This window comes from Orcinus orca, chromosome 16 (genome assembly GCF_937001465.1).
Source record: "Orcinus orca chromosome 16, mOrcOrc1.1, whole genome shotgun sequence".
Classification (NCBI taxonomy): Eukaryota; Metazoa; Chordata; class Mammalia; order Artiodactyla; family Delphinidae; genus Orcinus; species Orcinus orca.
Window position 1 is genome coordinate 39,753,649 of NC_064574.1, and position 72,089 is coordinate 39,825,737.

Sequence of the window (72,089 nt, forward strand, 5' to 3'; positions counted from 1 at the left end):
ATACTGCAGGATTCCAGAAATGACAGACTGATTGGTATCTCAGCTACAATTAGTAGGATATGATGTCAGAGGGATGGCTGAGCTGTGAGCGGTGGTATGAAGGCACACAAGCCCCAGGACCCATAACGTGCATCCCAGCAGAAGCCTGACTGTAGCCATTATCCTATCCTTAGAAATAAATCAAATGCCCAAGCATAACTGAATTTAAGATTAAACTCAGAAGCTGATGCCCTGCATGGACATTGGATCTCCCACAGCAAATAAGAAATCACATTCTATTTCTTCCCAAAATTGCCATTTTCGATCTCTATTGGCATATCTGAGAAATACTGACCCATTACTAATTGGCCCCTTAGCTCTGGGTCCTAGAACAGAAGAAATTAGGTTTAAGAAGTATTTCTATTGCGGGTTATCTGGAAACGTTAAAAATGCCTCCTTTAGTAACTTCTACTGAGAATCCTCCAAGTAAGACAGAGAATCTGTATACATTTAGGTATCATACTTTTTTTTTTAAGATTTTTTTTGATGTGGACCTTTTTTAAAGGCTTTACTGAATTTGCTACAATATTGCTTCTGTTTTAGGTTTTGGGTTTGTGTTTTTTTTTTTTTTTTGGCTGCCAGGCATGTGGGCTCTTAACTCCTCAACCAGGGATCGAACCTGCACCCCCTGCACTAGAAGGCAAAGTCTTAACCATGGGACCACCAGGGAAGTCCCAGGGATCATACTTTTAAAATAAGCTTTCTGTTCAATTAAAATACCTTCCATTCTTTTGTTCTTCAACTAGTTTATAATCCAATAATAAACATTTACTGAATGCTTACTGGCTAGAAAGTATGATACTAAATACCATAGGTGATTTAAAATAACTTGTGCATAGTAGAACTTGCTACTCGAAGCATGAGTCCCAGACCAGCAGCATCAGCATCTTCTGGGAACTTATTAGAAATGCAGATCCCAGGTCCCAACCCAGGCTGACTGAGTCCCCTTGGTAACATCTTCAGGGGACCTGTATAAACATTAGTGGTTGAGAAACACTGCAAATAGAAGACATGGTCTTGTCTTCTCAAGTCAGTTGGAAAAGCACTACATATGTATATGAAAAGTTAAATAATATTAAAAATTAGGGATGGACCAAAACATGGTCTTCGCCTTTGAGGATGTTAAAACTTAGAGGTAAATGAATGTGATAAGTTGAATAATTATCATAGGCCAAGTTCCATAGAAGTAGAGCCTGAGAAAGAAAGTTGGTACACATGACTTTTTGGGGGAGGGTGCTCAGGTGAAGGGGAGTGAGAGAGGCAGGGTGGGCCAGGGTAAGGAGCTAAGGAAGGATGTGGGCCTAGCTGGAATCAGCCTTTTGTACTCTGTGAGAGAGTATCTGGCTGTGGGCTGCCCCTGGGTTGGGAGTAGAGGACATAAACTCTTGGCCAAATTGCTGAGACCAATTCTGTAGAAAGGAGGGTAACTGTGAGATATTAGCAGTCAACACTCACAGCAGCTGGGGCAGCAGGTGCCCTGGCCATTAATGGGATTCTGGACAGGGCACCAACAGCATCTACTGGAATGATATAAGATTAAAAAAAGAAAAAAAAAAAAACAGTACAAGGAATTAAAGGAATGGTCCCCCAGTGAAGTACATCACTTCCAGTATCTTTTAGGTGTTGAGAAGAAGAAATAGTCAGTGTGTAATCAGTGATCTGGAAAGATGCCACAGAGAAAATAGAGTTTAAACTGGACATTGGAGTACCCAGTCATCTTTCCCTTTCCAATAACTGCATTTGATTTTTCCTGAGGAACTCTCGCCTCCTCCACCATTACCACATGTGGTTTATGATGGTGACTACACCTCTGACTTCAGGAAGGGCCATAAGACTCAGGTCTACCCAGACAGGGCATCATATCCCCGTGGCCACAGGGACTGGTTCCGGCATGAGAACTTGGTCAAAATCACGATATGAGAGGCCCAATATTCAGCTGTTAGGGAGGAGAGCTCTCCTTCTTCTCCTGGTTTGTAGAGCCCAAGAAAAAGTCAACTGAGAAGACAGAAAGACTGAAAGAGAGAAATTGAAGTTTGATTAAATGAAGCATGAAGTCTGACTCACCCCTAAGAATTCTCAGAATATGTGAGCTAAAAAAATAATAAATTCCTTTATTTTTGTTGTTTAAGCCAATTTGAACATAGTTTTCTATCTATTGCAATTAAAATTAGGATTTAGATATGAATGCAGCTTTTCTTGCTTTTAATATTTCTTGTGGTCTTAACAAGATGAATTTCCCAGTTCCCTTTCTTTTCCTTACAAATATTTCCCTTTTATTTATACCACTGTAGAAACGCTATTTTTGATGTAATTATGGTCTATGTTCATATCATTGCTAAAACCAAATTCAGAATGCTTTCTTACTAGTTACTTCAAAGCTGCATGCTCTTTTTGAACCCACAAACTTTATAATAGATGAAACTAAGATGAAAACTAATATATATTAGGGAAAGGTAATGTTTCTTAATAGAATCTTGAGCAAAATGTGTCAATTTATTTCTTGACTTTGTAAATTAAAACAACGTTTTAGAGAAAATATTTTTACCAGTAACCTTTCTCAAGTTCTATTTTCAAATACTGATAGACGTATTCTTACAAACAAACTGAAAATACATTAACTTTAAAAAGACAACTACTGAACAAAGCAGTTTCGTATTTTAAGACAGCATAAAAACTAGTTTATTACCAGTGTCAAAAAAATATGAAGCAATCATAAATAACTTAAGGAAAAAACACACTGAAAATAAAGAAGTCTGAATTTTCAAAGAATCCCTAAGAAATAACTTAGGGTATGTATTTCTAAAGCTTGAGTGGATTTCTGAGATTACTTATGGCAAAGTTCCAGAATTGGTGAAAAAGCGATGTCATTGGTCAAGTGAATTTGCTTAGTTCTTTTCTATTTTATTTTTTAACTTTATTTCAGATTATACTACTCATAATAACTATCAGCAGTTGAGTGCTCACCAAATACACACTTGACATATCATGTCTTTCTTAACCCTTATAACCATACCTGAGCCTTCATTGAGGAGATGAGGGATCTGGTGCAAAGTGTTTTTTGTTTGTTTTTGTTTTGTTTTGTTTTAACTTTCCCAAGAACACAGGATAAGTCTTAACCAACTCAAGCTTGAACTTGACACTGCTCCAAGTTCCTGAGAAACAACTCAGGCAAACATTTTATTGTTTAGGCTGCATGCAGCTTGGAGAACATGCAAGTTTTGGTAGCAGCAATTAAAGTGAGCTTGATCAGTGAAGGCAGGTTACAGGTGCGATGGATCTAACTGATGATTACCCTTGGTTTCATTACCACATGAATATACATTATTCATAAACAGAACAGCAAAATGACATTTGAGGTTATTGGGCAATACTGGATTCAATGGTCTTGATTTGCCCCTGAATGTGTACTCTGGCAATAAAATAAAGGCCCCTACTGTGTGTATAAATGACAGGGTCCAAGAGAAGCATTATCCTGAAACCTCAGGCTCTACACGTCTTCTTGGAGTCTGTAATGGAAATCACTTATTTTTGCCAGCCTGCTATCTCTTGTCTGGGCAGCAGGGCCCTTACCTTCCACCTGGCAGAGCCCCTCCCTTTTCTTTGGGTTCTCTTGGTTGGCACTGTCTCTACCTAGGCCAGGCTAACTCAGCATCAGCCTCACCAACTGGCTAGAGAATAGGGCCATGAGCCAAAGCAGGCCAATGAAAGCCCTAACCAGAGCTTTTAATGGAGGTTCCAGGAAAGAGGGTCTTTCTTTTCCCTATGCTGGTGAAGAATAAGCCTCAAGCTGCTAGAGACCATCTTTGCCATCATTTGAGGTGATTCTGCCAGAGAATAAATTCAACAGAGAAAAGAAACAGGACTGAGAGAAGAAAAGACTGTCATAGTAATCACTGTTTCTGAAGTTAAGCCATTTTAGACTTTACATAAGCCAACACATATCCCTTTCTGTCTAAGCTTAGACTGACAAATGGTAGGCATTCCACTGGCATCTAATAACAGAAGGAGAATGCACTAAAAATACAAGGCAGCATATAATATCTGCATCAGCACATAGGGCAATTTGGAAAGAGTTTTCTAAAACTACTGTAAGTTGTACTTAAAAAAAAGAAGAAAAGTTCTACACGGAGGGTACGACATTAACAAATACATAGAGGCAGGAAGGTGTACCCAGAGCTCTGGGATACAGATGACTTCTCACCTGCCATGGTGACTTCATCTTGGAGAAGTTGGAAAAGATGATGGTGAAAGTCATGCCAAGTTATTTGCATGGATTATTTCTCTGGGCTCTGTAACAATCCCATGAGTTCGTTACTATTATTGGCTCTGTTTTATAGATGAAGAAACAAAGGCTGAGAAAAGAAAACATCTGTTCTACATAATTCAGTAACATAATAAGGTTAGGTTTGGAATCCAGTGATCTGTACATGGATTCTGAACTGGTAACCACCACAGTTACTGCCACCCTATAAGATTAAGCAAAGCCCCACCTCCCCCGGACTTGAACCAAGAGCCATTGCTCTGAAGTCACTGGTGTTACGTTATCTTCATGTTCTGTTGGACAATAGATCAGGGGCTGAGGTTGCAGATCAGTTGGAAGTCTGATAGTCTGTAGACAAACAATATTTTCTAGATTTCTAATTGTGAATTATGGTAGCAGATGATGTAAGCCAGAAAAGTCCAATTGCTGGATAATATGGTAATTCTACTTCTAATTTTTTGAAGAACTGTCCTACTGTTGTCCATAGCAGCTACACAATTTTACATTTTCACCAACAGCACACAGGGGGTTAAATTTCTCCGTATCCTCACCAATGCTTGTTATTTTAGTTGTTTTTTTTTGTGTGTGTGTTTTTTTTTTAAACAGTAGCCATCCTAATTGGTGTGAGTTGGTTCTGATTTGCATTTCCCTAAAGATCAGTGATGCTGAACAGTTTTTCATGTTCTTATTGGTTATTTGTGTACCTTCTTCAGAGAAATGTCTATTCAAGTACTTTGGCTTTTTAAAAATCAGATTTGTTTTGTTGCTGTTGTTAATCAACTTTATTCTTTAAGAAAAGTTTTAGCTTTCCAGAGAAACAAGCATAAGTGGAAAATACAGAGACTTCCCACATACCCTCACCTCCCCTCCACCTAATTTAAAATCTTGCATTAATATGGTATATTTGTCACAATTGATCAGCCAATATTAATGCATTATTAACTAGATTTCATAGTTTACCTGGGGTTCATTTTTTGTGTTGTGCATTCTATGAGTTTTAATAAATGTATAATGACATGTTTCAACACTTACAGTATCATATAGGATAGTTTCACTACCCTAAACTTTCTCTGTGCTCAGCCTATTCATCCATCCCTCCCCCACACCCTTGGCAATCACTGATTTTTTTTTTTTTTTTACTTTCTCCCAAGTTTTGCCTTTTTTACAGAATGTTGTATGGTTGAGATCTTACAGTTTGTAGCCTTTTCAGATTGGCTTCTTTCACTTAGCAACTTGTATTTAAGGTTCCTCCATCTCTATTCACAGTTCGATTGCTTATTTCTTTTTTTAAATGAATAATATTCCATTGTATGTATATACCACAGTGTGTTTTTGGTTGTATCTGTCTTGGAAATTATGCATAAAGCTGCTATAAACATCCATGTGCAGGTTTTTATGTGGACATAAGTTTTCAATTCATTTGAGTAATTACCAAGGTGTTCAATGGCTGGATCAAATGGTAAGAGTATGTTTAATTTTATAAGAAACTGCTAGACGATCTTCCGAAGTGGCTGAACTATTGTGCATTCCCACAAACAATGAATGAGAGTACCTGTTGCTCCATATCCTCATCAGCACTTGATGTTGTCCATGTTTTGGATTTTAGACGCTATGACAGGTGTGTAGTGGTATCTCATTGTTGTTTTAATTTGCAATTTTTTAATGACATATGGTATTGAAGATACTTTCATATGTTTATTTTCTATTTCCTTATCTTCGATGAGGTGTCCAAATATTTTGCCTATTTTAAATTGGGTTGTTTGCTTTCTTATTGATGAGTTTTAAGAGTTCTTTGTATATTTTAGATACAAGTCCTTTATCAGATATGTGTTTTGCAAAAATTTTCTCTCCATCTGTGACGTCATTCATTCTCTGAACAGTGTCTTTCACAGAGCAAAAGTTTTTAATTTTAATAAAGTCCAACTTGTCAGGTTTTTCTCTAATAGATTGTATTTTTGTTATTGTGTCTAAAAGGCATCACCAAACCTAAGGCCACCTAGATTTTCTCCTATGCTAGTTTCTAGGAATTTTATAATTTTTCATTTTACATTTAGGTCTATGATCCCTTTTGGGTTAATTTTTGTGTAAAGTGTGAGGCTTGTGTCTACATTCTTTTTCTTTTCTTTTCTTTCTTTCTTTCTTTTTTTTTTTAATTTTGGCTTGTGGATGTCCAGTTGCTCCAGCACCATTTGTTGAAAAGCCCATCATTTCCCCTTTGAATTGCTCTTGCTCCTTTTTCAAAGATCAGTTCACTATATTTGTGTGGGTCTATTTATGGTCTCTCTTTTCTGTCTCATTGGTATGTTTGTCTATTTTTCACCAATAGCTCACCATCTTCTTTACTATAGCTTTATGGTAAGTCTTAAAGTAGGGAAAATCTGTCACCTATTTATTTTTTTAAACTCTAAATTTTGCATTTTTAAAAACATGTGTCTGTGAATCTTTACAAATGCACATTGTTGCCTTCAGAGTCTGCATAAGGCAACTGAGGTTACCACTCCCTTCTGTCTATCAGTACAACTCAATCTATCACCAGAGTGTCAGGACCTGGGATCTCTAAACCACTAGCTAGCTATTGACATCAACATCAATGCAGCAAGCACCTTCACCTCATTAAATGTTAACAAATCTTATAGAGCTTTCCACAGCCTTGGGGCATCTCGGTGGCATAGAATGTGGTACCTGGAGGACACTCAGATGATGTGGCCAGAGTAGAGGTAGATTGGGGGAGGCAGTAGCAGGCTGACCACCTGTCTTACTGCCTGTTGAGCCATGTTCAGAGCTGAGTTCTGGGATGGGGCATCTCAGCTAGGCGCTGCTATCAGGCTCTGACAGGCTGCCCATCATCCAGTATCCTTCATTTGGCTCACTGACCCCAGCCTTCTCAATACTTATCAATTCCTCTATTCCCTTCTTAGGATGCCACAGTCCTCCTATTAGATCTCTGAAGTTGCATCCCTGAACACTTTCTTCCTTTGACCCACAAAGACAGATTACACACACACACACACACACACACGTACATTTCCCCCTCCTGCCACATGTGATGTAAAGAAATAGATTTTGTGTCCCAAAGTGAGTCATCATCTCCATCTAGAACACACTCAATAAAAAGAGAAATTTAACCTCTGACAGAGCATTTTCCCAGTTGTGCACATTTTCATTTGCTAATAACCTGGATATAATCCACACTACATATGGTGTACATATGTACATTTTCTCTGTCTCTTGAGTATACATTCCTGGCTGTAAGCAGCACTGGTCTTATATTGGTCTTTTCATTCAAATCCCTCCTCACCAAAACTTACCCAAAAGGAATAGCCAGGTGGTGAAATATGTACAGACGAATTATGTGAATTGTATGAATTTATATTATATGAATTATATGGTGACCATGCCCCAAAACAGCACGGTCTGATGATATGTTCTATCAAACAAGAAACTCAAGACTTTGCCCCATCAGGCAATTACACACAAAGAAGAAGAGGTATTCTGTTCTCTTTGGAGGAGAGAATAGTAGTCAGTAGTTCTATCCCTCACCCAGGGTAACACTCCCAATTCGAATGTCATTCTGGATAAAACGCTGTATGTAAGATTCAACAGAATCAACAGATTCAGTCGTAAGAGAGAAAACGGGAGGAATTCTTTTCCATGATTACTAATACCACAGAAATCCATGGTCTCTGTAAGGAAAGCTTCACAGCATAAGGATATATTTCCTCAAAAAGAAGATGGACATGGTTTCCAGAGCATTATTCGGTTCATAACTCTAAATTACATACTCTAACTAAAGAAACATTTTCTCTCTTGTCATCACAATGAATAGAAACATTTTCATGCTTATTTTTTCTTAGAAAAATAGTCATGTGGGTGATGCACTATGTTTATTCATAACTGCTTGGTGTCAGTAGACATTCAAAAGGTATCCATCCCCAACTTGAAGCACTGACAATTTTCTACATTTTTAGCTGCCGCTAGAATGTAAGATAGATAGCAAGATAAGGGGCATATCTTCAGCTCACACTTTTTCAAGTAGCAATTAACTAGCTGGTGGATCCTGCCCTTTTCTTACTTCTCTTTTCACTTATCCACAATTTGGCCATTTCATTTCTCATCGTGTCAGAAGAGAGATACCAAGAGGTAATAAAATTCAGAGTCATCAGTTTGGCCACTTTTTAATATACCTGGTCAAAGGCTATATAGGAATGGATTTTGAAGTTACTGACAAAAATTGGAGACTCAGGAATATTTGTATTTTATTTGGGTCCATGTTCTCCTTCTGCTTGGCTGATTCTTAACGTAATTGTTAGGATGTACCTTGCATACATAAATATTCAATAACTATGAATTGAATGAATTAATATATAATGCTTGGGTTTGCCAAGCTAATGAAATGTGGCAATTGAAACATTTGAAATGTGGGGCTGAGGAACTGAAGTTTTACTTAAATAAAGGTTTAATTCATTTACATATGTGTTTAAATGGCCCATGTGGCTAGGGGCTGCTGTGTTGGACAGTGCAGCCCACACGGAGTTTTACAAATGAGACCACACAGCTTTTCTAACACCTTCTCCCCAGAAGTCTGCCACTCTCGCAGCATTCCAGTGGCAGATTCTAACTCAATATTTCCAAATATGAGTAATGCATAGGTATCGTTTAAAAGAAAAAATTCTTGGACCCTAGTACTGCCTCTGAATTTGATTTGCCTTTGGTACTATGTGATCCATGATGGCTCAATTTTCCCACCACTGTTCCATTATTAAACACCCACAAAACCTTTATTTGTCCCAGGTAATTACATTGTAGAGTCTTTGTGTGACTCCATGAACAAAAAAGCAGGTCCTAAACTTGCAGGACAAGGCTTATAAGGGATCATCTAAGGGACCCGAACAGGCTTTAAAATATTGTTCTTTTATTCCATTCATCCAATGAAAATCCTAAAAACAAATTTTCTCCTAGAGAATTCATAAACTCCAGTTTGATAGATACTGTTCTAACATCACTTTTAAAAATGTCCTACTTCCTGGCACTACACTCTACAAAAATCTTCAATTTCAGGAAATGAGTAGCCTCAACCAGGGTTCCAACTGTGCTGACAGCCAGCCCTGGGATCAACACATTCTAGTGTCTAGTGTGCAGGGAACATGATCTCAACAAATCAGAGCCCACTATGTAGCTGGAGCTCCTTTCCCTTCTAGAGTGGTCTGCAGGGAAAAGAAAAAGAAAAGAAAATACTTAAACATCATACTCACCAACTTGCAGTCTGAAGTTTCATGAGAAAGTCACTTTGGTCATTTCACATCATTCGCTTGGCTGGCTCATGAGCCTGGATCTCTCTGAAACATGTAGTCTTAAAAGGGCTTCCCCAGAGGTTCTGATGTCAGTGTCAGAGTGGTTTCCACATTTCTGCCCCAGTAAGGACCATCATGCCCCCTGTGATCAATGTTCACTTCCTGTACAATGAGTTGCACTTTGGTGGTCTGGATTTGGCATACATAATTCAGCTTAAGAAGAGTGATTGGATGATGCAGCTGTATGTTGCTCCTTATGACCCATAGCTGGGAAACCCTCTACAACATAATGCCTTGTAAATAACTTGACACCCTCCTGCCTGTCTGAAATTTACAATTGTTAATTGGAACATTTAATTTTACATTGTAGGTAGTTCTAGTCTCTCCCAACGATTTCACAAACTCCCCAATGTTACCATCCCATTGTTTTCTTTTATCTGTCCACACCCATGACCACATCAGTCATTTAGATTCACTGGCATAAAACAACACCCTCTCTAGCCTCCTCAAGAAATACAATCAAACCTGCTTATGTTTCAGGAGGTTCTTGTGGGGCTTCGTGGTGTCACGGAAGGATTGGAATTCTGTAGCAGTGGGCTCAGCTCTCCACCCCCTCCTTTCTGCCCATTCTCTGCGAACTTCCAAAGACCTATACTCTTTCCCTGTGGCCTTCCCCCCAAGCACCATTCCGTGGGGACTCTTGTCCAAAACTCCTACTTCACATTTGTTTTTGTTTTAGGAGAAAAAATGTAGTCCAGCCAAGAGCCAGTTTGCATGACTGTAACTCCTTTCATTGAATCAGATATTTTTTAAAGGAAATATTTCTGTAAGAACCTTCTTTCTTTTGTCCGTATTTGAAGTAGGATGCTTATTTTGAGTCACTAGCATAGCCAAGTGTCACAGAGCACATCACCTTCACATTTAAGCTTAGCTACATTAAAGCCAGCACAATTTCCCTGAAGAGAAATGTGCCTCCAAAGAGCACCCTGATTATGGTATTATCCCACTCAAAAGGAAATAATATTGGCAATTTGTTTGCTAGGGGATGGAGTTCAATGATTGAACTCAAATTTTCAGAGGGCATAATAAAACAGTGGAAAACATTCTGAAATGATCAGAATCACTGACGATGTGATTTCAAAAAATACAACAGGTCTTTTCCGTGAGAACTTGTCTGGTGATACAATTGTTTTAGAATCTTGAAAATCATCTGACGTTATTAAAAACATGTAGAACCAGACTACTTATAGCCTCCTACATTCTTAACTGTCTTCTAAATTTGCAGTATCATCTAAAATTAAGACATTTTCCGGATCAGAGGTATGATTTCAATATTCAAATAGGCTTGTTACTTAAACGTTACAGAGGAGCTAATTGGTAGTCACCCAACCTCAGAAACTTATATTCTATCGTGTGGGAAGGAAATAAAGCCCAGGGTAGCCCGGACTTGTTTTCATGGTGGTTGCAGGGTTCCACAAGAAAGGCAGAAGCATGAAATGTCTCTTGAGATCCAGACTCAGAACTGACACAGTGTCAATTCTGCTGCATTTGTCCAAGCAAGTCTCAGGTCAGACCAAATTCAAAGGATGGAGAAATAGGTTCCACCTCTCTGAGGAAGAACTTCAAAGACACATGGCAAAGGGGCACGGACACAGGGACAGGAACAATTGTGGTCATTTTTGCAAGCAATCTACCACAAAGACATTTTCTTACTTCGAAGTAATTAAATCCCACAAGAGTAGGTGGAAAATTCACCCAGGAAATTCCTGAGGGAAAACAACAGGGTCGTCATCCATAATTGTTATCAATTAATAAAAAGTTACTCACTGTTGTTTCTCTTGGAAGAGATTTTCCACTTACTTACTCAGTCCTGTCCCTGTTCCAGTCACACCTGATCTCTTCCACCTTCTCTGGTTTTCTTGAAAAAAAAGACAAGAAAAACTTAATGGGCGATTGTTGGTGATTGCTGTATAAAACTTTACTCTGATAGTTGATAGTTGATGTACGTGGCAAATGTTTGTGATATTTGACCTGGATGGGGAAGTTTTACAACTCTAAGGATTTAATAAAAGACCTATATGCTCCCTTATGGGACACCATTCATAAAGTTCGGCACACACTTGTCTAAGAAAAAAAATTTATAAAATGTTTTTATAAACAGCACTGCACTTAAGATGTAAGCTTGGATAAGGACTTGAGGGTCTTACATGTCCAGACAGGGAGGCTAAATGCTACTTATGAGACATCCTGGCCATGGACTTGGGCTGCGTCAATAGTGAAACTCCCTTGTGGACTTTCACCAGTGGGGGGCTGAAATGCAGGCTTGTGAGCATGTGTGGGCAGATCCTCCTAGACGGGTGTTGTCCAATAGCAGAATAATGTGAGTCACCTGCAGAATTTTAAGTTTTCTAGTATGGGCATACCTTGTTTTATTGTGCTTTGCTTTATTGCACTTCACATATATTACATTTTTAAAAATTGAAGGTTTGTGGCAACTCTGTGTGGAGCAAATCTCTCGGCATCCATTTCCCAACAGCATCTTCTCACTTCATGTCTCTGTGTCACATTTTGGTAATTCTCGAAATATTTCAGATCTTTCATTATTATTATAGTTGGTATGAGAATCTGTGACCAGGGTTGGTGTTACTACTACAACCTGCTGAAGGCTCAGATGATGGTTAGCATTTTTTAGCAATACTTATTTTTAATTAAGGTGTACACATTGTTTTCTAGACATAGTGCTGTTGCATACTTAATAGACTACAATACAGTGTACATGTAACTTTTATATGCACTAGGAAACCAAAAAATTCATGTGACTCACTTTATTGTGATATTTGCTTATATTGAGGTGGTTTGGAAATGAGCCCACAATATCTCCAAGATATGCTTGTAGTCACATTTTAAAGGTAAAAAGGAATAGGTGAAATTAACTTTAAGGATATATTTCTTAACTCTGTGTATCCCAAATATTAGATTGTCAATAAAGTGTGACACTCGTTTGGACTTTGAGGGCATAAAGTATGCCGTGGTCCTGTCTGCATGCTCTGTGTCTAGGCCATCCCAACTATTTTAATCATATACTCTTAATCCTTCAATTACATGAACAACTTACATTGTCCCTGAGTTCCACTTAATAGATTATCAGATGACACAAATTCCTTAGACATGGAGTAAGTCTGATGTTTAGACTAGTGTTAGAGAGACAACCTAGAAAGCACTGTAAGAACAGTCCTTGGCTGCCTCAGGGTCCTTCATAGGAACATATATTTATTTTCCAGTAAATGGATTTCATGTAGTTTACACTTACAGCTCCCATTTGACTCTGAGCCCTATGACAGCTATTTTTTTCTGCTATAAAAGCACTTAGACTCTTAACTCCCCTTGGTGGGGATCCCTTCAAATATTCATAAAGTTTTCTGTAAATGCCTGAGTTTACTTTCTATATCTGTAAATATATCAGTAAAAGAAGAATCATATATCAAGCCAAGACAGGTTCAAACTTTAGCCTGAGATTCTCTTTGAAGTCAACAATCTCTAAAATACAAGTCACAGTTTTAAAAATGATTTTCTGGACAAAGAAATTCAGGGTCTGAAAGGAGGGGAAATGAGAGCCAAAGGAAGAATTCTCAGTGGCTGGTAGACACCAAAACTGGACCTACCAACCTGACCAACATTAATGGCATATTTAATGGGCATGAATCCACATGGTTGAGAATATCAACAAGGGACCTCTTGGTTTTTATCTCTCTAATCTTTTAGTCAATAAACCAAAAATTATTTAACATTTTCTACTGTGCAGTGCTGGGTGAGGAACAATAGATAGTGCTGCAGGAACTCATGATCCTTTCCATCAAATTGCTTAAATTGTATTTGGTAAATAAGCCCAAGGTCACCTTGAGCCACTGTTCCTCCTTATTTCCTTTGTGTAAAATCCCTTCAGTGGAGCAGTGTTCCCCCCTTAAAAGCCTTTCCTATCACACCAATAATACACTATGTCATAGCTTGCTTTATTATTTTTAATTATTGCTATTATTACTTTATTATGACCTTGAAAATACATTAAGTGGTAGATAGATAGACATTTAATTGGGGCTCTTCCTGTCTCTAATTTGGTTAAGGTCATAAAAAGCTGGGAAGAAAACAGTAGGTGGTAGGTACTTGCACCTTTAGAAATGAGAGGTAGGTTAGGCTACAACATGCAGAAGACCCTGGGAATAAGAAGTTTTGTGGCCTGAGCCCAACACTCACCTCAAGTGTAAGAAAAGGTTAAAACATCTCAGAAAGAGATTTTGGGAGAGTTGTTGGTTTGCTGTGAATTTCCCCTCCCTCATCCAGGGTTTGTTCCCAGTCTAATGGAGGCTTTTGGAGACTATGTCCCCTATGTGGTGCAAAATACTCAGTGGGAAAATCTCATGGAGATAAACAGACTGTGGCCACCCCTACTAGTTGGTAAAGTGAGAAGCTTTAGCTATAAATGTAAGTAAGAGTTTTGAGTAGTCCCTGGGACTGGATACTTTTACTACTTAAATGAAACTGTTTTGTGCCTAAAAGTGATTGGAGAAATTTTTTATTGTTGGAATGATGATATGAGTTGAAGAAGTGCTGGAATTGAACCAACAGTTCATCCAGAAGAAAACTAATTTCACAGAGAATTGTACTAAGTTGCAGAGAGAAAAAATAGTGTTATTTTATGATTGTTCCTTCTAGAGCTTGTTCTTTCAACACATCAGTTACACATATTTCTGTGCTTGCTGATTTCCTACGTTCTCCATTGGAACATAAGCTCCCCAAGGGCAAGGACCTTATCTCTTTTTTTATCATTGATTCCTCTGAGCCTAGAAAAATGCCAAGCATGCTGTGAGTTCTTAATAAATATTTGTTGATTGAATGCATAAGTGGGTAGTTGGACATAGGGGATTAGGAGCTTTTCTACACAATTTTATTTTATTTCTTTTTTCTTTTTTTGCCAAGAAAATTTGTTTATTTGGGACAGAAATTGCTTTGGATTTTAAGTCCATATTTCCTGACTTGGACAGATGTTGCTTTTTAAAAATTAAAAAAAAATTATTTTTATAATTTCCTTTTTTAAAAATTGAAGTATAGTTGATTTACAATGTTGTGTTAGTTTCAGGTGTACAGCAAAGTGATTGTTATACATACATATATACCTATTTTTCTCAGATTCTTTTCTCTTATAAGTTATTACAAAATATTGAGTATAGTTCCCTGTGCTATACAATAAGTCCTGTTGCTTATCTATTTTTTTTTTTTTTTTTTTTTGTGGTACACGGGCCTTTCACCGCTGTGGCCTCTCCCGTTGCGGAGCACAGGCTCCGGACGCGCGGGCCCAGCCGCCATGGCCCACGGGCCCAGCCTCTCCGCGGCACGTGGGATCCTCCCAGACCGGGGCACGAACCCGTGTCCCCTGCATTGGCAGGCAGACTCTCAACCACTGCGCCACCAGGGAAGCCCGCTTATCTATTTTATATATAGTACTGTGTATATATTAATCCCAAGCTGCTAATTTAATGTCCTTCTTCTTTCCCTTTTGGCAACCATAAGTTCTTTTGTATGTCTGTGGGTCTATGTCTGTTCTATATATAAGTTCATCTCGGGGAGAATGACTTGGTTGAAAATTTTTTTAAGAAAGGAAATATAAAAACACTTATATATCCTTGGAGAAAGACTAGAATAGGAATAATGCCTTTCCACTCTAGCCATAATTTACGCTGGCTTCAATGGAGGAGGCTCAAAAGTCATATTGAGGCTTCCCTTGTATAAAATCACAGCTGCTTAACGATATTCACCTTGTGTAACTAAATACTACTGTGGCAGCTTATCTTCCTCCTATGCATTTTCTCGTGTGATATTCTACTGCTAATAAAACTGTCAATTTTCTTTTACTTCAATAAAAGGTCACACATGACAACAACCCCCTTTGCCTACTAACAGCAAGAGCCTTTATTAATATTTTAAATGTACACAGTGATATTTCCAAAAGGTCAGATTTTTTAAGAGACATAAAATGTCAGTCCTAATTCTTTTCCCTCCTTTTCTCTGCCCCACATCACTACTATTTTGCTCTTCAGCCTCAGATATTGTGCTTATTATAAATGATGTTCAACCAGGTAAACATCAGGTAGGGTATCAGGTAAGGGGCATAGCACGGGAGGCACACGTGTTTACCATCCATATTTCTCTCATGGCTAAATGTACAAATGTGGCCATAAATGGGCAGCTTTATGAATATAAAGATTCTCGTGAGTCATCACCAACTGGTCTTACGATCTTAGTCCTTTTTCCAATACTCTATTAGTTATTTACTGCCATGTAACAAATTACCCCAAAATATAGAGTTTTCAAACAACACACATTTATTTTGTGAGTCAAAAGTATGAGAGTGGCTTAGTGGGTCCTCAGGCTTTGGGTCTCTCAGAGGTTGCAGTCAAGAGGTTGGCTAAAACTGTAGTCATCTCAAGACCCAATTAAGGTAGGATTCACTTCCAAGCTCACTCTTGTGGCTATTGGCAGGATTCAGTTTCTCACAGGCTGTTGGTCTGCAGATTAGATTTTGGGCAGAATCCTCCCCCCTTGGCATCTCCATAGGGTAGCTTACAACACATCAGCTGACCTCCCTATGAACAAGCCTTTGAGAGGGTGAGAGAGGGCAAGCAAGATGGAAGATGGAGTTTTTGTAACTTAAATCATGGATGTGACATCTCATTATTTTTGCCATATTCTGTTTGTTAGAAGTCAGTCACCAGGTCCAGTCCACATAATGGGAGGGGACCATATAAAGGCATGGATACCAGGAGGCAAGAACCATTAGATTCCATCTTATAGGCTGCCTACCACAAATATGCAGCATGGATTTGCACCAGTGGAAAAAAAAAACAGAAAGACAGAAAGAAACTACTGATTGTTTGCTGTATGACAGGCACAGTGCTAAGAATTTTATATGAAACAATTCATTATCTTAGAAAAATTCTGTAAGATGGGTGCTATTAATATCCGCATTTTATAGGTGAAAAAACTGAGGCTCAGGGACATAAGGCAACTTCTCCAAGATTTCATGACTGGTCTGAGGCAGACCCTGCCTCGTAATCTCTATACCACACAACCTTATCCTGCTCCTTTTCAAGCCCTCCTTTGTGACCAGTGACAGACATTTACAAAGATAGCTGGCTGGTATTTGGATCACACCACTGGCTATAAGAGGGTGTACAATGCACCAGGTTACTCAAGAAGAGAACCCTGACACATAACAATTTTTTTCTCTGCTAGGAATGAGAGATAGAAGTTAGTCAGATGTGGATGTTACTTCGAGAAGCTACTGTGTGGAGGGGAGACTGAACTGTAAAAATCCCAACATAAGGCAGAATGACAATGAAAAATTCTACCTGGGGAAGGTAGCATCGTAAAAGGATTTGCTCACTCGGTTTGCCTAAGAAAGCTAAAACGTGGCTTCTGACCATGGATAATTCGTAAGGATTCTACTCTGCTCCTTGTGAGGACATGATTTGAAAAAATGTCTAACAGCTAGGCTTTACTAAACCAGTGCCAGTTGCTGAAGTGCAGAAGTTTCTTCACTGGTTTAAATTCTCTAAACTGGTAATTGTATTTAATTTGGTGTACATAGAACCCTTTAGGTACTTAATAAAAACTGAGAAACTTCTATTTAGACAAAGTAAGATATACACAACATTATTACAGTATCTGTTTTTCTGTGTCACCAGAATTTCAGAGGCTACTGAGGCTTTAGCTTTAAAGCACCTCTTTCTTTGGTGTTAAGATAAAGTCAATAAACCACTTTATTTAAATATCAGGATATTGATGAGAATTACTTGTTAATAATCATTAGTATCTTTTGCATGTATCCTGGACAGTTAAGTTAGAGCATAATGTCTAGTCAAGGAAGCAGTGCCAGAATACTCCAGAAGGAACTATTATCTATTCTATCTTTTATCCATGCAAATGAGTGTCACCCCCAGTGCGGTGTCAGTGAACTCCTCGAGGGGAGCTAGAATTCCCACACCTGTCCAGTAATAACAAGGAGTATCCTCACCTCAGTAGTCAACAGAGGCCAAGTGGAGAACCGGGAATTCAATCTCCATCTAACAGTAATGAGGTGGTCCTCCTAGCCCCTTGCACTGCTGGAACTGTGTAAGAGAAAGCCAACTGAAACAGGAGGTTTAAATAAGATCCAGAGTCTTATTTAAACATAATACAAACATATGCAGGTTTCAATCAAAAAATCATTTGTCATACTAAAGACCAGGAAAATCTAAAACCGAACTAAGAAAGACAATAAAATAAAGACGAACAAAGCCCCTGGGACCTGTGGCACTAAAATAAATACCTAATATTTGTGTCATTAGACTCCTGGAAGGAGAAGAGAAAGAGGGCAAAATTGAAAAATAAATAATGGCTGAAAACTTCCCAAATTTGACAAGAGACATAAACCTACTGAGTCAAGAAGCAGAGTGAATCTTAAACAGGATAAACTCAGTAAATGCACACTGAGACATATCACAACTAAACATCTGAAAACTGAAGACAAAAGAAACCAAATAAACAAAAAACAACCCCCAAAACTCTATACCTTACCTATAGGGGAAAAAAAAACTTGAATGACAATGGATATCTCATCAGAAATGATGGAGGTCATGTGGAACAGTTGCAACAATTTTCAAGTGTTGAAAGAAAAGAACTGATAACCCATAATTCTGTACCAAGTGAAAATATCCTTCAGTAATGAAGGGAACATCAAGGCCTTCTCAGATGAAGGGAAACTAAGAGATCTGTTGCCAGGAGACATTTCCTAAAATAAAAAAAATTCTATATACAGAAAGGAAATGATAAAAAAAGAAATCTTGGGGAAACACAGTAAGCACAAATGTGGGTAAGCACAGTGGACTTTCCTGCTCCATCAACCAACAGGGTCTAACTGACGTTTATAGAACAAATCACCCAACAACAGCAGAATACATATTGTCTCAGACATTCACAGAACACATACAAATATAGACCATATCTTGGGCCATAAAAACAAACCTCAACAAGTTTCAGATAATTGAAAAGATGCAGAGTGTATTCTCTGAGCAAAATGGAATCAAACTAGAAATCAGTAACAGAAAGATAATGGGAAAATATCCAAAACTTGGAAAGTAGACAACACAGTTTCTCTTTAGAAGTAATGAATTTAGGGAATTTAGACATCATTGAAACTACAGGGTAGCCACACAAAATGATGATGTGAATCTAATAACCAACATAGAGACAACTTACAGAGATTGTAACTGAAATTCAGTACTTAACAGGGATTCAGTAACTGTATACATTATAGGTATTTTCCACATTTCCTTCTTTCATGGAATATTAGAAAAACCCACTTTACAGAAAAGTAGACGCCATGCTTGGCAGCCACAGGACAGCTATTAGCCATTCCAAGCTATTGGGAACTGCTAGCTGGTACCATCTAAGTAAGGATCATATTGGAAAGAATTTAGAAATATGTAGACATTGAGGCTCAGATGGACATCAAAAGGAAGATCCAAAAGAGAAATGGTTTTTACTAAACATATTTATTTCAAAATAGAATTTAAGGAAATATGTTTCAGAAGAAATGTGGAAATAGTCAGCTTACCCATCTCAATCAAAGTAGCAGGAAGCTAAGATTTGAGCCCAGTTTCTGTCTTTAGTCATATGCTCTTTCTATAGTACCATTCTGTCTCTCTCCAGAGGCAAGAGTAGGTCATATACCATTGTTGTGTCAACCTTATTTCAATTTCTACTGCCTCACATTTAAGAATAATTTATTTAAAAATAAACAGGTGAAGTATATGTATAATCATCCATACCCTGATGTACAGGACACAAACAAAAGAAATGAACAGCAGAACACCTGGAACAAAGTCTCATTACTATTATTAACATTTGTAAGACTTTAATAAAAGTCCATTATCTTTCAGACACCTGGGCTTTTTGAGTGGGGTTCATGTCTTCATTTCCTATTGTTAGAGTTCTTGTTTTAAGAGCATATGAAATAAAACACATAGATGCAACTTGAAGATTTAAAGGCACCAAAAGTAAGATACATCTATCATTAATAATTGTTGCAATTGAGAGAAATTAAAGCACCAGACATCCAATAAAAAATGGGCCTCCTGCCTAAGCATATCTATTCCAGATCATGCCTGAATTTCCACCTTTCTCTACTTGCCTTCTAAAATCTCTCAGTTGTAAATCTCAATAAAGCCTTCAGGAAGCAATTTGGTAGAAAAATGTTTTAGCTAAATGCCTTCTGCAATGATATGTCTAGAGGTTTTAATTCCTCCTGCATATGCTTCTCTCATCTTACAAGGATGTTGAACATCCAAATATCCCCTTCTGGAAGGCTCCTCAAGCAGAACAGAGTTAACTTCCAGCTGATGATCAATTTAACTCCCACGCACACTAAAATGTATTTTTAAGAACTGTACTAAAATGAAAAAAAAAAAGAAGTAGGGGGAACAAAAGGAATGGAGAAAATCTTGTAAGAATTAGAGTTCTTATTTTCACCCATTTCTCAAGAATTCAAATTTGCTTTTATGAGCAAGGTTTAATGGATGAGACATTCCTTGCCTTGCTACTTTTGCCACTTGTGTTACTCACAGCTAATATGAGCCAAATCATCAGTGATTAATCCAACAGAATGTTAAGAGTCTGAAATATAATTTTACGAAAACAGAATATGAAAAGGGGGTGAAATTAACCAATTAGGAGAAATGTACAAGGCAAAGTTAGTACAATTTAAGGTAGCTGGGAATAGAAATTAAAGAAATGGAATTTGGGGAGTTAATGAAAAGATTCTGTTTTCCTACACCTCTCCTTTGCCTTGGGCACAGATGCGGGGATCTAAAGGATTTTACAATCTGCATCCTCCTTGGAAGAATCATTCATTAGTAAGAGCGTAGACCCAGAAATGTAGAAATGACCAAAGGGCTGCTATGAGTTTGCTAATGGAATGATTACAATGAAGACTTTACAAAGATGGAAAGTGCCAAGTAGGGTATCAGAAAATGACCTTAAATAGTAAGACGTTAGAACTGCATTTTCCCCAAAATGGAGTGACATCACCTTGTGCTAACACCTCTCTGGTTCTTCCCTGCTGCATGCCCATTGAGTACCACTAATCCTCCAGGGACACAGAAAAGGAACGCTTTTCCCTGTAATAAGCCAAAATGGATGCTGTTCCTTCCTCTCACTGATAATCTGAATTTTCACAGAACAAGTCTGTCATCTCTTCTATATGGCAATATTTTAAGTATTTGCAAAGAGCTATACTGCCTTCCTTTCTGGTGTTTTTATTTCCCCACTGCTGCTGTACAAATATATATATATATATATATATATATATATATATATATATATATACACATTATAATTTTGACTGCATAAAAATAGTTCTCATGAGAAAGAATTAAAGAGACACTAAAATAGAATGATAAGCATGATCTTTATTTTTTTTCTATATTTTCCAAATGTTTTCTAAGTTTGTGAAATTGTTTAGGTAATAGGGGGAAAAGGGTATAAAAATGAAAAAGAAAATGTCATCTTTCCTTCTGAAAAAAATGTAAGTAGAAAGAGAAACAAATAAATTTGCTGAATATTTGGCAAAAGGAGAGATCACATAATTCAGGCTTCTCCTCATTTACATGCTAAAACTGAGACCAGAATAGGTGAAGAGTAAACCATGGTTATTTCTCTAGATGAAATAAATAAGTTTTCTAACCCCCCAAAATAGGTTTTAGACTTATTTTTAGACTCAAAAATAAGTTTTTGACTCAAAAATAAGTTTTCAAAACCCCAATCTAAGGTTCATTTTATCACACCAAGTCCCTGAGATTTCCTTAAAGTAACAGTATTGCAGTTGATTTAATGTCCTTACTCCTACTGCTTGGTATTCCTTAGATTGCCTCCTTGGATTCATTCTTTGATAATGGAAGTTAAAGAAAAGGAATTTGGAGAGATTATGCAAAGATCTTCTTTTCTCATATCTCTCCTTTGCTTTGGACACAGCTGTGAAGATGTCTAAAGCTTTGCAAAGTTGAGTCCTCCCTAGAAAAGTCATTAATACGAATATTAACCCAGAAATGTCAAAATGGCTGCTATGAGTTTGTTAACAAAAAGATAACATTGAAGACTTTGTAAAGATAGAATGTGGCAGTTAGCAAAACCTCTCATGTTTCTATGGTTTGAGTTACAAAGATATCCCTCTTAATGCCCAGTGTCAAGAAAGTCAAGGCACCAAGTAATTACACCCATCCTCCATTTGATCTGACTCATCAACTAATCGCAGGTTTCCAAACTCACATGTGTCCTGAGAAAACAGCTAAATACAGGCATGAAATGGCCTGGATATAGGGTAATGTTACTAGTGCCTTGGTGAGGATTACCCTGAGCTGCATGCTCTACACTGGCTCTACACTACCTAACTTTCCCAGCAACCTTGAGCTCCAGGAGCCCACAGTGATAACCTGCTCACTGACACCCCTTTACCTTCCCTTACTCACTTCCTTACTTCCCTTCCAGTGCTTCCTGGGATCACTTCCCAAATAAGCTGCTGGAACTCATGACTTTGATTTAGGGTCTGCTTCTGAGGAAACCCAGTGTATGACAAGCCCTTCATACATACATACACACACACACACACACACACACACACACACACACACACACACACACCCCTAAGACCAGAAGTTGTGTTATCATGCATAAATATCTCAGTTAGAAGTAATCCAGAAGCCAACTGGAGAACAAATGTCTTATCTATTCTTGAGTATGACTGAACAGGACCCTGTCTTGAACAAAGCTCCATCGGAATATGACTAGAAGGCAAATGCCTCATGGTACGAGTTAAGCCCATCCATCCATCTTTGTTTATTCCATCACCCCTTACAGGTTTATCCTCTTCCCAGCGTACAATGAAACAGCTCTATTTACAATTGGATGGAAGACAGATTTAGCTCGTCAAAATAGTCATTATAGGAGCCTCAATGGAACTCACAGTAGTAAATGTAACAACAAACCTTGTACTAAATAGAGACACACTACCTTTCTCACCTTTGTCAGGATGTGGAAATTTACAGTGATTCATAGACTATTTCTCTAAAGGTTCCCTGGGTTTAGAAGAGAAGTAAGCCTACTTGCCATTAAATTCACTTTACTAACTCAGGCCAAAGACATTATTAAAAATGTCTGAGCCTTCTTAGATAAGGAAAAGAAATTAACCAAGAAAGTCCCACAACGTACTGTCTTTGCTGCTTCCCACAGTGCTTCGGAATTTATTCCCTGGAAGGAAGAGTTTAAGAAACTATATACAATTTAATTAAAGGATTAACTAATAACTTACAAAACTATATACTGATGATCTGGGAGACTCCTATCCATGGGGGCTAATCTCAATCTTCTCCTTCTATGGTAGGACACCAAACAATCATATTAGTAGCCACAGCCTGTGGGGAAATCTGAAGGTTCCTAGGAGTGGTCATGGGGCACTCAGGGGCATCAGAGAAATGGCTCTTTATCACACTGTTACTATACAGAAGGATTTCAATATTTAATGACTAGTTTTACCATCGCTGTGGGTACCAACTGAATATTATGCCACAAGTAAGGCCATATCCTGCTCTGACCAGAGTGACTGGCCTCCAGCCAATGCTCTCCGCTCTGCTCCTGGTTGCTGCTATATGATGAAAGCTGGAAAGTGCCAAGACTGACAGGGGGTGAGTACTAAAAGCCAGCCTCTTTATCTCAAGGGAAGCAGCTTCAGAACTTCCATGGGATTGGCTGAGGCTGGGATTTCTAATACTGGGCTATTGTTTGCCTTTGCCTGTCCCTTCCTCTGTCTTGCTTCCCCCTCATTCTCACCAATTTCTTCTGGGAGGAAATGAATCCTGACCTGAGGGTCTGACTCTCAAAGACCTGAGCTAAGGAACTCTCCAGCTAGCTCTACATATCATGGATTCCATCTTTTTCCTTCCCTACCCTACTATGAAGCTCCAATGGGCCCTGCCCCACGCTCATCTTTACTATTTGATGTCTTAGTGTTTAATTTTGATCCAGAGCCTGTGTTCTAATTCCAGACGACATTGCATCTCCAAGCCTCAGAGTTCAGTTCTGAAAAATCACCAAGTCTGCATCTATTTCTTTAGCTATTTCTGCTCTGAATTGTTACTGCCAAGTTCCATGCAAATGTGGAACTGCCAGAAGCATGATGTTCCTTCAAAGCAAATCGTTCCCCTGTAGCTTCCTTAGCCCACGTCTGAATGTCATTCAGAGTTGTGGAACCACAGCCACTAAAGACAACTATAGCAGCAGTTTATCAAGCACTTACTAGATGTGGGTCTCTGACAGGAATGTTCTATGCAATATCATCTATGTCTCAGAGAAACACTTTTAGGTGAGTATCATTCACTCCAATGCACTTTGGGGGAAACAGGCAGTGAGAGTTAAGGAATTTGCCCAATGACACACTGCTACCATTTTGAAGAGCCAGGCTATGGGCTCCCATTTGGTACCAAAAACTAGTTCTAATCCCACTGCTGACTGTGTCTCCCCATAGGGAAGAGTGGGCTTCCTGCCATTGATGGGACAAAACTAAGGCCTCGGTATCTTTCCCCAGTAGTTGAAAACTCCTTAAACTCAGTTCAGTCCTGCCTCTTGTCTCCTGTTATTAAGCCCCCGGCCTTGCTGAAACGGCTTGGAGCTCAGGCCATCCATTTTCTGCCCCATTGGGACCCTGCTCAGTAACTCGCTCTCACCCAATTGCATTATTCTTGCACGTAGTCCAAACAACCAGCTGTTTTGTTCTTATTTTCTGAGATTCTCAAAAAGAACACTTGTGCAAAAGCATTTTGGGGCAACATAGAATTTAATGAAGCAAGTATCTTAGCAGCAATTATACAGGAAACAATGTAATAGGTGTTGGGGGCTTCTCTGTCCTTGAACTCTCCCCACACTCACTGCTCAACTGGTTGTTCCCCCTTCTTCCCCCAAAATTATTAAAGTCCTCCTCGGTCTGCTGTATAAATGTGGAAGCTGGTCTGAAGCTGAGTTCCAGACTATAGTCACATATCAAAGGCTTTTTTCAGAAGAGCTAGCCTTTTGCCACAAATGAATTTCTTGCATCTGTTGCTAAGAAGATAAACATTTTTCCTACGTTCCTTATGTAATGTTAAGGAGAGCTCAATTGGGGAAACAGAGCAGCATTTATACTATCCTCCTCACCCCCAGAAAATGCAGATGAGGGAGACATATGGCTTCTTGAAGCCAACAGAAGGTCCTGCTACCCCCTGAGATGCTCCATACATGAAGCAAAGTAAAGAAAGATCAAAACAGTGTCCAAAAATTGTGGTCAATGGGATGTGATCGTAATGAAAAAAACCTCAGCACCTTTAACATACGTATACGTATACAAACAAATGCATCACGATATAATGATGCTATTCACATGACAGTCATAGGATTTATTTAAGTTATAAAAATTGTCATGTACTACAAGTTTTTGGAGTGGTCAGATCATGAATTCAGTTTTAAAGATGTATGATGACTATCTTTTCATTGGGGCCAGAGTATCTTTCTGAGTATAAGTATGACCTAATTTGAGAAAATATCATTTCTAACTTTCAGGCTCTCTATGAATGTGTAGTGCTAAGTGGGCCTTCTTCTCCCCTACCTAACTCATTATGATGTGCCTTGGGTATGTATCAGCCCAAGCATCAAGACCTATTCTTATTTGAGTAAAAGCATCTCTTACATATATAACAATGAAGAGATGGGAAGACATACATAAAAGACAGCATTAAGGGGAAAATATACAACCTGACTAAATACATGGAAAGACATATTCAACAGCTCAGTTGCTTTCAGGATTGCCCCTAACCAATGAATCACTTTGCCCAATTATTGCTTTTATTCAATTGTGTAAACAAATAACCCCTGAAACCTCCCCAATAAGTACACTGGCTTGCTGTGTATACTGCATGCATTTGCAGAATCACATCAATTTCAAACTAAGGAAACACTCTACATCATATCATCCAGACTGTATGATAACCCACAGGGGATGAGGTTACATAAGACATTGAGTTACTTGACAAGAAAATGCCACAGAAAAATAAAACAATTACAACCTTAGCCCACCCTAAATGTAGCTCCTCTTAAAAGGCCACCAGAATACATCCAAGTTCGTAGTTTTCACTTTTCCTCAGAAACAGTGAGTAGCACCAATGTCTTGCCAATAAGATATTAAATAGAGAAAGTACCATCCTTTTATTCACCATAGGTTTGGAATAGAAGAACTTCTTAAATGACTAGGTATCATCTAGCTGTAGAGTATAGTAGATAGACTCCAAAAATAATGGGTACCAATTCCTTCTTGCTCATGCTGTACCTCACGTCAAAAAATAAGACCTAATTCCCCTCCCTTTGAAACTGAGCTAGCCTTAGTGACTTGTTTGACCAATAGAATGCTGCAGAAGGGAGGCTCTGAGCTTCCAAGGCTAGGTCTTTCAAGGATTTCAGCTGGGTTTCTGGGATGTTCCCTCCTCTGAACTCAGTTTTCATGTTGTGAGAAACCCAAACCACATGGAGAGACCACTTGTAGGTATTCCAGCTGACGGTCCCAGATGAGCTCCAGTTAACAGCAAGCATCGACTGCCAGCCATGTGATGAGCCATCTTGGATGTCCAGCCCAACCAAGCCTTCAGACGTCCGTATACTGAAGAGCGATCTGACCACAACTTGGTAAAAGATCTAAAGTGAGAACCCCCCAACTGAGCTCTGTCAACCCGTATAACCATAATGCATACTAACATGTGGTCATCTTACATTATTTTAAGCCATTACATTGTGGGGTGGTTTGTTACACAACAGTAAGGAGGGAAGAGGAAGGAAGAAAGCAAAAAAGAAGTTTCTGGAAGATCTATCAAATTACATATAAAGGACCCACCTCACACCTACAAAATTTGCATCTCAAGAGGGAGGATCTAATGGAGTAATGTGTGTTTTGAAAAGCTTTCCAAGATTCAGTGAGGTTTTGACATGACCCACTTAACATGAGACAGTTTTGCAGCTTGCAAACCTTAAGTATATAATTTACCATATAATTCTGAAACTCTCTCCTTAAGCTAAGAATAGTGAACCCAATCTGCTTTATTTAATATATATAAATAATAGACTACAAGAGAGGGTATGTGATTCTATGAGGATAGAAAGTATTCAGTTAGTATGACACAAAAGTTATTTTTTGAGTTATTTTATTTAATTAAAACAAACCTTTATTTTATCCCATAAAATGTTGCCTCTTGATATTGACTGTAAATTTGAGGGTTTAAATTTGTAGGAGCTGCCTGAACCTTCTAATCTTTTCATTGCCATGCTTTTCATTTGAATATTTCAATTTTGATTTATTTAGAAGAGTAATTTTAAATGAAAAATGATTACCTCATTTCTTTATGTAATTTTTAATAAGTGGTGTATCTTTATTTACTTAAAATGTGTTAATATTTTTGGTTTAGAATGACATGGGTAGGAAAACTTTTCTGGAAAACACCAGAGAATAAATATTTTTAGGGTTTGAGGGTCATGTAAGACCCTTATTATGCAACCTTTTTTTGGTTTGTTTGTTTTGTTTAAACATACTTATCTCTAGGGTGTACAAAAGGAAACTTGTGGATGTACAGTAAGTCCCCGACATAGTAACCTTCAAGTTGAGAATTTTCAAAGACGTGAACATGCTTTCCATCAATGTCAGGCATGAGTGAAATTGCAGTTTGCCCTCCATCTCCTATTGCTGATGATCCTTCAGCCCTACCATCTCCCACCTCCTCTCCCTCCTCCAGTCAGTAACTCTTCTTGCCTGTTCACTCGATGCCAGCCCCTGTATGCCAGCTGTTGTACTGTACTACTGTACTTTTCAAGGTACTGTATTGTAAGATGAAAAATGTTTTCTTTATTTTTAGTGTTTGTTTTTTATGTATTATTTGTGTGAAAAGTATTATAAACCTATTACAGTACAGTACTGTATAGCCGATTGTGTTAGTGGGGTACCTAGGCTAACTTTGTTGAACTTAACAAACAAATGGGCCTTACGAACATGCTCTTGGAACAGCTTGGAATGGAACTCGTTTGTATGTAGGGGATTTACTGTACTTGGTTTATGTGCTATAATTTGCCAACCACTGATTTAGAAAAAAATTGTATGCATAGGAATGTGACATGAATTAAAAAATATAGTGTCGGTCAAATATTATTTTGAAAATGCTGGATTAAGCAAAGTTAAGCAAGTTTCTTGTTGCAGAACTTCTCAGATCCTTTACTATGTGAATGTGTATCGCAAATCACCAAGAGATGGATGCAGTGTCCTACGTTTCCTAAACACATTCTTAACTTTAGAAATAACATTTGCAAGTTTATCTTAAGGGAATAGTGTTTACAGTGTTTTCCATAAAACTCTCTTGGAAACACACATTTAGCTTATGGAATAAAATCTGAGTTCTAAGAAAATTACAGGAATATACATGGACTAATGAGAAGGCTAAAACATCAAACTTCTTTTAGTCCAGCCAGCAGTGGGCTCTGGTTAGTGTGGTACAAGTGGGAGTTGTTTCCATGTTGAAGTTTAGTTCTTGAAACCATCCTGGGTTAAGTGCCTGTTGGACATTGACATTGCTGTTCCATGTTGAAGTTTAGTTCTTGAAACCATCCTGGGTTAAGTGCCTGTTGGACATTGACATTGCTGTAAAGCCTACCTTTTCACAGGAACACATTCTGAGAGGTGTCTGCCAATTTCTTATGGATGGTGGGTGGAAATTTAGGTCAGACCAAAATAGCAGCACCTGCACTCAGGAACTTACTGCCTACTTAGAAAATTACCTCTCTGACAGGAAGTTGCTAAGAACAAAGTCATAATTTTCCTTACTTTTTTTTTTTTTAATGTTTCTGACAACTTCAAAATAGAAACTACTAAGAATGTTATTCCCCCCTGGTGTGATAAAAGGCTTGATAAAAGAGTAATCAAAATGATTAGCTAAGATGTGAAGTTTTGGTGACCTCAGTTTTTGTTGCTTATGGGATTTCTTAACCCCTTACCTTGGGGTCACTAATATTATACTCTACCAACTACACTTTTATTTCTTCGCAGCTCTTTGTTTTATCATTGGAGTTTCAGGATAGTGTAGAGGAAAGAACATCGGTTCATGTTGCAACTCGGTTATGCATTAATTATGTGACTTTAGGAAAGTCATTTAACTTTCCTGGACCTCACTTAGTTCTTTGGTGAAACTGAAATAAAATAAAGTGACACGTAAAAATTAAATATCATAGCATATGTAGAGCTGTTATCAGGTCATATACATAGCAGGCGATTAAAATCGATTTTTTTTTGCTTTCTTCCTTTCCTTTCCTGTTGCCTAATTAACTCTCAGTTCAAGGCCTGTGCAACACAACACGCTTTAACACACACACACACACACAAACGACACATGGGTATATCTGAGATGATAAGCAGAGGCAGCTGTGGCTATAGGGGGTCAGTTTTCTACATTGACAATGATGTACCAAAGTTTTGTGAAGGAGATCAGAAATTAGTGATCCCCAAGGATGAGTTGTAGAGCAGTAGATTGTGGGGAGATTGGTTTCTACCAAGCAACATTCTCACAGATGACACTCTATTTGGGGGAGCTATGAGGCATCTTAAAGGATTTCTACAATCTGAACACCTTCCCTGCCTTTTCTTGTCACTCAGATATTCCTGCCAGTTTCCATGATTGGAAGGCTGCAGAACATATATAGTCAAAGGCTCTGCTTATTTTATCAATTTGTTTTGAACTTAAATGTTTATATCTCTAATGCTATAAAATCTCACCAAAGAAATTGATACTGCCCAAATAGCTCTCCACATGCTTCCAGAAATATGATTTTTTCCATAGTTAACTGACTCTCAGTAGCCATTGCTGAGCAAAAGTTGACCAGAACCAATTCTAGGAGAGATAGAGAATCTAAGCAATCCAACTGCTATAGGGGAAAAACAAAATACTTCAAAGAACTATCTTCCCCGGAAAGCATCCAGCACAGATGGTTTCCCAGGGGATTTCAACTAAACCTTTAAAGAACAGATCATTCTAATATTCATTATTTTAAATTTGTCTGAAGCACAAAAAAAAAATAAACTTCAAACTACATTTTTCTTTGGAAATACTACAACATTGCTACCAAACCCCGACAAAATTAGTACAGTTTAAAAAAAACATGCAAAACTTCCAGGTTAATCCCATAATGAGAAGTGATACAAAAAGCCCAACAAAATAGTGTAAGGGAAAATGGAGCAATATGTTAAAAAAAAAAAAAAAAGACAGAATACCAGGTGGGATTTAATACAAAAATGAAAGAATGTATCAATATTAGGAAATTTATTAATATGATTCACCATATAAACAGACCAGAATTGGACATTCATCATCATATTTGCTATAAAGGTCTTTAATAACAATCAAAATCCACTCTTGATTTCAAAATAAAAAACCCATAAAGTAGAAATAATATAATGTTCTGAAATATAAATGATCACAATCCAAAGTCAGCACTACGTTTATTAGGGAGGCACTAAAAAGCATTTTCATTAGCGTTAGAAATAAAATAAGGGTGCTACTATCACCATTATCATTTAATGTTGCTCTAGAAATACCAACCAGTATAATTAAACAAAATAAAGAAAAAAGATTTTAGTGAGGAACCAAGAAATGAAATGATCATGTGCAGATGTAAATATGGAAAATTTGAAAGAATCTAATTAAAATCTACCACAGACAATTCTAGAATTCAAAAAGTATCTAGGCACAAAACAAATGCACAGAAATCAGTAGCTTTCATGCATTCAAATGGTCAGAAGATATAATGGAATAAGAGACACCGTTTAGAGGAGCAACCAAAAAAATGATACATACATGCATTTAACAAAAATATGCACAATCTGTAAAAAAAAAAATATTTTGCAACACTAGTGAGATGTAAAAAAGGAGAAGAAAATGGGAAAAAATTCCCGTGTTCATACCATTTTTATATTATTAAGCACTCTTGTGTTGGTTTTAAACTGAAGGCCATGATCCAAAAAAAGTGAATAGTATTTTATTTGGAACTAGACAAACTCACTCTAAATTTCATACAGAAAAATAAGCAAGCAAAAATAAACTTGGATATTCAGGGAGAGCAATAAGGGGAGAGGACTAGAGCTATAAATACTGAAGCATGTTATAAGGCCACAGAAATTTAAATAGTGTGGAGCTTATAGATGAATAAGAGATGAATAGTAGAAGTCCAGAAATATCTATATATACATGGCAATTAAATATGTCATGAAGATAACATTTCAATTTCAGGAGTGGAGAGAAGAAGGCTTATTCAACAAATATATTGGAACAGCTTAATAGCCTTCTGGAAAAAAAAATGTATATATACCTTAAACTCCATAATTCAACTGTAAAATTTAACTGTAAGATTTAATGTGTAAAACACATTTCAGACTGATTTAAAAAAAATTTATGGCAAATAAAACAGAAAATGGCCAAAAAAAAACACATGAAAAAATTTTTGTATAATTTTGAGCAGACAAGACTCTTTGGTGTGATAAAATAGGTACAGGGCATATAAAGAAAGGTTGGTAAATTAAACAATATTAATTTTTTCCTTTAATTGTGCTCGAAAGCACTATATACAAAGTCAAAAGTCAAACAATAAATTTGTAAAAAATATTTTGACTCATATCACAGAAAATTAATTCCCTTATCAAATAACAAGTTTCTGCAAATCAATTTTTGAAAAACCCAATAGAAAAAGTGCAAAGCATGTGACATAGAGTTCATTAAAAAGTTTCAAAAATAGTAAAAATGTTAACTTCACTTACAATAGAATAGGTGCATATTAAACTTTGATATTAACATTAACAGATTAGGAGAGATCATAAAGTTTGAAAACACACTTTACTGGTATCATTGTGAAGAAAGTAAATATCTTTCATTTCCAGTAAACGTATAAATTGGAACAAGCTCTATGCAGAGCTACTTAGAAAGATGTATCAAAATTAAAAATGCATATGCCCTTTGAAATAACAATTCACCTTCTAGGAGTTTATTCTATAGATAAGCATGTGTCAAATGATGGACATGCAGCTTCATTCCTTAGAGCATTGCTAGTAGCTGCAAAATATTATAAACAACCTACATGTCTATTAACAAGGACCAATTAACAAATTATGAGCAATTTATTAAAATAAAATACTACACAGTCATTAAAAGATAGATCTATTTGAACTGATATAGAAAGATACCTTTAAAAATACCAAAGTGCAGAACTGCATGTAAAATGTGTACTATTTGTGTGATTACAGAAAAATAATAGGGATAATCTCCAAAAGGATACACAATTGACTGGTATTTGTTATCGCCTCCAGGGAGGGCAAGCTGCAGCTTCAGAACAAAGAAGGAAGGTGACTTATACCAGATCCTCTCCACTGTCTTTGAAGCCCTTTCCATCCACTTCTATTTGCCATTTCAATTACCCCTAAGTGTGTCTAATATGGACTTTGCCTTTCTGTTTTTCCCTCTTGTTTTTCATTCTTGTTTGGGGGTGATTTATGAAAAGAGGGAGGGTAAATGGCAGCTTTATGCTATCATCTTCAAACCAGAAATGTCTATTCCCTTTTAAGCCTTTTGAATTTTTAACCATATACATCTTATCAATTATCAAAAATAAGTAAAAATAATTTTAACAAAAACAAAATGAGCAAAAGTCAAATGTTTAATTTTACTTAATAAGCCTGCCTAAATTCTGGTCACAATTATGATCTAGGGAAGTCCTTAAATGGTATCCACCATGCAAGACAGAGAAGAGGAAGGGTGGGGTGGTCTGTGAAATTCATTCTTGTTTGCACTTTAACAAGAGTGTTTTCTTCAGGTTTACCTATTGGTGTTCTGAGTGGAAGATTTCAATAAAAATGGCTTCTGCATTGACCAAGTGTTGAAGACCCATTGAAACACTGTCCCTGCTCTTTATAGCCCCATGGAGTCACTTTTAGATAATTAGTTACGCTACATTTATGGCTACTGAGCCTAAAGTATAATTTGACTATTATTAATTATTTTCATGGCTTGTGGTTGTTACGTATTTGCTATTAACACCAATTTTGATGGTTTTTAGAGTTAATGCTGAGCCTTTGATGGGAAATGCAATCCCCAGTTTTACCACTATTACTTTAGGAACTTTACTCTTTTTATTGTCAGTTCATTTACTACTGGGTCTTCCTTGAATACCTTGTTGTGAAATTAGTAAGTTGCCTTCATAATGCCTACATTTTGGAAGAAAATCCATGGTCCAATGAGATATCCAATATAGCCATTAAGTTTCAGTTCCCTGGCTCTATACTTTCTTAGTATTTGGCTTAGTTTCCTCAGCAAATAATTATACATTTACTTTATATATATATACAAGACAAACAGCATTTTATGGATTGTTATGTTCTGTGGAAACGCTCCAAGCAGACTTCTTAAGTCAATTTGAAAAGTTGTAGAACTCAACAGTTTCAACCAAAGAGTGAGTATTGTGATGTAGATTGCCAATCAGAAAATTAGAGGGGAAAAAATTCACTCTGAGTTTAAAGGTTTTCCAATTGCTACCACATAATCCTCCCATTGGCTTGAATTCCGGAGTCACATAAGGAAGCTGAGAGCAAAATAGAGCAAAATCAGCTCTTCTGATTCTACATCAAATGCTAATGGCCTCAGGTTTGGTATTGCAGGTGAGGACTGAGAAAATGGGCAGATGAGGTGGCGTCTCTTCTCCTTTCCATTCTGTGCTGCTGTTAGTTCCAGTGTTCATAACGTATTTATTGTAGATGGGAAGCATGTCAGAAGTGGCTATACTCTCCACCAACTGGAAAAACAAGAAGACAAAACACCAGTGGAGCTGATAAATCTTGGATTGACTTCAAGATCCTTGGTGCCAGTATTTCAAATAACTGTCTTCCTTTATCCTACTTCCTCCAATAATGAACATCTTTTGAGCATTCACCACATGGAATTGCGCCTACTATGGTCTACCTGGGCATGATGACGGCACCAAGGGGAGTGTATTGGAGTCTGCTGCCTGGGAGTGGTGAGGGAAATCTTCCCAGAAGATAAAATAGATAAGCTGGACTTAGAAGAGGAGATGTATGATATAGAGAAGCATCTTGGGCCACAGCTAAACAACTACAGAGAGAGCTCTTTGTTCAGTTGGGCAGAGGCATAGGGAGCTTATACAGAAGTAGGAAGATGTGAGGTCAGAGAGGAGGTGGGACCAGACGGGAATCTCTGGTCAGGTCTGCACCACCTGTAACAGAAGTTAAGGGAGCTTGTGGGGTCTGCTTTTCCTCCTGTCCTACTACAAGGGGGTGAGAAAAATGGCAGGGGTTCACTGTTCCCCAGATTAGCCTGTGCTCAGGGGTCACTGCCTTTCTGAAACTATCTGACATGTGCATACCCCTCCAGCCTAAAGTTACATCAGCTTTAAATTCTGGAACTAGTATCAGCATGACATAGAAGAGAGAGAGAGAGAGAGAGAGAGAGAGAGAGAGAGAGAGAGAGAGAGATTATATGACCATTTTTTAGTCATCACAGCAAAACCAACCTGGGAACTTTAGATGTGAAAAACCTACAAGAGGAAATTTTATTTACCTCTAATTTTCTATCTTGCAGTCTACATCATAATATTCACTTTTTGGTTGAAACTGCTGAGTTCTACAAATTATGTTTTTGCAGATCATCTTTTTAAAATGTGCATTCAGCACTGTCATCTTAGGATCTACCAAAATTAAGTTCAGCCATTTTTGCAGGCCCCGATTTTAATCACCATTTTGCAAAATTTGTAAATCCACTCTTCAGGGCAGATTTACTTAATCAAATATCCCTGCTATGTGAGCATGTTTTCACATGTGTGTGTGGATTGTGCCCTGTACTTCACTGGCATTCTTCTCAGCCCCCATAAAAGGGATCTTTTGCACATAGTAGGAATTTAATAAGTTTAAAAAATGAAGCACATGGTGTTCCTAGTAAAATTAGATACCGTAGTCGTATTGAGTTAAACACATAAAACCATCTGGATCCAGAATTAGCCATCCAGGGTAGACACTTTGACGCTATCAATTATCTGTAATGAGGAGAGGGCTACTCAGGGACTAGCCAAGTCAGTTTCCAAATTCCTAAACAGGAATAAATGTTGCCAAAGCTGCTGCCCCAGAATCATACCCCTGCTCCTCCCTCTTATCTAAGTTTCAGGAAGAAACTGCAAAGAGAAAAAAATAAGAATGGGTTAAAACCAACTAGGCCCAAGATGGTGGAAAAGTTGACTTCCAGTAGACCTTGAGCCTCATTATACGCTCATTGTAAAACATTAGCATCCTAAATGACACACCCACCAACGCCATGGCAGTTGATGATTGCCATGACAACAACCAGAAAAGTCCCTACAAGGACTGACAAGGAGAGTTGCATCAGTTCCAGGTTCAAATCACAGGCCTATTGTAGTGAATATTCCTCCCACTCTTTCCAATTCCCTCCCTTTTATCTCGACCCTCCTATATATTTGGTGTCTCTACACGAATTGGGTTGAGAAGTTGATTTACAAACTAGGATCCTGCTTCCCCATTCTTTGGCCATGCAACAAAGCTTGTGCTGTTCCAGTCTTAGTATAGATCTCATTACTGGCTTTGCAAATCCGATCAGAAAAAGAATCTCCTTGGCTGAGAGAGGGGCTCTCGGCCAGGGTTAGGACCCCAGCACGGGTCTGGGTGACCAATTCGGTTACATAAAGACAGAAGTGTATTTTGTCAGACTGGAGAATGACACTTTGCAAAGCATAACTGTGAGTTGCATTTTTCCCAACAAATTACAGTAGACATCCACAAGCAGCTGCATGTGGCTTCACTAAATGTAAGGACATCACAGAAGAAAGAGAAGCTAACCATGGTGTAGTTGTCTCCAGGTGCTGTAACCATCACCTCTGGAAACCAGCTGACTGCTAAAAGCCCAGCCAAGTGGCCACTTGAGAAGCGATGAAGGAATGGTCAATAACTGTCTCTCAGTAGTTCTGCTGAGCTCAGCTAATGCGATTTTGCTTGGAAATAAAATCAAATTTTAGTCTGTCCATTAGGAGATAAGAAGCTAATGTATCTTAAACACATTTGTCTTCCTCTTCTCATCACTCTCCCTGCTGTCCTGGCCAAGATTCCCTTATGGTAACGAGAAAACAGTCAGCATTTATTGCTTCAGGTGCTGAGTTCAGACAAAATGTCTCTTCTTTTTGTCCACCAGGCTGCTTTCATATTGGGAAAGAACTCTGCCTAAAAAAGGCAGAGTTATCTTCTTATTCTGTGTTTCTCATAGAGCGTCACCCAAAATTTATACTCGTGGTATAATAGAACCAGTGCCGTCTCCTAAATCCTTTCTCGTGTACTACCTTGTCTGGTAAAATGCTATTAAAACTTTAGGAAAAAACCTAAAAACAGAAAATGATCTCTTTCACTTTATTATTTTATAATGCAGTTGCTATGATATATTACAGTATTTATTATATAGTTACTATAGACAATTACACATTTCCAAAGGGAGTCTTACTTAGGAAGAAAATGCCAGTTTTCCACACCAATTATAAGAAACACTTGCAAAGAATGTGAGTAAAACAAGTGGTCAAGAACTACTAGTGCTAAAGCTTAAAAGCTTTACAAATGCTTTCATACAAATGTAAATTCTTTGTAGTAGAGTCCATCTGAATATTCATTAACATAAGGTGAAAATGGAAAAAGTTATTATCTACAGTGAGTAATGTATCTGTCCTTGATGTCTAAAATTATGTTTAGCTCTTTGGCTGCTTTATTTAGAAAATGCTTTTCCACCTTGTAATGCATATAGAGCAAGTAATTTAATTTGAAAGCATTGCTTCAGAAAGAAATTCGATTTGGAACTTTCCAGCTGTATTAGCGTGTTTCATTTAACTCACAGTAGGACCTATAGTTCACTGTAACTGGTAGCATTTACCGTTTGCTTGGTATCCTATGCATTGTACATTTATTATTTTGTTAATTTTGCATCAACCTGTTGAGGTAGGTGCTATTACTACTTTGCCCATTCTACAGATGAGTATACTGAGGCATAAAGGTTTGAACAACCCATAAAAGTTCTCATGGAGAGTAAGTGACCTTGCTGATAGACCCAGTCTCTAGCCCCAGCCTGTGCTCTGATCCACTTGAATATACTCTTTCAAATGCAGCCTTGCTAAGCAGTGACCTATAGTCATTATTACTGGTTGACTGTACATTGAATGATGTAAAGAATATCTCAGTGGATGAGGCTAATGGTTCCAGGACTCTGGGTTTCTCATACCAGCAAAATATATGCACCTTTTTAAAACTGAGAGCATGAGGTTTCTGATGATCTTGCTTTGAGAGAGTATTTTTAAAAATACTCATCTATTATCACTATTGTTGCATAAAAGAGAAAATTTTAATAACAAAATTTTGGAAAGATATAATCTCAGAGTAGATTAAACTTTATCAACACTTGACTTCACTGTCCTTTTATTTCTCTTTCCTTTGTGGACTAGAAAAAAAAAGTTACCACAATTTAGCATTGATCCATACATCCATTTTCCAAAATTTCTGATCTAGGTTATGTAATCTACATTGCCTTTTGTTCTCCTCCGCCTTCCTAATATGCTTCCTCTTCTCTCTCTTCCATGTCTCCTCCTCCTCCTACTTCTTTGCTTGTCCACCAGTGATGGTCATTAAGGATATGGTCAAATAAAGGCCAACAGGAAGAAACAAAGGATCAGTGCCCGGAAAACCTACATGCCGAGTAATCATTCTGTGGATACGTAAAAAGTAATCAAGGTGGAAAGTCAGTATGAACAAAAGTACCCTTCCTCACTAGAGAATTAATGTATCCAATGTTTTCCCTGTGATATCCTTTTGGCTCACTCTGCTTTCTCTTCCTATGTGCAGGATTTCCTCCCACCCTTCTCGAACTCATCCCAATTTCCAAATAACTTTCCTGAAATCAGTACAGTTAGTGCCCTACATACGAACTTTCAAGTGTGAACTTTCAAAGGTGCGAATGTGCACCTGTATGCTAGCTGTTGTATTCTACTACTGTACTTTTCAAGTTACTGTACTGTAAGATTGAAATGTTTTCTTTATTTTTTGTTTGTTTTTTATGATTATTTGTATGAAAAGTATTATAAAGCTATTACAGTATAGTACTACATAGCCAATTGTGTTAGCTTTGTACCTAGGCTAACTTTGTTGGACTTACGAACAATTGAACTTACAAATGCACCCTCGGAACGGAACTCGTTCATATGTAGGGGACTCACTGTACCTTCGTCACAATGTCGCCTTCTGTACCTAACCTTGTCCCTGCCTCCTATTTGCCTCTTCTCTGACCCTCCTTGCCCCTCATGTGGGGTAATGCTGAGGCATATTCCACACCATTTCCCCAAACTTCCCAGTGAGTTCCAGTTGCCTGCAGAGGTAACTTATTTTACGATCCATGTTTGATCAGTTTCCTTCTCCCCATGCCTCAGTTTTTCCTGGACTACCTTCCCAATAAACCTCTTGTTCTTGAATCCTTTTCTCAGAATGTGCTTCTGGAGGAAGCCAAACTAAGATACTATACACTATCTTCATTTATTTCATAGTGATTTTAGTCATTGCTAAAATAACATCTGGAGAAAATGAACGCCATAGCAAAACAACTTTGTAAAAAAAAGAAACTACCTTGCCGGGGGACTGAACAGGAGTCTACAAAACAGGCTGGCACTCACCTTCGGGCAGCTACCTACAAATCACTGCTCTTTGCTAAGTAACTTACCATTGCCCCTCATTGTTGTTTCATTTCAGGCATTACAGAAAGAAGCAGTTTGAGAATATTGAGTTAAGACAATGTGTTGGCTGATATGAAACACCGCAGCTCTGCTAAGATGGTCCCCTATAGTCATAAGTACCTCAGAAACTGTGCATATGAATGAGTCCTTAAAATTTTTCTAGTAATTCTTTGTGGAGTGCTTCATAAAAGCCCTTACCTAAGCCTTGATTCACTGTACTTCAAGGATGAATTTTCATGATAGATAGAAGCCATTTTGATCTAAAACATCAATTTTTCTGCTCTAAATGAGCTCAATGGGTGTCTCATCTCTGGAAATACTTGGTTATGTAAGAACGTAAATTGTGATGCCCTTGTTAACATTCACTGTTGTTTTGTGAATGGCACATTTAAGATCTTTTGTCTACGTGAAACTGGACCCATTCATCAAAATTTCACCTTGGGTTGGTAAGTTTGAAAAGATCATGTAATACCTCATCTTCTCTGGTTTTGAACTACATAAAATAAATGTGAGATTGTTCAACTAGAGTAATAGAATTCCCAAAAGAGAGGGGGAAAAAGAGCAAATCTTCCCTTTTATCTTGGCAGTATCATTCAGTTTGGATTTTCTCCTATAATTTCCAATATATAACCTTTTTCATCTAGATGTAAAGACTAAAACTCCAGTCAAAACAAATGCATGTCTTGTCACTTTTTCCACTTTATTGACCACTGATCAAATCATTAACTACTGACCTGAATCTCCATTCAAATGAAAGATTTCTGTATCAGTAAGGAGTCACTTTGTTGAATGAGTAAATAGAGTAAAACAAGTGATATGATATGCCAAACTTGATGTGGACAAAGGAATAGGGCCCTAACATGGCCCCTACTAAAAACCCAGCTTCTAAAGTTAGACACAAAGGGACTAAACTGGAGTCTAACTAGATGTGCTTTTTTTTTTTTTTACTTCTGAAAAGTTGGTTTGACACCTAATCCTGATTTAGTCATTGTGCTTTCTCTTTTGCATACTGTTTTAGATGGGAAGTCACAGGTTATGATGTTAAGCTACTAAAGAAACATCTAAGAATATATAACTGAAAACGAGGTGGCCAAAAAAACTGAAATATTATTGCTTCAAGTCTTAGTAAATCATTTCCCACAATTGTTCTAACTTCAAACTGGTCACTTATGACAAACAAGCAATACTTTTGAACCAGTTTTTTTCTCTTTTTAAAAAATCTGTCTAACATTTTAGATTGTGAGTAGCTAAATAGTCTCTGACTCAAGGCAAAATTACCTTCTGTTAGCCTTGACATTAGAGCAGCTGGAGGAAGGCGGCTTCACGTTCTGCAGTTGTCAGAGGAGGAAAAGAAACCACTTAGTTACCAGCTAGAATCTGTTATAATAATCATAATCTTTTGTAAAAATCAATTAAATTCAAGACATTCTAATTCACTACCTCTAATCCTCATGGCAATGATCAAGTAGGTATTATTATCACTCTCTTGGATAGAAATCAGAGCTGCAAGAGGTTACATGTGCTCCACATCTAATAGCTAATAAATATTGGCGTCAATATATGAAGTCAAGTCTTATTGGTTCTCAAGCCCATACTCAATCTACTATTAACTTTTAGTGTTCTAGCTTTAATTTATAGCACACTTTAATGAAATGAAATTTATCTGGAGCCCTAATATGCAAAGCAGATAAAAAATGGGGTTGTTCCAGTTGAATTGGGAAGAGAAAGCCTGGAACCTTACTAATGAGATCCCTTCCCCATTTCCCACCCTCTCTGCAGAAGCCCCCAGTGCTTTCATGGGAAGTCAGGGCTCTGTGGAAGCACTGTGTTAGGTCTATCAACAACATCCCCACCATAAACGTGAGCTTCCTTATGCATATCAGGGATCAGATCAAAAACTCAGATGCCTATAGGTGCTCCCAACACAATGCCTCTACAACTTTAAAGTAAATGGAAGTTTCTTTTTCTCCTCCTGCCATGAGTTTTAAAGTCATAAGTCTCTGTGGACCAATGTGTTGTTCTTTTGTTTTTTATGTTTTTTTGAGTTTTAATTTTTGATTCCAAATTCCAAACTCAGAATGGTAAAGAAGAATATTAATGAAAGGCCATGTAAACACAATAGTCCCTCCTTCACTGTTGGTGGGCGTGTAAATTGGTGCAGCCACTATGGAGAACAGTATGAGGTTCCTTAAAAAACTAAAAAGAGTTGCCATATGATCCTGCAATCCCACTCCTGGGCATATACCCAGAGAAAACCATAATTCAAAAAGATACTTGCATCCCAATGTTCACTGCAGCACTATTTACAGTAGCCAGGACATGGAAGCAACCTAAATGTCCATGAATGGGTGAAGAAGATGTGGTACATATATACAATGGAATATTACTCAGCCATAAAAAAGAATGAAATAATGCCATTTGCAGCAACATGGATGGACTTAGAGATTATCATACTAAGTGAAGTAAGCCAGACAGGCAAAGGCAAATATCATATGATATCACTTACATGTGGAATCTGAAAAAATGATACAAATGAACTTATTTACAAAAGGGAAACAGACTCACAGACTTAGAAAACAAACTTATGGTTACCAAAAGGGAAAGATAGGGGAGGGTTAAATTAGGAGGTTGGGATTAACATATACATACTACTATACATAAAATAATCAACAAGGACCTAATGTATAGCACAGGGAACTCTACTCAATATTCTGTAATCATCTAAATGGGAAAAGAATCTGAAAAAGAATAGGTATATGTATATGTATAATTGAATCATATTTTGCTGTACACCTCAGACTAACACAACATCGTTAATCAACTATATGCCAATATAAAATAAAAATTTTATGAAAAGAAAAAAGAAAGATCTCATTTAACAAACATGATACAGCACCTAGAAAGATGACACTATTTACATTTTTGTATATTTTACATCCATACATGGTATGTAAACTGTATGTATTTCAAAGTATAGTACATGTGCACTCAAATACAAAAAGTAAAATTAAACTCCCCTATGTTTCTCTATGTGTTAAATATGAAATGAGAGAAACTATCTATCCACTAAGGAATTCTGCCCTGGCAATGCTGCTCAAGGCAGAATGATGTTATTTAAAATTTTTCTCTCATTAGAAGAAAAAGGAGTTTGCTTCTTCAGAGTCTGTATTTATACCAGAGCTTAACTGGCATTTTCATCATGGTGTTTATGAATCATAATATAGTTTCACTGCAGTTTCTGACACACTCATTAATTTGTTCCCAGAGGCTGTTCATTATCAACATCACAAGCAAACCCCGCGTTCTCTGTGGGCACTGAGGGTCCACTGGAAATTAAGCAGACAGGGCTGCCGAGCATCTCAGAGCAGCGCCAGCCAGCTTCATCTCCCACAGTAGGCTAGAGGCAGCACGAGGAGGCAGCAGCAATGAAAGGTGTCAGCGCCTTCCCTGGGCCTATGTGCCTTCTGAGCTTCCGGCTGACACAGAGCAGTGATGCCTTGAAAGGGATAGGATTTTGCTGTCTGGATGTTATGCCTCCTCTGATCAGCCTGCCTCGGATGGGTCACAGCAACAGCTTCCGAGTTTTAGTGCAGAGGAGACTTGGGAACTTTCCTTTCTTTAGACTGTGATTCTGCTTCCTGGGCTGACCCTTCCTGACAGTGGGAAGTTTTCAGCTCTGAGCTGGACCCTGCCAGAATGTACTCTGAGAGGCGTCAGCCAACCGATTCCACAAGAACAAACAGAGCCTCACTGAAGTTTGTTTCTCAGAAAGTCCTGTTTTTAAAGGAACTTAGTGGTTGAACAAGCTAGATTGAAAGTAACAAAAAATGAAGCATTGCCTGTTCATTTTTGTGGTTGTTAGCAGTCCCCCAGGTCCTTGGACGAGGACATGAAGCACTGTACTGAGTGCCAGAAGACCAGAATCTCACCATGACCAGAGGAGTGTGGTCTCTGGGCATCTCAGGAGATACTTCTGAGCTTCAGTTTCCTGTTCACGCTATAGAGCTGTTTGCATTTGCCCCACATACCGTTAAGGGCATTGGGAAGCATGGATGAGGCCGGACACAGGAAATGATTTGCCAGGTTCTCACAAGACACTGCATGGTGAGGGACAGAAATCAGAGGGGTTTAAATCAGAGCACTGTTACACTGGAGAAACCATGTTAGCCCTTGACCTAGAGATGTTTCATCTACAGAATCAGGAAAACAAGAAGTTTCAGGATTAAAAAAAGTCCACATGGGGGTCCTTCTGAATAGTAAATGAATTATTTGAATGTGGTCCACTCTTGTTCAATTCTAAAGTGAAATACAAATGTGTTTGGCGATTACCTTAGAGCAAAGCTGGAGGAGAGAGGTCTGGTGCCAGGTGCAAACACCAGGAGGCCAGCCTTCTTCAGAGCTCACCCAGGAGTCTAGAGTGCAAACTTTCTACCTCCTTCTCATTAATGAGACCTCAGGATGTAGATCAGGAGGTAGAAATAACTGTGAAGGGAGCTCTTTCAGGGGCCCATCCCAAACCAGGGGAGTCACCTTAGACTCCTCTCTCTTGCCTCACATCTGGGCTGTCTGTAAATGTGGTCAGCTCCATCTTCAGAAGGTCCCAAATTAGATCACTGTTCTCTGCCTCCACAGCTTCCATTCCAGTGTAAGTTACCATAATCTCCCCCTGCACCTCTGAAGAGCCTTTGAATAAGCTTCCTGCTTATACTGTTGCTTCTTCCTCTCTGTCCTCTTCATGGCAGCCAGAGCCATCATTGTTAAAATGTTAAGAGGGACCTCATCAGCTTCCTGCTCAAAAACCCCAGTGGCTTCAGGCAGAGTAAATCCGAAATTCTCATCACAGCCAGAGGGACCTTGGTGACCTGGTCCCACGCTGCCCCAGTGAGTGCATCTTCTTCACTCTCTACCACCCCCACTCCCTCTGTTCCAGGGGCACTGGCTGCCTCGCTCTTCCTGGGAACATGTGCACACATATGCTCCTGCCTTCGTAATAGGGAAGAAAAAATCTGACTCCATATTTGATCTGTTTCTTTTGCTTTCACCTTTGTATTCTATTGCTTTTGCTACAAGAATGTTGCCTATAGCCTGAAATACATAGGATAGTCCATTCTCAAGGCTCTGACCTTTAAAGGTATAACAGTTTTCCGTTCATATAGAGATAAAAAAGTTGCAGAACAGAGAATAACATTTCTATTGTTGGAGGTTTACAGGAACATTGTGACCTGACCTACGTGGACAGCTGCAAGAACAAAGGAATCTGACACCAAGAAGTTTACACCAACCAACAACACCCCCTCCCCTTTTAGTATAAAAGAAGGCTGAATTCTAATACTGGTAAGATGGTTCTTTGGGACACTAGTCCACCATCTCCTTGGTCTGCTGGCTTACTGAATATAGTAACTATTCCTTGCTCCAACAACTCATCTCTTGATTTATTGGCCTGTAGTGTGGCAAGCAGTATGAACTTGGACTCGGTAACACCTTGGAACAGTTTTTCTCAGTTTCCTCTACCAGAAACACTCTTTCCTGGGAAGCCTCAAGAGTCCACGTCCTCCTTTAGCTAGTCTTGCTGAAATTTCACCTTTACAGAGAGGTGGAAACCTAATTAAAATAGTGTGGGTACATGCATGCACACTTATGCCTGCCTACATACATGCACACAATGTGTATTTACTCTCCATCTCCTTACCTGTTTAATTTTTCTTCATATACTTATTATCACCTTCTGTACATCATTTATTTATTTTTCTATTATCTGTTCCCCAACTCCTCCCCCAGTTAGAATACAGACTTCGTAAGAGCATAGACTTGGTCTACTTGATTCATTACTCTATCCCCAATGTCCAGAATAGTGCATGATACGTATCAGGTGTTTAATAAATACCTGTTGTAGAAATGACAGCATGAAGGAATTATTTCAGATATTAGAAGTCATCAAAGGGCACCTGGATATAGCTGTTAGAAAAGTGACTAATTGACTTTAATGATACAGAAGGTAGTCATGACCTCAGCTGGCAGGTCCCAGGGGACAGAGATTAACCTTGATGTCACGAACAGAGAATAACATGTTGTGTGGCTAAATCTTCCATTGTCTTGTAAAGAGCCAAGCCCCCGACCAGTAGAAAGAGCCATGCCTTAAAAATCATTATGAAGCAACCAGGTTAAATGAATTATTTATATGCTACCTGTTTCTTCTCCATGATAGGGCTGATATGCTTTCCCTGAGATTCCACCCCTCTTGCTTCCTCAACTATGTCCCAGGTAGCAATTTCATGCCACATAGAATATGAATCTAACAGGTGAATTTCCATCCAGGGTACAGTTCTCTTATTACTGATGTGGAGGATAATGCAAACAACGCTACAGTAAAGCCTTCCTTTTGAGGCTGAGAACTGCCAGCAATAAAAGGAAGAGAGAGTTGGAAAAACTTATTTGGGAGATGGGAAAATAAACATCCCTAACTCATTTTCTTTAAAAAGTTGCATAATGTGCAATAGAATGTACATACAATATTTACATTGTTGATGCATTTTTCAGCTTACTTTCCATTTTCTTCCTCTGCAAAGCTGCAGTAAACACTTTGCTACATAATATCATTATCTTCTTGTGCTTTTATTTCTGTAGGCAAGAGTCCCTGAAGTGGGATTTCTTGGGCAAAGGTGTCAATATTATTTTTCAGCAGTGTTTCTAGATGATTTCCCTAAATGTGGTAGCAATTTACTCTCCCACCAGAGATGTATGTGTCTCCTCTCTTGCCTCCCACCTCCCCACAAAAATATCTCATCACATTAGGTTGATAATGTGATGACTGAAAAAATGGTACTTCAATTTTTAATTGCACTTTTCCTGCATGTGTTTTGAGTATCTTTTTCTAAATTTGCTGACTTTTTCCAGATCTTCTTCTCTGAATTGTCTATTCTTATTTACTAGAATGATTTGTCTTTGGTTTTAATTTTATCAACTGAAAGAGTTCTTTGAACAGTAGAGACCATACTCCTTTCTTGGAATTTCTGTTGTAATTATGTTAACAATCTATATAGTTCGATTTTCATTTTACTAGTGTTATATTTACCATACACTTTTTAAAATATTTATATAATCAAACATCTCTATTTTATGATGGTTTCTGAGATTCCTGCCTTGTTTAAGAATGCTCCATTGTCTCAAAGTTATGAAAATATTCTATAATTTTTTCCAAGATGATCATGTTTTTATTTATGTCTTTAATGCATCTGGAATTTACATCTGTGTGTGGAGTCAGAAAGGGATGTCACATGTTCTTCCATATATGTAGCAATTACTACAGTAAGATATAGTCAATAAACTATCTTGAATTAAAATGCAATCATGGTCACATGATTCCCAAATTTCCTGGATGCAATTTCTGTTTTTTTTCCCAGGTGCTCTGATGAAAACAGCTTCCCTGAAAGCCATTAAGATCACTTGAAATAAAATGTGTTTTGCTGACAGAACCTGACCAGATAGTGGTCCACGTACTTTGTCAAACTTCCAAGCAGAAAGTTCTCTTACTTGAAGTTTTGCACTAATTTGAGCTCCTTGATGAGACACCCATTGGACCCTTATATGCACCAAACACACTTCTAAATATTTTTTAATAGATTTTTTCTTTTACTCCTTATATTAACCCTGTAAGGAAAGTATTACATTTATGCCCATTTTGCATATTAAAAAGGTGAAAACTAGAGACTTTAGTTTCCCAGGATTACAAAGATGGTAAATATTGGGGCTGAGATTTGGAGCTTCCAGTGGGATCCCAGAGTCTGTGCTCGTTACAGCTAGACTCTACCAACAGTGCTCTTTTGTTGTTGTATCTTAAACACTCCACTTATCACAATACAGAAGGTACACAGTGAATATTTGTTTAACTGGATTGAACTGAGTTCTTCTCCCATACCCCATTAGAATAAATTTGTCTTCATCTACTATCTTTGATGGAGACCCAAATGGCCTCTGCCTTCCTTCATGTGCCTGCAAAAAATTCCATCAGAAAATAAACTAAAATAAAGTGTGAGTGGAATTTAGACAACAGAATAAGTGTTCAAACCCACCTGATTGGACTAGATCTTTGGCTTAAAAAAAAAGAATAAAACAATTTTTTCACACTACGATCTTATAACATTTGGAAGCAATGACTTGAAATGAGTTTGCTTCTTGAAAACCCTGAGTAATTTCAAAACAGGGTAATTTCAGTAGCTGCAAAGGAACAGCCCTAATGAGTTCTGCTCGAGAATCTTCTTCTCACCAGGAAATGATTGAAGACAAGGAGATAACCTCTCATTAATTCCTTATTAACTATTTTAATAAGGATTACATCACTGTCTCACTCCAAGCACGGACAGTTGTCAGCAGGCTTTGGTGCTCAAATTCATTAAGCTGACAAGGTGGAAAGGTCTGGACAGCCAGAGAGGTCGTGTCTGTCCTCCACCCTCACCACGGGAGCCATATTTGATGAAAACGTGACACCCTCATTTCTCAGAGTGGCAATTTCCACTTCTAGTTTATTGCTATGCATCCCTCAAAAGCCCAGCACAAGTGGCTTCATTCAAGGAGTTCTCGAATGCCTGAACCGTGGCTTGGAACAAGAAAGCCCTGTAGGGAAGCCTGGCATGCAGACCCAATCATGACCTACAATGGTATCAAGGTTCCATTCACAGTGGGGCAGGAAGTGTCCCCCACCGCAGGGTCACGGAGGATTCAACCTCTTCTGTGACAGACTGGTCCATCCCCACCACCCAGAGCTTCAGGAAACCCCGCTGTGTGCTGTGTGTGTGGGTGGGAGGTATTCTGCCCCAGTGAAAACCACCAAGGGAGACTAGAGCCCTGTGTGGCTTGAGATTCCTCTGTAGTCAACACTGCAGCTTTCACTGTACTCAAGTCATAGCCCTGCGGAGACCCACCTATCCCCGATTTTTAGTCCATGTGAGGTGGACAGGGCACCACCCTGCAACTTCAGGATACCACACATGATTGGGGACTGAGCAACCAATAGCCATGGGGATTGGCTCGGGGATTGGCTCAGGGATTGGTGCAGGTGCTCCGTCAGAGCCAGTGAGATCCACGTAAAGGGCCTCTGGGAGGCACGTGGTGTAGAAAGGCCTGCCGCCCCCCCCACACACACTCGAGACAGACACCTCGGGAAGCAGTTACCGGAGTTCAAATACCCAAACAGTTAATTACTCTTTGGCCTTGATGCATTATTTAACAGGTCTTGACCTCAGCCTCTTTATTTCTAAAATAGGAATAATCTAAATACACGTCCCACACAGAAGATGTAAAGATGAAAGTAGTTACCATATGTAAAGTACAAACATGTTAAGTAGTAAATTAAAAGCCCATTCAAGTATTGTTTATTATTATCATTTTTCCCTCCCTGAGACTTTTAGGAAAGAAATTCTCCTCCTTTTCCGTGGAATTTGAAGCCCAGAAAATATAAGGTCTGGAAGTGCCATAGTCAACTTAGGGAAGCAATTGTCTGCAAATAAAGCCAACATGGAGTTTTGTTATTTAAGAGAAGTTAAGAGGCATGAAGAGAGTGAAAACTGGTCCTGCTGGTAGCATTTAAGGCACAGATCAAGCTGTGCCTAAAGCCAGCTCTTTTCTATGACATTCTCTTTCTCTTAAGTTAGCTTGATTTGGGTTTTCTGAAAATTTAACCCTGAGTCTTAGCAGCTGGTTTTTTCCCTGTGGTGGGGCTTTGACTAATTCTGGATGGGCTCTGTGCTCTGTGTGACTCAGTGGACCAAAGCCTAGAAAAGAAAGGCTGGAGTTGTCCTTCCACACTGTGTCGAACTACAGCGCCTGAAAGATGGTGTGGGAGGGATGTGGGCTTTTGAGTACAACACAGAGCTGCCTGGGCTTCCATTCCTTCAAGTCTGGAAGAATAATATTTCACAGCATCTAAAATTTCTGCACAAATCGGCAGGTGGGCGGAGTACATACTGATGAGTTAAAAAGAAGTAACCTACAAGGAATGGCAAGGCCCTGGGCCTGAGCGCTCACCTAGGGGGGCATAATTGTGGGCTGTAATGACCTTCAGAAGGCATGTAGATACTCAGATGGTCTCAGGATGGGGAGAAGAAGAGGCTGCTAAGCCACCTCTGGTCAATTCAAGGATCATGGCGCCAGTAAGACATATGTGGGTCCTTATGCATTAATCTGCTCAGAAACCCAGAGCTGTGCTGAAATCCCAACATCAGCCTGCAGAAATCAATCTCATCCCTCTCTACCTTTCTGAACTACAAATGGTTCCATTTGCAGGGCTGAATTCATTTTATTTATTTATTTATTTATTTTATTTAGTTTTGGCTGTGTTGGGTCTTCCTTGATGCATGCGGGCTTTCTGTAGTTGTGGTGAGCAGTGGCTACTCTTCGTTGCAGTGTGTGGGCTTCTTATTGTGGTGGCTTCTCTTGTTGCGGCACACAGGCTATAGGCAAGTGGGGTTCAGTAGTTGTGGCACGCGGGCTTCAGTAGTTGTGTCATGTGGGCTCAGTAGTTGGGGCTCGCGGGCTCTAGAGCGCAGGCTCAGTAGTTGTGGCTCACAGGCTTAGTTGCTCTATGGCAGGTGGGATCTTCCTGGACCAGGGCTCAAACCCATGTCCCCTGCATTGGCAGGTGGATTCTTAACCTCTGAGCCACCAGGGAAGCCCCCAAATTCATTTTAAATGTCTCATTTTTCATTCCTTTATTCATGTGGTTGCTTTGACCAAAACTGTGCACACACACACACACACACACACACACACACATTCCACTCCTCTCTGATTTCTAAATCTTCCAAATCTTTTAAGAAATATTTCACCTTCTTCAAATCTTCTTAAATAACTTCAGCCTACAGCATTCTGCCCTTTTCATGAAGTCCCATCCATTAAATTAATATTTCTTCAGAAATACGTATGCGTTAGATCCTGCTTCTGCAGACACTGGGAGAACAGTAGCAAAAATACAAGGTTCTTCCCAATGGAGTTCTGGTGGTGTTTAAGGACTTCCTCCAACCTCTGCAAAAGAAGCCCTGATTTGCAATATTTGTCAGTTTTCATGGTGTAAAGACATAGACTATGGCCAATTTAAAACTACCAACATAAGTTGGCAAAAGATGGGTAGTAGTATTTTCACCCTAAAGATACAATAAATATAAATAACACCTAGAGCATGGATAAGAATAAAATGTAAAAATGTAAATAGAAAATGATAAGGATGAAGCATTTGTTACCTTTGTTTTCAATGTAATTCATTTAATTATAAGTTCATATACTTTGATTTTAATAATGGCTGTGTTTCAAAACCAGCTCTGAAAATTCCTGAAAATTTAACAGTTGGCTCTGATGACCCAGTACAAGCTGGATACAGCATACCACTGCCTCTTCTCTAATGGTACATACCTTCTAAAAGAAGATATTTTAAATAAACAGATAAACAAAATATTAAATAATTAAAACAACAAATAACATAAAATATGCATTAAAAGATCTGATGGTACACATGAAACTAATATAATGTTATATGTCAATTATATCTCAGTTAAAGAATAATTAATAAATACATGATTCTTACTAAAAAATATATTTGCTGGTAATAGATATTATGAAGAAAAATAATCAGGATAAGGAGATATTGAGCATCAGGAAGATGAGAGTTTATTTTAGGTAGAGTGAACAAGAAAGTCTTCTCAGAAGAGTGGCAATCCTTCACTAAATGAGGAAGAGAGTAGCAAATGAGAAAATCCAGAGAAGTGCATTCCACGTGAAGAGAACAGCATGTGCAAAGGCCCTGAGGGAGAGGTAAGCTTTGAGTATTCAGAAATAGCAAAGCTAGTGTGGCTAGAGAGGAGTGCACATGTGAAGGATACTAGGAGAGGTGGTTGAAGAGACAGGCAAGGTGTCAGTCACATAGAGCCTAGTAAGCCATGGGGAGGGAGTGCCCTTTCAATCTGAATAGGCTAAGAAGCCATTGGAAGGATGTCCAATGTGGGCCACGTGTGTAATTGTAACTTTCCTAGCAATCACATTAAAAAAGCAAAGAGAAACAGGTAAAATTAATTTTAATTATATTCAACCCAATATTTCCAAAACATTTTTATTTCAACATTATTACGAAGTTGGGCCTTGACAAATTTTAACTGGTTTTTGAAAGAGAAATAGGTCTTTAGCTACTTTATAAATGATACCCTTTTCCCTTCATGCAGGGAATTTCAATTTTATACAGGGGATTTCAGTTCTACCAGTTAATCCTCATTGGAAAACCTCTATTGATTTTTTTTCAATGTATTCCTACATCCAGATTCAGAGGCAAGATCTTCTGCCCATATAGTACCAAAGTATCGCAGTTTGCAGCAATAAAACTCTGCTGGGGGGAACACAAAGTCATTAGGCACTTTTAGTCCCCACAGCGAAGCGGGCGATAATGGGAAGTTAGCTGTCCCTCGGTCTCTGATCTTGGCTTAATGACCCTCTCGTTGGAGTCTCACTCTCTCCGGGTCTCATTGGAATATGGCTCATACACGGGAGCCCGAATCTCGCTTTTACGGTGTCTGATGGCAGACGCTTAACTTAAACAGCCTCTTTATTCTCTTCTTTATACAAATAGAGTGGCTTGGCACTCATCTGTCTATTGAATTGCTGTCAGGTAAGGGTTTGCCCAAGGTCAGTATAACAAGCCTCTCTGCCAGCTACCACAGCTGACTTTAATACATTCGGAGGATTTATGTCAGATTCCACCTGCTAAAGAATGAGCTGATAATCGTAGGTATTTGGCAGAGACATTAGTATTTCTGTCTGTGCAGAATTTCAATGCCCTATTAACTATTCTGAGGAATCGTTTACCCAGTGGGGAAAAGTACCGAGTTGAGCTAGGGATTTCTCACTGCCCACCACAGGCAAAGTCATAGAAACCTCTGTTGCTTTCTGCATGGAGAAATTAACCAGGGTGGCACATCACTGTAGCTCCTAATGAATATGAATGTCCAAACATGAAGAATTCAAAACAGCATTAGAGCCCAGAGAGAAAAAGCATGCTTCCCTGTGAGATCGCTCTGTGGAGGCCCTTGTGAATGATTTTCTTGGAACACAGTGGATGATTTTCTGTATTTCCAAAGAACATAATATACAGGCCAACCTCCAGAATATATACTAACAGTAGCTACAGTGTGGGCTTGCTTTGGGAAAGTCGCTCTCCGTGTAAGTGCAAACAGCTACAAAAAGAAAACCACACTGTTGATAAATAATAACTTAGAAGAAGGCCTGAAGCAAAGTGAAAAGGAGGTTAGAAAGGTCGATTCTTTTGGGGAAAAAAATTAGCCAGTTTAACTATTCAAACAGAAATACAGAGCTCTTTTAAGTACCAAAGATGGAAATTGATCACTCTTGGTTTGCTGGCTCCCAATGTGCTTTGTGATTATCAAATGATGAGGCTAATGTTTAATTCTAGCCCCTGAATTCTACAAGGGAAATGAGGCAGCTGCTGCAGTAGTAATTTTATGGTCAATAAATATATGACTCTTTTGGGAATAAAAAGTAGTTAACTTTTTCCTTAATAATTTCAAATAACCATCCGTTACACGAGAAAGAACTAACATACTTGAATTGGCACATTTTGGAAGGTAGATCAGTTCTTGTAGGTCACCAGGCTGAGCCCACAGTAGGGTTGTGCATTCCCCGATGACCTTTACACCCCACGAGACCCTAAGCTCCTGGGAGATGAAGGTGAGAACCATCTACCATGTTTTTATATCCTTCAAACCTCCCAGCACATTGCAATGCACGAAGTTAATCCTCCCAAATAAGTCTAACAGAATTACTGTCATCATGATATTTCCACAGGAATTGTAAGAAACATAGATCAGATTTTTAATGGTTGAGCATTTATTAAGTCCTCTTTTTTTCCACCTGTACTCACAGTCTTTTTCTTTTATTTTTATTTTATATTGGAGTATAGTTGATTAACAATAGTGTGTTAGTTTCAAGTGTACAGCAAAGGGATTCAGTTATACATATACATGTATCTATTCTCTTTCAAATTCTTTTCCCATTTAGGTTATTACAGAATACTGAGCAGCATTCCCTGTGCTACACAGTAGGTCCTTGTTGGTTATCTATCTTAAATATAGCAGTGTGGACATGTCAATCCTAAACTCCCACACTCATAGTTTTCATTCAAGATTTCTATTTAAGATCCTGAGCCTGACCGTGAACGTTCTCTACTCACCTTGTTATTGGGGATTCTGAAGGATGTCAGGAGTTGGCTGTTCTTTGCCACAAAAGTGTAGCCACTCTGAGGATGTGTGTAGGAGCTTACCCAGCTCCCTGCTCTTCAAAAAAAGAAAAGGCAACTGTGAAAAGCAGGTACTTGTTACATACCTCTCACCAAATGTAGAAATTTAGAAATGTTTACTCTGCCTTTAAGTTCAACCCAACATAGCACAACACATAAAGTATGTTTTCTTCTAATATTTCAGATTCTCTTAGGAACTCTGTCTTCCACTTCATCAAATGCAAATTGAATCCCTATTATGAGTAACGCAAGGTGCTCCAGCTACAGTGCATTCAGAGATGTGCATGGCAGAACCTCAGCCTTAGAGAGTTAGCCAGTCGGTAGGAGGAACAAGACAAGAGCTCATGTTACTCCTATTCAAGGCCATTAGACAAAACATTTTTCTGAGCAAAAGAAGACTGACTTAAAAGTGTTTTCTATTATATAATTCCATTAATACAGTGTTCTGGAACAGGCAAAACTAATCTATAGTGAAAAAAAAATGAGAGCAGTGGTGTCCTCTGTGGTGCAGAAGTGACCGCTTAAAGGCACGAAGGCATTTTCTGTTGTCTATCTTGGAAGGGGTTTGGGTTACACAGGTATGTGCATTTGTTAAACTCATCACAAGGTATACTTTATATGTGTGCATTCCATTGCATGCAAATTTTACCTAAAAAATCTATGAATAAATATGGAACTCTGGTTAATGACATGCCTCTGCAGTACTGAGGGAGAAATGTGCTAATGTCTGCAATTCTCTTTAAAATGCTTAAAGAATAAGACGCATTGATGGATAGAGAGAGGATGGATGGATGGATGCTAGATATATGATAAATCAAATACAGTAAAGTGTTAATGGTAGACACTAGGTGTGATATAAGAGGATTCATTATACAATTCTTTCAACTTCTCTATATGTTAGAAAGTTTTAATAATAAGTGTTGATGGGGGAGAAGACAGCTTCCTATATGAGGAAAAATTGTTAAATGTTTCCTGAAGAACACAAGAAGGATTTTGAATGGTAGAAACATCAATAAAGAACATTCACCACTGAGGGAATAACAACAGCTGAGGCTAAGAAAGTGAGAGTCACGGTCAGGGAACACACGCATGCCCACGTGGTAGAACATTACAGGGAGAGAGTGAAGGTGGCAAGGAGTGTAGCTGAGGTCACACCATGGAGGACTTCATGCCAATCTGGGAAATCTTGAATCTCTGCATACAGTGAACAACCACTGTTGAGGTCTTCTGAGCAAGAGCATCGGGCTATCAGAATTTACACTTAGGAAGAGGTTTGAGTGGTGGAAGAGGAAAAGGGGCAGGAAAAGTCATTGGTGAGTAATGGGAGTCTGAACCAGGAAGGAAACAAGAGCTAGAAAAGAGGTGACCTGCAGGTCACAAAACACTCAGTACGTGGAAGAAGCATGGCTGCTGCTCAGGACACTTAGCTGGTCTTTCCTTAGCCTCTACCGGTCCACGTGATGTTTGACCAGTCCCTCCATTTCACTGCTCTGATAGATTGATTGAAAAATTGTCCCTAGATTCCCACTTCTCCCTGTATTCACATCCTGAGCCTTTCTGCTCTTTTCATCAGGAACCTGATCTGGCCTTGTGGCTTGCTCTTGCCAACAGAATGCAATAGAAGCTATAGCCTCAAGGGGCCTCACACACTTCCACTCATTCTCCTGGCCCCCTATCAGCTGTATGTGATCCAGCACAGTCACCCCAGCTCACAGCCAGTCTTGTGAATAAGGCCATCCTAGGGCAGCTAATCCCTGTTAACTCACAAGCGTGAATGAACCTAGACCCAGTCTGACTCAGAGTAGGAAAATCTCCCAGCTTGACTTGTAGACTCAGGAGGATAAAAAAAAAAAAAAATTTCCTATTTAAAGCTACTCAGTTTTTGAATAGTTTGTTACACAGCAAAAGCTAACTGAAACAACATTTTTAAGCCTCAAACTTGTCATCTGTAGATAAGGGAACTAAATGAAATAAATTCTAGGGCTTTTATAATTTTGTGTACTTTCCCCTCAGCTTCATCATTCTATGGTTTTTAGCTGAAATGAGAGACTTCACTGTAGATATATTGGTCTCCTAGACGCTAGAGAGCTGGCGGGCATCAGCTGCATCATATGTTCATGTAAACATGCAGACACTGGAAACATACATGCAGCACATAGGTGGGGGAGAGGGAGTAGAGCAGAGATTGCACTTAATAGGGCAGGATACAGAGAAAACGGTTACCTTCCAGGTCAGGGTCTGTTTTTATTCTGACCTCATACTCCAACCCTCTCCTCACTGCAGGTCCTACTAGACTTTATTTGAGAAATGCATTTTGATTGCTTATATTGATTTTATACCCAAATCTCTCTTTTGCAGAAATGGACGAGGCTATTTTAAGCCTTAACAATTGGCTGGGATTTATATGGTCAAATGGATTAAGCCTGTAGAGAAAACATTTGGCCCTCTTTAAAAACAAAACCAAAAAAATCCTACTGTTTGTTTAATGGAACAAAATAGTCTCTGCCCAAAAGATCTCTCAGGGCCTAAATAATGCATACAATAATATGGGGGTGTTCTATTGACCCAGCTGAACTCATCTATATGTGCTAAACCTACTTTCTTTTTTTTCCTACAATGAGCCAGTTAGACACGGAACCATTTAAAGTTCCAATTTCACTAAGTTGTTACATGTTACTTAACATTTCTTAAATACTTGACAGGGATAAATAACCAAAGATCAGATGACTAGTGTCATAGGGTTATTGTGATAATTAAATGAGACTCACATGGGAAAAGTTTGAGACATTCTCTGTTGCTCGGTTAATATCCATTTGCCCTACTCTGCATATTAATTTAATTCCTATACATCATTCAAAGTCTAGGTTAGATGAGGCCCCTTGGTAAATTCTTTATTCACAAGGTCAGCTCATGTTAAAATCTTTTTTTTTCCCCTCTTACTTATTCAAGCAAATTTTCTGAGTCTGAGGTAGGCCCAGGGACATCGGTGTTAACAGAACTGTCCCTGCTACGTGGAGAAGTGTAAAATAAACAATAGAGTATATAGTTAATTTAATTCGTGATGATGTGAGCTACCCAGCATCCTTTTGGGACATTATGGGAGTATAGGACAGGGACAAGTCAGAGAAGGAGTCTCAAAAATTGCCATTGAAACCAGGATGGAAGTGGCAACAGGGATTAACCATGAGCCAGGGCCTTAAGTTTGTTTTCTATGGTCTGCGAATCTATTTCTGTTTTGTAAACTATACTCAATATCTTGTAATAACCTATAATGGAAAAGATTCTGAAAAATAATATATGTGTATATATATACATATATATGTATATCACTTTTCTGTACACCTGAAACATTGTAAATCAACTATACTTTAATTTAAAAAATTAAAAATAAAGACAAAGCAAAGAAAGAGCCAAGACCTATTTCTGTCTATCTGAATTGTGACTGAATTTTTTTTTCTAAGCATACATTTTGGTGCTTCAACTTTACATTAGCCTATGGAATTGTCTAATAGGTTCATGTGGTTTGTCTCCCCAATTAGATTTTACAGTCAGTTGGAGCCCATGTGTTGTGCTTTTTTTTAAAAAAAAATGTCCTTCTAAAGCTTAACAGTGCCAGAAAATGTTGATGGTCAATCAATCACTAAAGTGTCGATTGATTGATTGATTGACAACAAATGATAATAAAGTTACTTAAACTGACTGCTCTTGGTTATAGGGCATCTCATGTGCCCTACAAACTAATTAACATTCTTAATAATTTGTTAAAGTTGTAGCATACATACAGAAAAGAACATTAATCATAAGTGTAAAACTTGATGAAAAAAAAAAAATGATGAATTTTCACAAAGTGAACATACTCAGGTAACCAGTCCCCATTTCAAGAACATTGTAGTCCTCCAGAAGCTCCTTGAGTCCCCTTCCAGCTAATACCACTCCAAAGATAACCATTACTCCGACATCTAACAACAGGTCTTTGTTGGTTTTTTGAAGTTCATATACAGTCTGTCCTCATATGTGCCTGGCTTCCTTTACTTAACATTCTGATTTTGAGATTCATCCATGTCGTTGCATGGAGCTGAAGTTCTTTCATTCTCATTAGCATAGAACATTCCATTGTAAAAATACAATCTATCCATTTACTCTTTTGTTTTAATTGAAGTATAGTTGACTTGCAATGTTATGTTAGTTTCAAGTATACAACAAAGTGACCCATTTACTCTTTTTTAAATTAATTTTTATTGGAGTATAGTTGATTTACAATGTTGTGTTAGTTTCTTTAAAAAAAAAAATAGTACAATTGAACCTATGTACCAAAAAGAAATAGAGTCACAGATGTAGAAAACAAACTTATGATCCATTTACTTTTGATGGCCACTGGGTGTGCTGCTCTGAACATTCATGCACACATCTTTTTGTAAAGATATGCATTCATTAGTGTTGGCTATATACCCAGAAGGAGAGTTGCTGGGTAAAAGGGTGTATATATTTGTCCTGTCTTTGGTAGAGATACTGCTAAAAAGCTTTCCAAATGAATTGTACTCTTTTGCTTTCACCAGCAGTATGCCAAAATATTTATCAGATCCACCCACATTATAGAGCAGAGAAGTAGTGTCCTCGGTGCCAAGTGGTTAAAAGGATGCTTGTACACATAGTGATCTGAGGACTTTTCGCAGTCAGCCCCTTAGCTCCCTAGCCCCAACCACGTCTTGGTAAACTTTGGTGGAAAAAGGTCACAGAGTTTCATAACAGTGCATGTTTTCCAAGATGGAATGGGTTTTAAAACGAGTCACTGTTCTTTGGTGTGACTTGTAAAGACAGGCTCTTCCTCTGTCATCTCTCCCATGTGTTTTTTGGGTTTTTGTTGGGGGGGGGGGTTCTTGTTGTTTTTTTTTCTTTGTGGTACGCAGGCCTCTCACTGTTGTGGCCTCTCCCATTGCGGAGCACAGGCTCTGGACGCGCAGGCTCAGCAGCCATGGCTCACGGGCCCAGCCGCTCCGCGGCATGTGGGATCTTCCCGGACCAGGGCTAGAACCCGTGTCCCCTGCATCGGCAGGCGGACTCTCAACCACTGCGCCACCAGGGAAACTCTCTCCCATGTGTTTTGTTAAGAGGAAGAAAGCTCGTTTCTAGAAGATGGAAAGATAAAAAAGTAAACAGGCGGAGAAGACAGAGTCAAAAGTGTATGTGATATTTCCCACAACTGTGAGGTTTTTCTCTTCATTCTGTCTCTATTTTCATACAGATGCTTCAACTCAACCTCTCTCACCTGGGGCCAGGGGCAACCTATGCTCCAGCATGGCCTCCTTCTCCCTTAGCAGGCTGTGAACCAACAGACTTCTGGCTCAAAACGATGTTTACTGCCATCATCAGCAACTTCTTGTTGCTGGCAGCCCATGTCAGCTGAATTAAGAACACAGTCAATTATTAAGTAAGAGGCTGATATTCCGCTGAGAAAAGAACAGACTGTGAATGTTGGCGTTGTAGCCCTTGAGTTTTATAACAATGTATTTGGAATTCATACGTTTTCATAGTGCCTTTCACACAGTAGGAACTCAGGAGGAATTAATCGCATTGAGATCTTGCCCTTCACACCTGGGAAACAGGTTTATAACATAATGGCTTGAGTAAGATGCTCGTTCCCTCCCTAGATGTCAGTCCTCTGAGGGCAGGGCCCCCATGACATTCCTGGCATATAGCAGAGTGCTTGACAAAGGCTCTTTAGATATGCTTCAGATCTTCAGTAATAGATGTAATTAATGCTGTGGAGCAGGGAAAAACATAAGATGGTCCAGATAACTGATAGCTAAACAGAAACCCAATTGATGAGTCCTTAAATGATATTCTCTCATCCAACATGTTAGCTGGCGTTCAGCCCTTGGTTCTAAGAGGAACACAGGGTTTACCTCCATGTATAGGTTTTGAAATAGAAGCACAATGCAACAAGCATTACATCTATTATAAAAGCTCCATCTTAAAATAATATCGTGTCAGGCAAGCCTGTTTGAGCTTCATATATGCCAATTAGACAGGCTTATGTAAGTCTTTGAAGGAAAGAATTTTCCCCCAAGTAGCTTCTCCCCACTCTTCAATAGAACCAACTTACTCATCCTCCAAAATGATCATAAACCAAATCACAAGGGTCCTTTGACATATTTAAAAGTGATAACATCATCATTGTGATTTAATCAAGTTTATTTCAAGTTTATTGCTAAGGGATACAAGGACTGGCCATGCTTCCCAGGCAGATTCTAAAGACATCTCAGTTTTTGGCTTGCGGAGAAGAAAAGCAAAAAGCAAAGGCTGCTTGGCATGTCATCTCTCGAAAAAATAAAATTAAAATGTGCCTTAATTTGGATTCCTGTTTAAACATTCTATTGAGATGTTCTGTAAGTGAATGATGTCAGTACTTGTTTAAAAGAGGCTCAGAAGTATTTCCTTTCCAATACTTAATGCTGTGTTTTCCCTTTAAAATTAATTGCAGGTTGTGATGCCAAAATTGTTAAATCCACAGCGCTTCAGAATAAAGACAGTTGTGATAATATTCTCTGGAAGAACACAGAGGCTTCAGTCCCCACGCCTGCTTATCGGTTTGTCATGAGCCATTGACCACCTATCACCTCTTTTTCTAACCTCGTTTTGCAAAGTGATTTGTCCACACTTATTTATTAAGGATATTACATTATTTACAGCTTGTTCATCGACAGCCTGTCTCCAAAAGTGACAGAAAAACAATATAATTTGTTATGCTTAGTAAATATCTAAGGGGGGAAAAGTAAGATATGCAAAGCTTCTTGAAATTCACAAATGAGGCGGGATAAAAATCTCTGCAGAATTTATAACGTCCGCCTTGATCTTGATGTATTACAGCCCCACTCCCACTCTCCCATCCACAGTGATGCCTTCAGTATTTTACTGTGCTGGCCTAACACACGGCTCACAGTTTTAAACTGACAAATGTAAGAGCATAAATTTTAGATGCTTTTTGCACAACAGCCAGGCTGAGGACAGACTGTACATTGAGAGGATAAGAGCCTGTTCTAATTCATGCCATTTCCACACACTTTTCCCCCCTTTGGAAGCTTTTGGGGCATATTTCAAACAAATATCAGAGCTTTGTGTTTATGCCATGTTATAAAAAATATCTGGGCCTGTCTGGAGGAGAATATCTGTTTTCCAAATCATCTCGGTTATGGAGAAAAAATGGATTCTATTTTGAATCCAAATGTAACAGTAGCCCCACAAGTAAACATTTAAAAGCTGTCTGTTTGGGGTTTGCTAGGGGACTTCCAGCTATTTGTTACTCATATAGACTCCATCCACAGGTGGATGCAGTGTGATGGGGGATAGGGGAAAGACTGGCTGCCTCTAGATATTTTTTGCTCTCCCCAACAGCTCCTTACCCCTCCCCCAGGCCTATGGGAGTCCATGACATTTAACTATTAGAAAAGATAGACTAGGAAGAACAGCTCTGGAGTTAATTCCCTATCATAATGTCAGTGCCTCTGGGAATTGTGACCCACTCTTTATGGCAATGGCTTAAATTAGCTGAAAAGTAGATTTCTTTTAAAGAAGATAGGAAGAGCCAGAGCATGGGGTGGGGGGCAGCTGGAGAGGACAGACTCAGTGGTCAGAGACCTCTGAGTTGTGAGAGTACAGTGGGCGTGGAAGACAGAAGCAGCAAATGTGTCAGCATGTCGCCACCAACCCTCCCATGCTTATGGGAGATTTTCCAATCACCCGGGCACTCCTTCTTGCTGAGTTTTGATGTGGCCTCAGTCTCCCGTCGACATTCCAGGCAGCCACTAGGGACCAGTGGGAGCTGGCAGGTGGTTGAAATTATGCACCCCTTCCAGTCATCAAAAAGAACAATCGGGGGGGCTTCCCTGGTGGCGCAGTAGTTGAGAGTCCGCCTGCCGATGCAGGGGACACGGGTTCGTGCCCCGGTTCGGGAAGATCCCACATGCCGCAGAGCAGGTGGGCCCGTGAGCCATGGCCTCTGAGCCTGCGCGTCCGGAGCCTGTGCTCCGCAACGGGAGAGGCCGCAGCAGTGAGAGGCCCGCGTACCGCAAAAAAATAAATATAAATATAAATAAATAAATAAAAAGAAAGATCACCCAATAAAAAAGAAAATGGATGAAAAACTGGAACACACACATCATGCATGTGAATATACTAATTACCACTAAACGATTTGGTGGGCTATGTTCATGTATAAAACTTTTCATAGAAGCTTTTTTTTTTAAGTAGTTAATTAATTTATTTATTTTTGGCTGCGTTGGGTCTCAGTTGCTGCCCGCGGGCTTTCTCTAGTTTCGGTGAGCAGGGGCTACTCTGTTGCAGTGCACGAGCTTCTTATTGCAGTGGCTTCTCTTGTTGTGGAGCACGGGTTCTAGGCATGCAGGCTTCAGTAGTGGTGTTGCGTGGGCTCAATAGTTGTGGCACACGGGCTTAGTTGCTCCGCAGCATGTGGGATCTTCCCGGACCAGGGCTAGAACCCGTGTCCCCTGAATTGGCAGGCGGATTCTTAACCACTGCGCCACCAGGGAAGTCCCAGAAGCTTTTTTGATAAGTGCTAAAACCTGGAAACAAACCAAATGCCCATTGACAATAGAATGGTTTGAAAATCACTGTGATGTGTTCACACAATGGAAATGGGAAGCAATGAGAATAAATGAACTACTGTTATATGCAACATAGATGAATCTCATAAACATAATATTGAGCAAGAGAAACCAGAAACAATAAACAGATGTACAATTCTATTTATTTGATGTTCCAAAACAAGCAAAACTAATCTATAGTATTAGAAGTCAGGAGAGTGGTTAGCCAGATGGGAGGACCAGGTAGGTAGTGACCAGAAGTGGGGTGTGTGTGTGTGTGTGTGTGTGTGTGTGTGTGTGTGTGTGTGTTGTCCTAGAGGACTGAAATGCTGTTTTTTGATCCAGGTGCTGGTGACATGGGTGTGCTTTATTTCTGAAAATGTATCAAGCTCTACACTTATGATAAGTGTACTTTTCTGTATGTATATTATACTTCAGTGAAACTTTTACAAATAGAAAATTAAATTGTTAGAATTCTCTCCAAACTAGATGCTTGTCTTAGCTAGTAGATTTGTGGAATTTCAACCTTTCCTCACTTCCTACCCTTCACACCCACCTCTGTCAGCCATGGCCATGATTCAGGAAAATATCTTCTGGGTGATTAGAAGCTCAATTTAATAAAATATTTCAGTGAACATTTAGGACAGGAGTTAGACTGAGGTGACTCAAGCCCCAAAGCTCTGTGAAAATAGTATCAGGGTGATGTTCATATATAGAACATTTTTCCTTTCCTCTTCTCTAACCTAGAGCTCTCCCCAGTGTTCCCAAGAAAAAGTCTGCACCAGATATTTTGCACTAATAAAGCAATGAAGGTTAGTTTTATCACTCAATTTTCTGTATCGTATATGTAGAGGAATGTCAAAATGACATTTAGAAAGAAGGGCAACTTCTGTTTCGGGGTTTTATACTCTTAGCTACATCCCTGCAATGTTGCAAATACAAACTGTCCTGTTGGCAATATTTAGGAGAGTTCCCCTCCCAGGGGAAGTTATGTGGTGCTAAGGCAATCCGCAAGGGTCTAGTTCTGGAGGCGTCCAACAGTGACAGGGCCCTGGTGTATTTATTACAGAATGCTTAGCGGCTGGTCCTCAACCTTGCAAGAAAAAGTCAGTGGCGGAATATTATTGTAGAAAATAAACTGACTTGCCCCCCCTCTCCTTTGCCCACCGTCTTTTCCCTCATTCATAGCACTTAAATCATTTCTCCCTCATCATTATGATTGTAAAACAAGGAAAGAAAGATAGAACAAGTTAATGCTCAGTCTTCATTGTCAAAACAGAACTTGGAGGAGAAGGTGGAGTGGTGCCAGGAAGTGCCTTTCACCTGCACATCAACCTAGAGCTGCAGGCACATGTCTACCAGGGGGTCCCCTGCATGGCTACTCACGAGAGTAATGCAGCCAACGCATGTCACACACAGTCCCATCACCAGCTGTGGGTGGCCCAGTGGAAGGCTCTGCTGAGCGTCCTGCGGCCATAAGGGAGTACATGATTGTGGCCTCCGAGGCAATGAAGATGGGCAACTGGAAGACCCACCAGTCTCTTCAATAACAAGAAGATGAACAGTGAAGTGTGAGCCTGTTCCCTAAGGCTGGTCAGAAAGATGCAGGATGAGTCCCTGCGCACCTACCTCTTTACCTACAGCACAGCCTACGACTCGGCAGGGTGACACTTTCTGAGGTACAGGTTACAGCTAGATAGACCTGCCCACCGTGCAGCCCCACCGTCAGGAAGATGACCATGAACAAAGACCCTGTGGCCTCCATGGACCAGCTGTCACAGAGGGTGTCGTTCACTGCAGCGAGCCTCAGCCCAGTGGACCCTGTCCGTGCAGCTAGCTGAGAGGCTGGACATAATATTTGGATGGAGTGGGGTTTTGATGGCAACCAGAGCCACTACTTCTGAGACCAGAAGGAGGCCTTGGCAAAAATGAGGACCACGCATGCTGGGGAGGTGGATGGGGGGCCGCAAGTTCAGACAGACTATTGCTCTCTCCACCCCTATCCCCATGGCCCAGACCTCTCGATCTGCAAGCACAAGACAGTGTACTCTCTCCCCATCTCACAATCATTAAAGTTCATGTAGGATTGAAATAAAAAATCTTTCCCCCCATGGAGTCTGTTACAGATGGACCAGAGCAATGAGATGTAGACATCAAGAGACAGGTCTTCAGTGGGTCCTGTGTTGCTACTTATAACAATACAGCTACCCTAAGATCCTGTCTTTAAAGTTATCAATTTGTAACAGCTTTATTGAGTTATGATTGACATGGGTATACTGCACCTATTTCAATCATGCCATTTCATGTGTTAACATATGCAGACATCCATGAAACCATCACTGCAATCATGATAATGAACATGTCCTTCATCTCCCCAAATTTCCTCATGACCTTTTAAAATCACTCCTTTAACCGCACCCCTGCACAGTGATCTGCTTTCTGTGCTCTCTGTTCTATAGATTAGTTTGTGTTGTCTAGAGTTTTATATAAATGCCATGCAACAGGATGCTAGCCTACTGATGTGGGATATATCCATGGTGTTGCTTTCATCAGTAGTTTATTCCTTATTTTGCTCATTGCCATTCGATTTATAGGTATCACACACACATACACACACATACGCACATACCCACACATATGGAACTTTGAAGTGAGTGGCAGAGACATAAAATAAAAAACCGAATCCAAAAATGGGCAGAAGACCTAAAAAGACATTTCTCCAAAGGAGATATACAGATTGCCAACAAACACATGAAAGGATACTCAACATCACTAATCATTAGAGAAATGCAAATCAAAACTACAATGAGGTATCACCTCACACCGGTCAGAATGACCATCATCAAAAAATCTACAAACAGGGCTTCCCTGGTGACGCAGTGGTTGAGAGTCCACCTGCCAATGCAGGGGACGCGGGTTTGTGCCCCGGTCCGGGAGGATCCCACATGCCGCGGAGCGGCTGGGCCCGTGAGCCATGGCCGCTGAGCCTGCGCATCCAGAGCCTGTGCTCCGCAACGGGAGAGGCCACAACAGTGAGAGGCCCGTGTACTGCAAAAAGAAATAAAAATAAAAATCTACAAACAATAAATGCCGGAGAGGGTGAGGAGAAAAGGAAACCCTCTTGCACTGTTGGTGGGAATGTAAATTGATACAGCTACTATGGAGAACAGTATGGAGGTTCCTTAAAAAACTAAAAATAGAACTACCATACGATGCACCAATCCCACTACTGGGCATATACCCTGAGAAAACCATAATTCAAAAAGAGACATGTGCCACAATGTTCATTGCAGCACTATTTACAACAGCCAGGACATGTTAGCAACCTAAGTGTCCATCAACAGATGAATGGATAAAGAAGATGTGGCACATATATACAATGGAATATTACTCAGCCATAAAAAGAAACAAAATTGAGTTATTTATAGTGAGGTGGCTGGACCTAGAGTCTTTCATACAGAGTGAAGTAAGTCAGAAAGAGAAAAACAAATACCGTATGCTAACATATATATGTGGAATCTAAAAAAAAAAAAAGGTACTGATGAACCTAGGGGCAGGACAGGAATAAAGACGCAGACATAGAGAATGAACTTGAGGACACGGGGAGGGGGAAGGGTAAGCTGGGACGAAGTGAGAGAGTAGCATGGACATATATACACTATCAAATGTAAAATAGCTAGTGGGAAGCAGCCACATAGCACAGGGAGATCAGCTCAGTGCTTTGTGACCACCTAGAGGGGTGGGGTAGGGAGGGTGGGAGGGAGAGGCAAGAGGGAGGAGATATGGGGATATAAGTATACAAATAGCTGATTCATTTTGTTATACAGCAGAAACTAACACAACATTGTAAAGCAATTATACTACAATAAAGATGTTTAAAAAAAATAAAAAAACATATAAGCTTCCTTTCCTTTCTTCACCAGCCTGGGCAAAGTTTCCATAGACAATGATGAGTAAAACTCTCTAGGAAAATCGAGAGAATTAGACCAGTGGTTTCTCTCCACCCAGGAGCAAGGGCAAAGTGAGATGGGAGCAGATGGGAGGATCCTCCGATAGGTTTGAGGACCCAGAATACAGGGGACCAGTGTCCGAAGTCCGGCTAGAAAGCCAGAATTTTCGTGATACTAGCATGGGACAGCAGTGACAGACAAGGGCACCCATGATAATGCAAGCACGAGGGTAGGAAAGTGCAGCAGGAAATACCCACCATGAGAAGAAGCAGGCAAAATCCCTAAATGGAATGAGAAAGTCCAGACCTGCCTTAGAAAATGCTACCAGTTTAAATTTACCCTGGGATTAAACTTAACTGGGGTTAATGGTTCCCTAACATGGAATTGAAGTTAGTGGGTTTCCCTGCTGGTGCAGAGGTTAAGAATCTGCCTGCCAATGCAGGGGACACGGGTTCGAGCCCTGGTCCAGGAAGATCCCACATGCTGCAAAGCAACTAAGCCCGTGTGCCACAACTACTGAACCTGCACTCTAGAGCCTCCGAGCCACAACTGCTGGGCTCAAGTGCCACAACCACTGAAACCCACATGCCTAGAACCCGTGCTCCACAATAAGAGAAGCCACCCAACGCAATAAGAAGCCCACTCACTGCAACGAAGAGTAGTCCCCGCTCGCCGTAACTAGAGAAAGCCTGTACACAGCAATGAAGACCCAATGCAGCCAAAAATAAATAAATAACTTTCTTTTTTAAAAAAAAAAGGTAAAATAAAAAAGAAGAAATTGAAGTTAGTTACATAAAAGAACAAGTTACATCTTGCACGAGGGAGCACTTAGCTTAGAAGTCATACCTGCTGTAGGATCGGGTGGGTGTTTCTAAAGGCTTACGATCTGGATGTTGATTACTAACGATAAAGCTCATGATATTGGTATACAAAATCAACAAATGAAAGCAATTTTCCTTTACGTTCACCAGCCTCTCCCAGGTATCATCTTTGCTTTGTAACAGCTTCCTCCCTGGGTTTCCCACCTGCACCTCACCCTCCTGCCTCTGTACAGACAGGAGGATCCTGAGTTCTGTTGAGCCCTTAGATCGCATTCTTTCTCTGTTTAAAATCCTCAGATAGAAGCCCATGCTTGGCAGTGAGTTCTGGCCCTACAGGGGCTGCCTGTTCCACTCTATCACTCACCTCAGCTCCCAGGAGCTCCCAGGTGGCCCTGGCTGCACAGCCAATGTTCCCTCCGCTTGCGTCTCCTCCCACAACTCCCCAAGCCCCCTGCCTCACTTCTTACAGGCTTTTGCTCCAAAGATCTCTTCTCAAAAAAACCTTCCTGGCCAGTCTTAAACTTTCAACCTCGGCCCTCCTCCCAGCCTTCAAATGGATAGGTGGAAACATAACTTATTGCCTGACGCCCAGACTAGGATAATTCTCCCAGGTAGATTTGTATTTGTTTTAATCATTCTTTGTTTTCTTTTAATTTTTATTTTATAATGGAGTATAGTTGATTAACAATGTTGCATTCATTTATGAGTTTTTTATACTTACAATTTAGTTTAGAGAATAAAAGGAAATATGTTAACCTTATAACACAAATCATTCATCAAATTAACTAATTTGATGAATTTTAACTAATTTTAAAACTAACTAATTAACTAATAGTTCCCTAATCGTGCGTTAATTCTAGAAAGTGGCGTGTGATCTTTTGCAGGAAGGGGTCGTCCCCAGCTAAATCTCTTTGACTCTGAGTGGACAGACTGTTGCATGGAGCTCCCCAGTGGTTTCCTTATTCAATCAAGGGTGACTAGGTCCCTGGTGCCCAACGCTTTGCTGCTGCCTCAGGACGGTGGGGTGTGCGCCTTGATGTTGCTACCCACTGCCCTGGACCCAAAGAATTGACACCTCAGCCCCTGTTCTGCAGCTGCACAGTAGCAGGAGCAGGGCTGGAGTGGTACTATCCTGGGGGGGGGGGGGCAGTTTCTGTAGCTCCCCATAGAAGAAACCCACACAAACAGAAAATCTAGAAAAATGTGCAGAAAACTTGGTAACAGTGGTTACCTCTGGAGACTGGGGGAGGTAGACAAAAAAGATGTCAGACCCCTCTAAAAACATTTACAAGCAACTGTTTTCATGTATTACTTTCATAAATAATATTTCATAAATAAAATATTTCATAAAGTTAAAGTTCCATTAAATATTAAATTTATAAAGCTAGCTAGTTAGCTGGAGGAAAATAGATTTTAAAAAATGACTATCCTCTGTCTTTAACTTCCATGGACCCACATTTTTCTCCTCTAATCTAATATACCTTAATCCAATCTAACAGTAGATTATTATCTGGATAATAATTGAACTTCAGCTCCCAGTATTAGTGTGTAAGGTTCTTTGCTGTACTCAGTTACTGATTCTTTTAAAAATATTATTTTAGGGCTTCCCTGGTGGCGCAGTGGTTGGCAGTCCGCCTGCCGATGCAGGGGACGCGGGTTCGTGTCCCGGTCCAGGAGGATCCCACATGCCGCGGAGCGGCTGGGCCCGTGAGCCATGGCCGCTGAGCCTGCGCGTCCGGAGCCTGTGCTCCGCAACGGGAGAGGCCACAACAGTGAGAGGCCCGCGTACCGCAAAAAACAAACAAACAAAAAACAAATATTATTTTAATGAGCACCCCCTACTGCCAGACACGGTGCTAGGTCATGTGGATAAGGAGTGCACACAACATATGCAGCCCCTGCTCACAGCACCACGAATGGAGATAGGAATTTTAGAAATGGAAAGGAAAATGCATGATGCCTTCACTGGGGACTCACAAGCAAAAGGAATAATGACGTTAAGAATTAAGGGAAGGAGTCAGACCTGAACTTGCTGGACATTGCTGCCAGATAGAGGATTCTAGACTAATTCCAGGAGCAATGTGAAGCCACTGATGAGTTTCCAACAGCTAAGCCACTTGATCAGATTTGTGTTATTTAAAAATCCAGCGGAGCAAGTGGATTTGAAGAGACCAACCTACACCAACCACACCTGGTTTTCCAACAGTCATAGGATTAAAATGTAATAAAACACAATCAACACTCAACTTGAAATGATTTAATCCCCAATAATTAGGAAATAAGGAACAAGGAACAACTTGCATCCACAGGGAACAAGCACCCGTGTAACCTGGAATCACAGTGTTACCGAACACAAGTTTGTGGGTCTGATGCACAGTGAGGCCAAACAATACTGAAACGGAGTTTGGAGCTGAGGACGGTTTACTGCAAAGCCTTGCAAGGAGAACGGGTGGCTCACGCCGGCCAAACCCTGAACTCTCTAAAGGGTTTCAGCAAAGCATTTTTAAAGGCAAGGTGAGGGAGGGGCATGGTTGGTTGTTGCAACATTTCCGGTGTCGGAATCCTTTGTTCTTGTAGCTGTCCACCTAAGGCAGCTCACGATGTTCCTATAAACCTCCCACAATGGTCCTATAAACCCCCAACAAGACAAATATTATTCTCTGTTCTGCAACTTTTTACCTCTATATGAATGGAAAACTGTTATATCTTTAAAGGTCAGAACCATGAGGATGGGCTATCCTGTGTATTTCAGGCTATAAGCAACATTCTTAACTCCAAGCAATAGAATACAAAGGTTCAAGTGAAAGAAACAGAACCAATATGGAGTCAGAGTTCTCCCCTATTACAATAACAGCACAACTCCACCCAAAATTTTCCCATTTTAACCAAAAGATAATTTAAAGGAAAAGATGGATCTCATTGTTAACTAAGTCTTTGCTTGATCATTTGCAGGGATGCGGCTGATTGCTCCTCCTGGCGGCCCCAAAGCCCCCCTACTGGGATCCTCCACGTTCGCTGAGATGGATCTTCTGCAGGTTCTCACAGATGCTTCTGTACCAGTTTTTGTTGAATCAAATTACCATGATATTTATTAGCAGATGTTTACCCACTGCAATTTTCTGATTCCTGGGGCCTTAACATTACATGTCTTTATTTCCAATTCAGTAAATCATGACAGTTGTCTCTTTTTTCCCCCTTTTTTAGATTGGTGAGTTTTCTGACAAAGGATCTCAGAAGACATCAACTCAGAATACCTGAATTATTCCATCTCCAGCTTCTGATCAGGGAGTGCTAACTGGTGAGATGGAAGTAATGTGCCAGACCATTACGCAGCTGGCAGGTGAAATATCGTGCTTGTTTTATAATAAACATCATACTTAAAACAAGAGGCACTTGCAGCTCTGAGGGGCAATGAGTTCTCTTCGTTTACCTAAATCCCGGCACCCATCGCACATGCTCCTCCGTAACAAGGCAGTCTATCAAAGGTGGCCCGGTCTGGCTAAATCAACTACAACTGGAAAGCTGCGGTGAACAAACATACTTCGGTATTTTATTGCTTATTCCCATTTTCATTTTACAAGGTTTAAAAGAGATGAAAACAGTGTAAACAGGAAGGGTACCGAGTAACCATTGAAAACCCTCCTGCTTTTTTTCCCACTGGAGTTTCCAATAAAAGGGTATTTGAGTCTGATCCCAGCATTGTCTTGGTGGAGTGCCAGGCATGGTGGCCACGGTGGTGCTGGGAAGCGCTCACAGAGGTGGCAGGTAGTCAGGTGGTGGCCCAGGGGGTGCCCAAGGCAGAGGAGAGCAGCCCTGGAGCAGTACCGGCTACCTTATCCGTGCGCTCGGTGCAAAATGAAAATGCGGGGTCCTCGATCAAAACGGATGCAGACTCTCAAGAGAGTGATGGCCGAGATACACATCAAGCCCGGGGCGCTTGTAAGCACGGGGTTCTGCGGGACATCCGGGCCCCGCCTGGAACGCAAGTCCAGTCGGGGCCCTGCACGGTGTCGGAATCAGAGGCTGAGAACCGTCCACTGTGAGAGGAGATTTACAACGGGCTTCTTTAAACAGCCTGGTCGGCCTCTAAGCCTTTATTTATTTATTTTATTTTTCATTTATGGACAGGGAGGCAGAGACCAAAAATACATTAAAATATAAACAAGGTTTCTAACTAAGTTGTTTATTTCTTGTAAAAACTAGAGAAGATTCAGCCAAATGGCTAAAATCTAACCCATCTGGGTGGGGACTGCGGAGAGAAGCAGCTGTGATCAGCGGATTTTCAGTTGATAGGAGGAAAGGGGATAAGGCTTCTCTAGAAACGGCTGGTTGCCATGGTAAAATGGTGAGAGAGAGTTCCTCCAGCTTTTCTCTTCTGATTTAGAAACACGGAATTGAGGAGAGGGGCTCGGAGGGAAGTTTAAGTAAAAGAGTAGCCCTTGGAGCTCCTGTAGAGCTGTAGGAAATGATCTCAGAGGAGAGGTTAGCTGAGGTGTCAGCCTCAACCCACGCCTCATAGAGAGAGCAAGCAAGAACGCAGAGCTCCCAGGAACCTCCAAAATTTGGGACAGGATTGTAAGCTGTGCTGATTGAGCATGGATCCTCTATCTAGAGCTGGGCCAGGCACCTTCTATACATCATTTCATTTAATTAGTATATTCTTCACAGCCCCCTAGCATGGCATGTATTGAATATTATCATCCTCATTTTGCAGAGGAAGAAATTGAGATAATTTGGCTGAAGTCATTTTGCTGTTAAGTGGCAGGCTCCAGTTTTGAATGTTGACAGGACATGGTCTATAAAAAACTGAGCGAATGCAATAAGATACGCCATGGTACAGAAATCGTAGACTCTGTAGCAATAATGCTGGTGTAATAAATATTAAGGGTATAATAAACTAGAAGATTAAAAGTTTAATTGGAGATAATGGTTTGGCATTAGTCCCTAATGCCTTAAATATTTTTTGATATTCGTTTTCTTGTCTCTATTAGGAATGAGTTTTATAAGGTGATTAGTAAAGGCTCATATCTCAGTTTTTCATCAGAAGAGAAACTGTCTACTGTTTTGAATGATAAATAAACAGGTGCTGGATCTAATAGCATCTCAAACAGATGCTAAAATTGTGTCATCCTTTTAATGCACAGGAGGCAGAATAAGGGATGTGTCCAGGGAGGCTAAGTGCCATATAGTAAATGTTCAATAAATGCCTATGGAATGAATGACCACGAAATGGGGAGGGAGGAGAGGCAAGGCGCATGTTGTAAGAAGATTAAAAAATTCTTGTTTCTTCCACATTTGTTAGTATTTAACTTCAGTAATGCCAATTTGTACTTCTAAGCTAGTCGCTATATGCTTAGTAAAAGTTATAAACCTTCACACAATGATATGTAAATATAATTTTATATCATTAAATATTCTCCTCCACCAAGGATATATTTATAAGCCTACGATTGTCATGGGACTTGCATTTTAGAAAGAAATTCAGTAACCCTGAACACTCACTGCAACTTCATTTCCATGAAGAATTTCCATTCACATTGATTAAGAATTCTATGTGGTAACAAAAGATTTTCCATCTTGCTATGCTCTGGGTTATTCTCCTATCCCAAAAGTGAGCCAAGGAAGGTCACTATCCATTATCCTCCATTATGGCCCAACAAGGGGCCTTAGAACCACCATGCAGCAAGACAAAATGGGTCTTTTCAATGCCCCTCTCCCCTCCCTGCCCTTTGTACCTTCAAGCTTGCCTCAGAGGCCCATCACAATGGCTGCTCAGCATCCCTAGCTTAGTGACTGGTCCATGGCACATGCCCAGTAAATGTTAAATACCTTCCTTTAGAGCCATGGTCTGTACACTGGCTCCTCTCACCACCACCTCCCTGTCCAT

At 39.4% G+C, this 72,089-nt stretch overlaps 1 long non-coding RNA gene across 1 annotated transcript; it reads right to left on the minus strand.

Moving 5' to 3' along the window:
- Positions 1–4,324: 4,324 nt before the first annotated feature.
- LOC125961424 (uncharacterized) lies at positions 4,325–58,366 on the minus strand. Its single transcript, XR_007472138.1, has 4 exons — positions 58,098–58,366; positions 52,766–52,868; positions 11,419–11,509; positions 4,325–4,365 (listed from the first exon to the last, which is right to left on the minus strand). It is a non-coding gene; the product is annotated as an uncharacterized LOC125961424 (long non-coding RNA).
- Positions 58,367–72,089: the final 13,723 nt, after the last annotated feature.